Genomic DNA, 72,089 nt, shown 5'->3' with positions numbered 1-72,089 from the left:
GTGGGTAGAAGCCAAGCCTTTGGTGACAATAATGTTGAATAAGTTGAAGGACTTCGTCTACAAAAGTATCATCTACAAGTTTGGAATCCCGCACACCATTATCTAGGGGTGAGCACGGGTAGTGGGTCGAACCGGAACCAGGGGGTAGAACCAGAACCAGAACTGGTACTGTACGGGTAGGTTCCGGTTCCAATTTTTTGGAACCGATACTGTGCGGTTCTGGTTCCGGTTCTTGTGTGTGGAGGAACCAGAACCAGAACCGGAACCGGAACCTGTAAAAAGGGTACCTTGTTTGGAACCTGTAGGGGGTACCCGGTTTGGAACCGATTTTTGGAACCTGTTTTGGAACCTGTTTTGGAACTTTTTTTGGAACCTGTTTGGAACCTGTTTTGGAACTTGGACTACAATGAAATATTTGTGAAATGTGAATAATGGAGGGTTTCTATTTTTCTACATATAAAAAAAATTAAAAATAGGAAAAAGTTAAATTTTTAGAATAACTAATTAAATAAAATATACGAATACAATTATACTTATTACATATAAATTACACCATATTAAAGCTTTAATATATATAATACATTAATATTAAAGTTTTGATTAATTAAGTGAATAATTGGAATTATGACCAATTAAAAGTGTTTATGTTTTTAAGTTAATAAAATAATTATTTTTGAATAAAATAATATATTGATTGAGTAATAATATATTTAGTTATTTACTTCCTTATCAAGTTCTAAGTATATCTATAATAAATTAGTAATTAATTAATTATATATGATAAATTGATAAACATTAATAAATTTAATTACTAGTTAAATATCATACTTAATCAATTAAACATTTCATTATAGTTAAATGATTACTTAATTAATATAATTTTATAACATTACTTAATGATTTATAGTATAATTAATTAAGCATTACATTAATGATTATATACTTAATTAATTGACTTATAAGTTATATTATTAGTATATTACTTAATTAAATAATTAGAAATTTAATTAATTATAGCATTACATTATAGATTTATAGTATAATTATTAGTCAATTATAATTTTTATTATAAAACATTAATACAAACTTAATTAAATGATTAAATTATAATTAATTATAATATTACATTAAAAATTATAGTATGATTACTTAATAGTTAATACACAACATTACATTATAGTATGATTAATGATTAATTATACATTACATAATTAAATGATTACTAATTGATTATGACTTTATATAAAATTAGTAATTACTAATTTACTACATAAACATTAGCATAATACTTAATTAAATGATTAGAAATTAATATACAACATTACTTATAAATTTGTAGTACGATTATGTAATTAATTGTAACATTATATATAATTAAATGATTATTTAATTAATTATAATATTCTATATAAACAAATTAATTAAATATTATATTAAAGACTTATAGTATAATTACTTAATTCATTGTAAATTTCACTATTTCATTATAGTATGATTAGTTGATTACATAATTAATTATAACATAAATAATTAGATGATTATTTAATTGATTATGACATTATTTATAAATATAATTATAACATTACATTATAACAAATGATTACTTAATTAATGATTAGAAATTTAATTAATTAATATTACATTATAGTTAAATAATACTTAATTAAATTATAACATTATACATTACATTATATTATGATCACTTAATTAATTATAGTATTACATAGTTAATGATTACTTAATTAGTTATAAATTTATAACTCACATTTTAAAATTAGTAATTTATACATTATTATTTATTACATTACTTAATTAAATGATTAAAATTTAATTAATTATAAATAACATTAAAGATCTATTATCTGATTACTTAATTCACTATAACATTACTATAGACTTATAGTATGATCACATAATTATATAATATTACATAATTAAATGATTACTTAATTGATTAGAGTTATGATATTATGTTTTAAACATTAATAATTACTAATTTACTACATAAACATTAGCACAATACTTAATTAAATGATTAGAAATTTAATTAATTATAACATTACCTTATAAACATTTCATTATAACATTAATTAAGCATACTTATAGTTAAATAATATACTCGATTAAATTATAACATTATTATATACATTATATATGATCACTTACTTAATTAAGCATTATAGTTAAATGATTACATAATAGCTATGAAATTATAACATTACATTATAAATATTAGTAATTTACTATATTATTACATTATTAATTAAACGATTAAAAATTTAATTAATTATAACATACCTTATATATTATATATGATTACTTAATCAATTATATATTCATATAAACATTAGGATATTAATTAAATGATTTGAAATTTAATTAATTATAATATTAAATTAAGATTTATAGTATGATTATTTAATTCATTATAACATTATATTATACTACTATAGATGATCATATAATTAATATAACATTACATAATTAAATGATACTTAATTGATTATGACATTATATTTAAACATTAGTAATTTACTAATTTACACAATACTTATAAATGATTATAAATTTTTAATTATAACATTACATTATAAATTATGGTATGATACTTAATTAATTATATCACTATAACATTACATTATAGTATGATATATGATTAATTATAACATTACATAATTAAATGATATTAATTGATTATGTCATTATATTATAAATATAGTAATTACTAATTTTACTACATAAATTTAGCATAATACTTAATTAATGATAAGAAATTTAATTAATTATACATTACTTTATAAACATTTCAATAAACATTAATTAAGCATACATTATAGTTAAATAATTACTCAAAAATTATAAATTATTATTATATTATATATTATGATCACTTACTAATTATAGCATACATAGTTAAATGATTACAAATTACATAATTAGTTATGAATTTATAACATTACATAAAACCTTAGTAATTTACTATTATTACATTACTTAATTAAACAATTAAAAATTAATTAATTATAACATTACCTTATATATTTATAATATAATTACTTAATCAATTATAACATTCCATTATAAACATTGTATTTAATCAAATGATTTGAAATTTAATTATTATAATATTAAATTTAGATTATAGTGATTACTTAATTCATTATAACATTACATTATACTATTATAGTTGATCATTAATTAATATAACATTACATAATTAAATGATTACTTAATTGATTATGAGTTATGTATTATGTTTTAAACATTAGTAATTACTAATTTACTACATAAACATTAGCACAATACTTAATTAAATGATAAGAAATTTAATTAATTAAACATTACCTTATAAACATTTCATTATAAACATTACATTATAGTTAAATAATTACTCAATTAAATTATAATATTATATATTACATATATATTATTATCACTTATTAATTATAGCATACATAGTTAAATGATTACTATTACTTAATAGTTATGAATTTAAACATAATATAAACATATTACTAATTTACTATATTATACATTACTTAATTAAACGATTAAAAATTTAATTAATTACATTACTTATATATTTATAAATGATTACTTGATCAATTATAACATTCCATTATAGACATTAGTATATTAATCAAATGATTTGAAATTTAATTAATATAATATTAAATTATAGATTTATAGTATGATTACTTAATTCATTATAACATTACATTATACTATTATAGTATGATCTATAATTAATATTCATTTCTTAAAAGAAGAATGAAACATGAAAGGATAAAACAACAATTAGAAACTCCAAAAATTCTAGAAATTATTAAAAATTTAGAAAAGCGATTTTCACAAGACATATGCTCAACAATTTCAAACGCTTTGGGATAGAAAACAACATGTAGTCTGTCTTCCCATATAAAAACTTTGATGAGAAAAATATACCAACAAAAGCTAGACCCATACAGATGAATAAAGAATTACTCGAACACTGTCATAAAGAAATCAAAGATTTACAAGACAAAAAATTAATAGACCAAGTAAATCTCCATGGAGTTGCTCTGCCTTTATGTTAATAATGCGGCAGAAAAAGAACGAGGAGTTCCAAGATTAGTCATTAATTATAAACCATTAAACAAAGTATTACAATGGATTAGATATCCCATTCCCAACAAAAAAGATTTAATTAATAGACTATATAATGCAACAATATTCTCAAATTTGATATGAATCAGGATTTTGGCAAGGTCAAATAGATGAATTAGATAGATACAAAACAGCATTTAATGTTCATTTTGGTCAATATGAATGGAACGTTATGCCTTTCGGATTAAAAATGCACCATCAGAATTTCAAAACATTATGAATGATATCTTAATCCTTATATACACTTTACAATAGTATATATGACGATGTCTTAGTTTATTCAGAATCAATAGATCAACATTTAAAACATTTAAAAATATTTGAAGAAATTATTAAAGAAATGGATTAGTTGTTTCAGCCACAAAAATGAAATTATTTCAAGCAAAAATCAGATTTTAGGTCATGAAATTTATAAAGGAACTATTAAACCAATTGATAGAACATAGAATTCGCAAATAATTTCCCTGATGAATTAAGAGATAAAACACAATTACAAAGATTTTTAGGAGTCTTAATTATGTAGCAGAGTTTTCCAAGACCTTAGAAAATTATGTGAACCATTATACCAAAGACTTAGAAAAAATCCTCCTGCATGGACTGAAAGCCCTACCCGAATAGTTAGAGAAATCACAATCAAAAATTAAATTCCTTCCTTGTCTTAGTATATGGATCCATCAGCCTATCCTATTATAGAAACTGATGCCTCTGATATAGGTTATGGTGGAATATTAAAACAAAAATTAGATAATAAAGAAAGTTTAGTTAGGTTCCATTCTGGAGTTTGGCTCGGTGCTCAAAAAAATTATTCAACCATCAAAAAAGAAGTTTTATCAATTGTTTTATGCATTACAAATTTCAAGATGATTTGATAATAAAATTTTTTTGATCCGAACAGATTCTTCTGCATCAAAATTATTTTTGAAAAAGATGTAAAAAATTGTTTCAAAACAAATTTTCGCCAGATGGCAAGCATACTGTCTTTTGATTTTGAAATTGAACACATCAAAGGACACAATAATTCTTTACCTGATTTCTTTCCGTGAATTCTTACAGGGAAAGAAAAAGTTGAGATAAGGAGAGTGAGTGACAGAAAATAATTAAGTGAAAGATGGGCACTCCCATCAAGTCAATAATTCTCAAACAGAAAAATCCTTAAACAATTTTCAAAAATCAAAAAATGTTTTTACTATTGTCCAAAATCGTCATCTTTCTCAAAGGAAAAACAACACAGGAAAATCAAAAAGATAGTTTTCAAATGATATTTGGCAAAGATTCTTCAGATTCCCATATGATGATTTTCTGGCATTATCTCAATATCTTAAAAATCCAACACCAATTCAATTAGCCGAAGCCTTACCATTTCTTCAAAAGCCTGACAAAATAATTCTTGAAACGAAATTCGTGCCAAAAAAGTTCTCCTGAAATTAGGACGCCCATCCAAAGAATCATTTAGTTTGTGGGCTTCTTCTCTTTTTAATAAACCTTCAACATCAACATCAGAAACCAATAATTATATTCAACAATTAATCACAGCTGAAGGAGGAGCTGAATAGTTGAGGCCGATGATTACGAAGGAGAAAAATGATTTATTAAGCTCTCCAGTTCGAGACAATTCTCAACACTTCGAAGACAATTAATTATATATGATAATTGATAAACATTAATAAATTTATTACTAGTTAAATATTATACTTAATAATTATAACATTTCATTATAGTTAAATGATTACTTAATTAATTATAATTTTATAACATTACTTAATTGATTATAGTATAATTAATTATAGCATTACATTAATTGATTAATACTTAATTAATTGACTTATAAGTATAATATTTAGTATATTACTTAATTAAATAATTAGAAATTTAATTAATTATAGCATTACATTATAGATTATAGTATAACTATTTAGTCAATTATAAATTTTATTATAAACATTAATACAAACTAATTAAATGATTAAAATTATAATTAATTATAATTACATTAAAAATTTATAGTATGATTACTTAATAGTTAATTCACTATAACATTACATTATAGTATGATTATATGATTAATATAACATTACATAATTAAATGATACTTAATTGATTATGACATTATATATAAATATTAGGAATTACTAATTTACTATAAACATTAGCATAATACTTAATTAAATGATTAGAAATTTAATTAATTACAACATTCATTATAATGTAGTACGATTATGTAATTAATTGTAACATTATATATAATTAAATGATTATTTAATTAATTATAATATTCTTATAAAACAATTAATTATAATATATTAAAGACTTATAGTATAATTACTTAATTCATGTAACATTTCACTATTTCATTATAGTATGATTAGTTGATTACATAATTAATAAACATTAAATAATTAGATGATTATTAATTGATTATGACATTATTTATAAATATTAATTATAACATTACATTATAACAAATGATTACTTAATTAAATGATTAGAAATTTAATTAATAAATATTACATTATAGAAATAATTACTAATTAAATTATAACATTATTACATTACATTATTTATGATCACTTATAATTATAGTATTACTAGTTAAATGATTACTTAATTAGTTAAAATTTATAACAATATTATAAATATTAGTAATTTACTACATATTATTTATTAAATTACTTAATTAAATGATTAAAATTTTAATTAATTATAATATAACATTAAAGATCTATAATCTGATTATTAATTCACTATAACATTACATTATAGACTTATAGTATGATCACATAATTAATTATAATATTACATAATAAATGATTACTTAATGGTTATGAGTTATGATATTAGTTTTAAACATTAATAATTAATAATTTACTACATAAACATTAGCACAATAATTAATTAAAGATTAGAAATTAATAATTATAACATTACCTTATAAACATTTCATTATAAACATTAATTAAGCAATACATTATAGTTAAATAATTACCGATAAATTATAACATTATTATACTACATATATTATGATCACTTACTTAATTATAGCATATATAGTTAAATGATTACATAATTAGTTATGACTTTATAACATTACATTATAAACATTATTTACTATATTATTACATTATTTAATTAAACGATTAAAAATTTAATTACTTTTAACATTACCTTATATTTAATATGATTACTTAATCAATTATAACATCTATTATAACATTAGTATATTAATTAAATGATTTGAAATTTAATTAATTATAATATTAAATTATAGATTTATAGTATGATTATTTAATTCATGATAACATTATATTATACTACTATAGTATGATCATATATAATATACATTACATAATTAAATGATTACTTAATTGATTATGACATTATATTATAAACATTAGTAATTTACTAATTTACACAATACTTAATTAAATGATTATAATTTTATTAATTATAACATTACATTATAAATTTATGGTATGATTACTTAATTAATTATACATTCTATTATAAACAATATTACAATACTTAATAAATGATTAAAAATTTAATTAATTAATATTACATTATAATTAAACCCTAAACCCAAATAGTATATTTGTTAGGGTGGTATTTGTAAACTTTTAATGTATTTTTGTATTTTAAACTAATAGGGGGGTAATTGATTTTTTACAGGGCACCCCGGAAAGGAACCGGAACCTGATTTAGGTTCCGGTTCCTTGAATTGAAGAACTTGCACTGTGCGGTTCCGGTTCTGGTTCCTTTTTTTGGGAACCTGTACTGTGCGGTTTTGGTTCCAGTTCCTCGAAAAATGGAGGGTACCCAGAACAGCTCACCCCTACCATTATCATAACAATGGAAAGCAATTCGATTGTGGGGACTCCAATTTCTATAAAAAGCTTGGCATAAAGAAAAGTTTCTCAGTCGGTATCGACCTCAAGCCAATGGACAGGTTGAAGCGGTAAAAAAAGTGATCAAGCACACTATGAAGAAAGCTTGACTCCCTCAAAGGGGTGGGCGAGACAAGCTACCCGAAGCCTTATGGTTGTACAAAATCACAAACTAGGGAGATCTCATTTCACTTGCTTATAGGTGCGAGGCAATGACCCCGATTGAAGTTGGAATAAGTTAATTACGAAGAGAAATCTTCGACAAAGATAGCAACGAAGAGCTCTTACGCTTAAGTTAGACCTGATTGAGGAGCATCGAATTAAATCCCAACTAAGAATAGCCTCATATTAACAACAAGCAAAAAAATACTTGACTCGAAAGTCAGAAGCAAACATTTCGAGGTTGGGATCTAGTCTTAAGAAAAGTTGTTCCCGAAGCAAAAGACACGAACTTGGGGGCACTTGAGCCCAAATGGGAAGGTGCTTTTAAGATCTCAAAGAAGCTCAAGCCAAGAACCTTTCACTTGGAGTATTTAAATGGCACAGCCGTCTTGCGACCATGGAACGCCGAGCATTACAGAGATATATCAATGAATAGCTTGGTCTAGTTGTTAATTTTAAGTTCATGATTTTAATTGTTAGCGTAAGTTGTAAGGCCATTTATGGGCAATGATTTTCATAAATAATAAGTATATTCAATATGTCATTTTGTATTTAAGTGTTCATTGAGATTGCAATTAGAATGGTTACTACCAAAGAAACTCGAAGTCTGAAGCTCGAAAAGGCCGCCTACTTGTATAGCTGAGCCATAATTCGAGCTCAAGGGTGTATTCCCTAACCTAACAAAAAAGCAACTTAGAAAACAACTAAAAAAAGCACGTCAATGAGAAAGTAAAAATAACTTGTCGACTAAGACTCGAGACGGGGAACTAACCCTAACTTGACGTCGTTGCGAGAAAAGACTCTCAAGGTTTTGTCGAAAAGTTCTTAAGAAAGTAGACAACGCATAACTTAAGAGCAAAACTCAACTTTATTAATTAGTTCGGTCAAACGGACTATATGACTTCGCAGAGGAATATAAATAGCAGTAAAAGAAAAACCAAAGAATATGCTTGCAAAAATTTCCCTTCATTAATTTCAATAAACATTACAAGGGGAAGAAAAAAGAAAAAATAACATCAATAAGACCACCACTATCAAGCCTAGTTAGTGCCAGAGTTGAAGGAGGATCTATTGGTAGCTCCTAGGGTAGGAGCGTTCTTCATAGCCTCAGGGTCGTTGGTGGGAGTTGAGATTGGAGCAAGTGAGGTCGCATCCTGATCATAGGCTTCTCCTAACCTCATCCTCGCCATCCTTATCAGACTCAGAGTTGTCCAAATAGACAAACTCCAAGCCGCAACTTCCGCCTTCATCCCTCTACCTCTGTTGATATTCTGGGGGAAGATAGGAGAAGTCAAGTTAAGGATGGGCCCCAACATGCACTAGATCAGGAAGAACGACGTCTATGGCATGCTGCGCGACGTCCTTTAGACAATTAACCTCCACTACAGCCTCCTCGTAGTCCATGTAAAACCCCCCTCCAATCAGGTATTCTCTGAATATCTCTCAATAAGAATCCTGAGGATAGATGTCTGAAGAATGAGTTGTATTTAGAAAAAAAAATATCTGTGTAAGAATAATAATAGTATATCCAAAACATGCATATAAAATGTACGCATGATCCAAACTATAGTTTAGAAACTTTAAGAATTTATCCGGAAATTACACTATCAAAACATATTTACAAGGTGGAAGCTTCCAAAGGTGTTTCATAAACATTTATCATTTACTTTTTACACCAAGATAGGAACATGAAGATGACAATAAATCATCTCCCCTCATGTGTGAGCCGCTGTCTCTAGCATCCTTCGCTGTGATCTACCTGCAAAGCAATCAACATGAAAGGGTGAGCACTATCGCTCAGTAAGGAATGATCCGTTTCATTCTAAATGTGCTTATAAACATCCATGCATACTCATACAAATAAGTATGTAAACATAGTACATGCACATTACATGTCATTATATAAAATCTAAATATCATAACATGAGTATAAATCATCTCATGATGTAAATAACATCATAACTCATGTAGTGCAACTAAATGCATATGAAGCATTTAACGTGTAGCCGATCGGACTTTTCTTAGCGTCTTAAGCACTTCATATCATTAGCCTCAAATCATCTAGAGCTCATATCATCAAGAGGCATGCTTACGCGTATTTAACATCTAAAGCATCTATTCATCTTTCCCAACCGGCATACAAGGTATGTACGTGTTTCCCATCATGTCTATAGATCTCTAACATCTTATGGCATGTAAATAATATTTTGGTGAGCTAATATTTTTAATTCATCTATGGATTATCAATCCATTTACATTACCTCTTGCTCACCTACATCATCTTAAAACATGTATTACAATGCATCTTCATGCCATTTCATAACATTAATCATGCATTGACATCATGACCATGTATATCTTTCAAAGATCATCTAAATAATAGGAAAAATTAGTACAGTGTACAATTAGTAAGGCATAATTACAATAATCAATTCATAATCATAAGAATTGATTATGTTAAATCTTAAACTTTAATAACCAGCTTATACTTCAGGCCATTTTCCATCCATTTATCAAACAAATTGGCTACTGGAATAAAATAAAAGTTATAGGTCTGTGTTTAGCTTTCTAATGCTTCAAGAATCATCTCATTTTGTTTTATAACTCAAGTTATGGTCGAAATAATGAAGCAGGGTTAACAAAACCCTAAGCTTACTAAATCGAATTTTCATATTAATTATGCCACATCAATTCCTATTGACATAACCAATAGGTCAACTTATGGATCAAATAAACCTCCCTTAATAGTCTTTAACATCTTAAAGGAAGTGTAAAATCTCATTCCCCTAATCATCCATTATTGCTATAACATTGTAAGCTAATGCAAACAACACTCAACACTTCAAATAGCAACCATTCAACACCATGTGGCCTCCAATACTACAAGTTTTGCCACAATCAGCCTTCAAACTTCATTTTCTAATCAAACATCACAAACTCATAAAAACTAAATAGCAATAACTTCATGTATAATGAATTCAAGGCAATAAGTAGAATAAATGAGTTCAACTACACTTGCCATCAACTAATTCTATGCCTTAAAGCCTTAATTTAAGGTTTCATAAAAATCTACAAACCCTAGCATAAACCCTAAAGTCATGGGAGGTTCTTCCTTACCTTTTTAAAGACTTCCTCCAACAAATCCTTTGCCTTTGACTTCTTTTACACCTTAATCCTACATATATAACATTATACCTCAACATCTACCTCAAATCTTCAAATCAAATCAAAACTAAAGTATTTAAACCTTACCTCAAACCCTTAAAATTGAAGATCCAAGGGTCCTATCTTGTTCTCCTTGAAAAATTAAGCAAAACTCCTTTAAAACTTAGAGAAAGAAAGCTTGTTTCATGGAAGATTTGAGAGAAAATGGAAGAAATGTTGAAGAAATGCTCTTTCTCTTAGCTTGAACGAAATTTCATCTCATTTATAGGAAAATATTTCATTTATTTTCCAAAATTATGCTATTGGCCCAATTATTTTAGTTGTATAACTCATAAGTCCTTAATTCTTCATATAAGGGCATTTTGGTCATTTCACACTGGACATAATTATTACTTAATTAATGCCATTAAATGCAATGAAGCCTACTCATCCTTGACTTTTTCAATGCTTATCCATAGGAAAAATGACCACTTCGCCCCTAATGCTTTTCTATGGATAATTGATTTATACCGTTCCAAAAAAATTGACTATTTTACCCTTAGTTAGATTTTATGCTTTTTAACATAAAATTAACATCTAAAGGACTATTTTGAGTTAGGAACATACCTTTGACATCTTGGATATTACAGTCCACCTTGGTAATAGCAAGCTTGCCATCCCATGAGGATAGGTCTTTCTCTAACTTTTTGACCTTTTCTTGAGCTTCAGCGGGCCCGGAGGCCAACTTATTGTTGGCACCCCATTGTTACTCCAAGTTTTTGGCTGCTTTCTCCTTTGTAACTTGAACCTAGGAGAGCTTGTCTCTGAACTCCCTCTCCTTGACAACTAGGGCTTTGACTTGTTGTTTCTTCAATTGATTGAGCTCATCCCTTAGGGCCATGTTCTCCTCGTCCAACTCTCTAGTCTTGGCTAAGGCCTTTTCCTTGGCCTTGTTAGCTTCCTTTCACGTCTGGTCCAAGCCTACAGGTGAGGCGTGGATCTCATGGTAAAGGAGTTAGGTCATCATGCAAGTCTGAAAGAAAGAAGGAGTAAGATTAACTCTAAAAAAAGAGGTTAGTCAAGAAAGAGAAAAAAAGGGCTATTTTATCTTTATGGCTATGCTCCTAGTGCGAGAAAGCAGCTCGTGAGGGGGCCACGATTTGTATTGCTCGTAGATCCTCCCAGTTATAGCTCCCCTCACCATGTTTATACCAGCGGCGAGATGTTCTAGAACACTGATTAGCCTGTCGATCTTGGCTTCAAGCATAGCATCCTTTTGTTCCTCGTTGCGTTGTTATGCTCATCTCACTCACTGGCTCGAGAACCATAACCACCAGAGCTGGTTTTTTCTTGGCTGAGCCCTTCGTTGAAATGTGGGGCTTCGGTAGTACCTTATTCGAGCCTCTAGTAGGCTCAATAGCTTTCTCTTTCGAGCGCTCCGCTGGCCTAACCATTTTCTTCTTTGAGCCCTCCTTCAGCTCAAGAACTTTCTTTGTCGAGCTCTTTTGGAGCTCGGGAGTGTTTTTCTTTTCAACCACCTTGGTGGCAATTGAAGGCTTCTTGGAGCTTGGAGTGCATTCAAGCTTGCCCCCAGTCCTCTTTACTAGGGGCCATAAGGTTCTAACCCCCGTTTGTTTAGTTACAACATTGGGTTGCTTTTTCTCAACAGTGCAAGCTGCCAGGTTTTGAGGCTTCTTGGCCCACATGTCTGTAAGAACAACGAGTGTATTAGCATACAAGGAAGAAGAATGTGAAAAGGCGAGCTACTCCACACTTACCTTTTTCAAAGATTGTTGGAAAAAGTGCTGAATTTGGGCAAAACCCAAATGCTATCAGATGAGGAATTGTGATTAGCTTTGTCACGTCACGAAAACTCTCAAGAAGGTCGCTAAAAGCCTCTAACCGTCTCTTGTGGTCTGCGACGACATTGGTTTGCTCAACGTTCTCTACGAAAGGAGATAAGGATAGTTAGAAGTTGACCAATAATCACTTAACAGTAAAAAAGAAGCAAGAATACCCACAGGCTTCATCGGAAAAAAAGCCATCACCCCCAGAGCGATAGAAAAAGTACTCAGAATCCTAGTTTCGGAGCTTTTTGGGGACATTGACCAACCCATTCAAATGGGTGTTTCTCACTTTGGAGAGGTATAAAGTGTCATCCTAACCTTTCTTCAGTCTATACAGATAGACGAGCTCCTCTACAGATAGCTCACCTATTTTTTTCTAAATTGTAGGCAATGTACATGCCTACCATAATTATATGAGAATTCTTTGTCAATTGAAGGGGAGCAACGTTGAAACGATCCAAAACGTCAAAAATGAATGGGTGAGGTGGGATAGACAAACCACACCTCAGAAGAGTCTCAGAGATCACTACCTAACCTATGGGGGGATTCTTTCACAAGAAATCTCTTAGAGCACGAAGAGAGTATTCGACCTGGAACGCATAATTCTCCCTTATCCGCTCAGGATCATTTTTGGTGATCGAGGTAGTTGGATCTTTCCTAAACCTAGATTAATGTGGTGTCGAGTGATGAAGCTCAGGTAATCTCAATGACCTATGTGCAAGCTAAATAGGCAAAGGAATTTAATCTAAGCGACAAATCAAGCAATCCAGTCTTCAAAGCTTGACAAGACCTCTGAACACTGGGGGACAGAAGTTATGTGTGATTTTGCTAGAAAGCTTGCAGAGATGTAGTTCGACCCATAATCAACTCGACCAAAGAACAAGCTCGACCTAGAATTAGTACAATCCAAAGTAAGCTCGATCCAATTGAAGCTTGTCACAACGACCAATCCTAACAGTTGTTTGACAAATCAAAGATAAGCTTCAATTTCGGATATTTCGGAAGGGATAAGATCAACACCGCTGGAAGTGCAATCTCAGCGCTCAATCACAAAGATCATAAGATTGCATACCAAATTTGATCGCAATTCCGAACTTATCTATCTTTCCTTTTACTAAAACTTGTATAAATACCCCTTCAAACTATGAAAGAGGGGTTAGCAATTTGTTCTAGCCATTCTATTTATTTCTCTTGTAAGCTCTCTAAAGCAATAAAAGAACAGTGGACGTAGGCTTAATTAAGTTTTAACTTGCCGAACCCCTTTAAAAATTGTTTGTGTTCTTTACTTTATCGCATTTTACATTACATTGCTAGTTTACATTAAATCACACACACATCTGTTCCAATTCCTCAAGGTCAATCAGATCAGTCGAGTTGGTGCGAATTTTCGTATCAACAGATCAAGTTCATAGTGATGAAAAATTTAAAGCAAAAGCTTTAGAACTCAAGAAAACTGCCATGGAGACTGGTTAAGGAGGTGGTGAGTCAAACAAGCGTTTCAACAATTTCATTGAATGGATCAAGGCATAGGAATTGCCTACAACAGGGGCAGAGGGAGGGGGGTCAAGGAGGGCCAGTTGACCCTTCTTAACTTTGAAAAGTTATCAAATATATATATATATATATATATGAAATTAACTTTTAAATTCATCAAATATATCAAATTAAATTCTAAGTTTTTACAAAAAAAATCCCACAAATACATTTAATAAATTATATAATGAATTTTATAAATATTATTTTTGTACAAATAACAAAATGAAGAAAGTTTGTATATCTTTTCATATTTTTTTATAAAATAAATATCATTTCTAAAATTTGTTTGTCAAATTAAACTAAACTACTGTCAATTGTTGCAACCCACCACTATGGCCCCCCGCTTAAATTGTGGTGCTTAAATGGAGAATCGAACCTGAGACCGTATGCCTATCCACACTATCTCCAATTCGTTCTAACCATCTAGACTACCCACATATGAGTTATATCAAAATATTGAAGTTAGAAAAACAAAAAAAAAAAAAAGATAAATATAAAAAATATGTATTTTGATGCATTATTTTAAGGGGTCAAAACATAAAAATGAAATTACAACAAAAGTTATAATAGTTACTATAAAAGCTAGATAAATTTTTGAATATTTTATTAGTATAAATTTTATTGTAGTTTAATTTGAAGGTGTTGTTATTTGTGTTGGCTTAATAACTTGTTCATTAGTAAATTTTCTTAGTTTTATTTTACACTCATTAAAGAATTATAAATTTATTCCATATCGTCAAATGCAATGATAAATATATTAATTATAAAGAACATTATAAATAAATACTCATATTTTTGTATAACTTATACCCAATATATTATTTATTTTAAGTTTATTTATAATTATATTATTCAGTTTAAGTTTATTTATAATTATATTATTCAGTTTAATTAACGTTTTGACCCTCTAGAATGAGTTTCTGAGTATGTCCCTAGCCTACAAAATACAAAGTGATGGAACATTGGCCATTACAACCCATCGAGATTTTATTTTCAGCTTGCATTACACTATTACTCTTCTCATTATTTTTTTAATTTGTCATAGGCTTTTGCTTTTCGATTTGTGGGTGTAATTTCTTTTTTCCTAGTCATAAAGTTTCCTTATTCAACCGACATTTGTTAAAAAGACAAAAAATAAGAAAGACTAAAAGCTTGAACCACAACCACAAATCAATAAGAGAGCAGAACTTGCACCCTACCATACTGGAGGTCCATAATGAACATCAAAGATGACATACAAATTGAAGACATTTGAGACTGAGATTTTGGAGGTGTCTACTGTCCACAAAAAACTACAATAAATACAAACTTTTATGCTCTTCATAACAGCTAGAGCTAGCTGCATCTCAGCAACAAACTGTACAGGAAACAAAGAAAAAAATGAGTCGTCCACATATCCTTGCAGTACCTACTCCTGCACAGGGCCATGTAATTCCCTTACTGGAGTTTTCACAATGTTTGGTTAAGCATGGCTTCAGAGTCACATTTGTCAACACAGAATTCATTCACAAACGGGTCATGGACGCATTACAGGAACAGAACTACATAGGGGATGAAAATGAAATCCATCTTGCAACCATCCCGGATGGATTCGAGCCCTGGGAGGATAGAAGTGATTTAGGTAAGTTATGTGAAAAAACGTTTACGGTGATGCCTGGGAAGCTGGAGGAGCTTATAGAAAAGATCAACAGAGAAGAAGATGAAAAGATCATTTGTGTAATTGCTGATGGGACTGCTGGGTTTCCTATTCAAGTTGCAGAGAAGATGAAAATTAAAAAGGCCGCATTTTGGCCTGCAGCAGCTGCATCTCTGAAACTGCTCTATGATACTCAAAATCTGATTGATGATGGAGTCATTGACAATGAAGGTAACAATATACACTTTCAATCATTTTTATACTTTTCTATCTCCAACTGTTAATTTAATTAATGCAAATTAAGTTGAAGTCATTTAATGATATTATTGTTGTTAGAGCCTCTTTCTTGGGTGATAACTTTTATAAACTCCACAAGTGATTATCGAGAAACGGTTTCAATTAAAACCACCTCTTATAAGAAAAAAAAACCTGGAGAAGAATTAGGATTACTCACAATATAGGTAGGCCATGTAGGTACTTCATTAATTTATACATTATTTCTTTTACAATCACTTAAAATTTTCTCGTTATGCTATTATGCCAGGAACTCCGATAAAAAATCAGATGATTCAGTTGGGCCAAAACATGCCTGTAATCCACAGTTCAAACCTTATTTGGGCAAACATTCGCCAGGGCTTAGCCACCCAGAAGAAAATATTTGATTTTTTTTACAAGATCACAAAGGCCGTGAACGTGGCAGATTTCTTGATTTGCAACTCAACATATGAACTTGAACCTGAAGCATTCAAATCGGTTCCAAATATTCTTCCTGTAGGTCCTCTCTTGGCAAGCAACCGACAAGGAAATGCAGCAGGAAACTTCTGGCCAGAAGACTCAACTTGCTTGAAATGGCTTGATCAACAGCAACCTAACTCAGTCATTTATGTTGCATTTGGCAGCTTCACAGTTATGGATAAGATCCAATTCCGAGAGCTGGCACTAGGACTTGAACTCACCAACAAGCCATTCCTGTGGGTTGTGAGGCGAGACATTGCTGATAACGCCAATGAAGCCTTCCCAGAAGGTTTTCAAGACAGGGTAGCCAAACGTGGGAAAATGGTGGGTTGGGCACCTCAACAGAAGGTTTTGAGTCACCCTTCCATTGCCTGCTTCTTTAGCCATTGTGGTTGGAATTCAACCATGGAAGGTTTAAGCAATGGACTTCCTTTCTTGTGTTGGCCATACTTTGCTGACCAGTTCATTGATGAGGGCTACATTTGTGATATTTGGAAGGTGGGATTGAAGCTTAACAAGGACGAAAGTGGGCTCATCACACGAGAAGAAATTAAGAGTAAGTTGGATCAAGTGCTTGGTGATGAACAATTTAAAGCAAGAGCATTGGAACTGGAGGAAACTGCCATGAAGAGCGTTCAAGAAGGTGGGCAGTCTAACAAGACTTACAACAATTTCATTGAATGGATTAAGGCTTAGGAACTGCCCCCATGATACCCAGGCATCATACATCATTGTTTTAGGTAAAGAGAATTTGTTATAACTACTTGGGAACTTTCGCCATTATAACCCAGATTTTAGTGTCAAATTAAGTGTATTGCTTATTATCCTAGTTAGTAAATATGGGTACGGCAAAAAAAATACAGAAATTTTACGGGTATGATATGAAAAATGATAAAAAATACGTTTATAAAATTCGGTTATAAAATTCAGATACGAAAAAAATACGATACAGGTATATATGGGTTTAATACGACACATTGTCAATAATACATTTTAAAAAATATGGTCACATCAATCCTGGTTTTAGCACTTTTCATGGACCACATAATTAAAATCAATATAACATTTCAAATGCAAAGTATTCAATTTGTGAATAATACGGATGTGCTGATAAAATATGGCAATAATATAAATAATTCGCGAATAATACTGATAAAATACGGAAATAATACAAATAATTCGCGAATAAAACATATGAGGTATATAGTTCGCATATAATACGGATTTGTCAATAAAATATGAAAATTTACAAATAATACACGAGAATTATACGGCTAACGTTTTATTCACAAATTTACTAACATAGCTTATTATTCTGCTATAATATTAAAATTTGATAAAAATTTCCGTTAATAAATGAAAATGTGATGAAACGGCGAATGAACTAGTGAAATTCGTTACTTGTTTGCTACTTGATGCTAACGGTTGCTTCAAATCAATTTAATCCAGACCAATTTGCTTCAATTTTTCCCCTGTTACAAAAATCTATCCGAAACTTTTTTTTTTTTTTTTTTTTTTTAATGACTAGGAGTGTTCAGATTAGCTTATACACACCTTAACTAATTCTCCCGAGACCTTAGGTAAAAGTTTTAGTGGTCACTCTTATTAAGAACTTTGGGGACTCAAACTCGGGAGACCATGTTAGATCCTCCTCTTGCTCTTTTAACAGTAAGAGGATTCAAACTTATGAGACTATGTTAGATCCTTATTTTGCTCTTTTAGCAATAAGAAGATTCAAACTTGGGAGATCATGTTAGATCCTCCTTCACTATTTACCATCATGTTAGCTAGTGGTAGTTGAATCTATCGAACTTAGCTTTTCACTAACCCACTAAACGTTACAATGAAATTCGTTATTCTAAAACAAATTTCATCTTTACAAAGATCGCTACAATGGAGTGGCTTAAAATCACTTTCCTTTTACTTACTTGTAAATTTTATTCAATTAAAAAAACATCATAATATAGGACAAAAACCTCACTAAAACCACACCCCACAAGTCAAAAAAAGACCAGCATGCAGTTACCAACTTTGAGGTTCATAATAAATAAACATCATCATATGAGAAGATAGAAAACTAAATATATCTTAGGGGTGAGTGGTTCTGAGTACCTTATATTTTTCAGGGGAATCGGAATCACACAGTGCAGGTTCTTAAATTTAAGGAACCGGAACCTAAAATACAGAATCCGGTTCCTTTCCCGGGTACCTTGTAAAAAGTCAATTACCCCCTATTAGTTTAAAAATTGACAAAAATACCTTAAAAGTTTACAAATACACCCCTAACAAATTTTGATTACTCATTCATTTCTGTCCAATGTGACTCATAGATCCTCTAATCTCTAGACAACACTTGAATTCAATCAATTCATCACAATTCACATAAAATTCCTCAATCAAAACCAAAACACAAACAATTAATTAAACAATTATACTATAAATCTATAATTTAATATTATAATTAATTAAATTTCTAATCATTTAATTAAGTATTGTACTAATGTTTATAATAGAATATTATAATTAATTAAGTAATCATACTATAAATCTATAATGTAATGTTATAATTAATTAAATTTTTAATCATTACTAATATTTATAATGTAATGTTATAAATTTATAATTAATTAAGTAATCATTTAACTATGTAATGTTATAATTAATTAAGTGATTATAATATAATGTAATGTTATTATCAATTAAGTAATTATTTAATTATAATGTAATGTTTTAGTTAATTAAATTTCTAATCATTTAATTAAGTATTATACTAATGTTTATAATAGAATGTTATAATTAATTAAGTAATTATATTATAAATTTATAATGTATTACTATAATTAATTAAATTTCTAATTACTTAATTAGACATCGTGTTAATGTAGTAAATTATTAATATTTATAATATAATGTCATAATTAATTAAGTAATCATTTCATTATGTAATGTTATAATTAATTATATTATCATACTATAATGTAATGTTATAATAAATTAAATAATCATATTATAAATCTTTAATATAATATTATAATTAATTAAATTTCTAATCATTAAGTATTGTACTAATGTTTATAATAGAATATTATAATTAATTAATTAATCATTTAATTAAGTAATCATTTGCTTATAACGTAATGTTATAATTAATTAAGTAATCATACTATAAATTTATAATGTAATACTATAATTAATTAAATTTTTAATCATTTAATTAAGTATTATGCTAATGTAGTAAATTACTAATGTTTATAATACAATGTCATAATTAGTGAACTATTCATTTTATTATGTAATTTTATAATTAATTATGTGATCATGCTATAATGTAATATTATAATGAATTAAGTAATCATACTATAAATCTTAAATGTAATATTATAATTAATTAAATTTTTAATTATTTAATTAAGTATTGTACTAATGTTTATAATGGAATATTATAATTAATTAAGTAATCATTTGTTTATAATGCAATGTTATAATTAAGTAATTATACTATAAATCTATAATGTAATGTTATAATTAATAAAATTTCTAATTATTTAATTAAGTAATGTACTAAATTACTAATGTAATGTTATAAACTTATAATTAATTAAGTAATCATTTAACTATAATGTAATGTTATAATTGATTAAGTAATCATTTAACTAGTAATGTATTAATGTTTATCAATTTATTTTATATAATTAATTAATTACTGATTTATTACCGATATACTTAGAACTTGATAATTGAAGTAAATAATTAAATATATATTATTATTCAATCAAATATACTATTTTATGCAAAAACAATTCTTTTAATAACATTAAAATACTTTTAATTGGTTTTAATTCCAATTATACACTTAATTAATTAAAACTTTAATATTAATATATTAAATTTTTTTATATGGTGTAGTTTATATATAATAAGTATAATTGTATATTTATTTAATTGGGTTATTGTAAAAATTTAACTTTTCCCATTTTAATTTTTTTATATGTAAAATTACATAGACCCCCATTCTTCACAGATTTTTCATTTCAGTCCAGGTTCCAAAACAAGATACCCGTTATAGGTTCCAAGCCGGTTACCCACTGCAAGTTTTTTTTTCCAGGTTCCGGTTCCTCCACATGTAGGAACCGGAATTGGAACCGCACAGTATCGGTTCCAAAAAAATGGAACCAAAACCTACCCACACAATGTTGGTTCCGGGAGGTTCCGATTCCGGTTTCGGTTCTACCCGCTACCCGTGCTCACCCCTAGATTGAAAGATGGAATATATGGAAAATGATGCATGTGATACTATAACATGTATATTCATATTTTCCCCCCAAAAAAAAAAAAAAAAAAAAAAAAAAAAAAAAAAAAAAATCAAATTGAAAACAAGTAAGGTATAACTTGTTACCTTAAGTCCTTAGCAACCTTGGAGTTTTTAATTTCAAGAGAATTAAACAAAAGAGTATCCACACTAAGGTAAAAAAAGAATTAGGCCAAGAGAGACATTTAGGGTTCTTAAAATTTTGATCTCTACCCAAAATTGATATATCATTTTCTTTATATATAGCCTTGTAAACAGTTCAATATTGTTTTGGACTTCCTTAAACAATTCCATAATTGTTTTGGAGTTGTAAATCTGTTCCATAATTATTATGAAGTTGTTAAACTTCTTTAAATAATAACATTGGATTAACATTTAATCACAACTAACAATTTAACTCTTAAATTGTTTACATAACAATTTAACCATTAAATTGTTCATATGTTTACAATTACAACCCATTATTAAATCCAATTTAATATAAAGAAAATGATTAATTATGAATTGGAATTCCATTTTATTCCAATTAGCAATTCAACTCTTAAATTATTCATAATAACTAATATAACCCTCTATTGAATCTAATTCAATGATAATAATATAAATAACTTTATTACCCTTGGTAGGTGCTAGCCAACCTTGGATAATCAACTCTCTTTAGCTATTTCTCCATTCTCCTTAGTTTTTATGTGTGACCTCTTAGGTTCAATGTGGCCTAGCCTTGGGCCCAATATCATAGTCTATTTCAATATGTTTTGTCATAAATCTTTATGAACAAAACTCCCACTGATTATGGTAGGCATCTAGCAATGCTCCATAACCCTTAAGTCACAATGAAGATATACTCCAACGAATCATTTTATAATCATTCACGCTATATAATCAAATCCTTCCATTGTCTAATCCCAATTAAGAATGGATTCATGGTATATCAAAATCCTTATCTTAATTTTATATCAAATTAACAATCAATACATATGGAATGTGTTACCATTAAACAACCTTTCAAGTAACACTTTATATACCCCGACCGGAGATTTCTCTTTTCCAATGTATCTTGACATTTGTCTAGGAACTTGATATCAATCTATACCAAGTCAACAGATCCCATCTTCACTATCACTTGTCCTCACACATAAACAACACATGGCCAAATCGGCTTATTAACACATGACATGATTAGCCTTGTGTTTATACATCATATGAACCATATGTGTTTATGAAGAATTCAACCGTGATATCTCAAGTCTAAGGATTAATAATACACTAGTACGATCTTATGATAAATCATTGACTATATTTTAAATGTCCATGTGATTCATCATAAATGGTCATATTCGATAAACAGTTCACTAACCGCTTATTCATACTAATGCCCTAATGATATAACTTTTATAATCACCCACACTAATACCATCACATGATATTCTACAGAGGCATTCAGCATGTCTACTATGTAATATTATTACCCAATTAATATTACCTATGTAGGGAATACTTTGATGATTTTGATCTTCTAAAGATTTGTATCATTCGAACATTTCACATATAATACATATATATAAATGAAGCAATAAACCACATGTGAAATAAGAACACTTTCTTCTATTGATAAGATAAAATATATATACAAAATATATACATTAACATATATATACAAAACATAATGCCTTGGAACCGACGACACGATTGGTTCCCAAGGCATACACTAACATAGATATCATACATAGGGAATGAAGATGAAATCCGTTTGGTGTCCATTCCAGATGGACTGGAGCCGTGGGAGGATAGACATGATGTAGTCAAAGCATGTGAAGCAATTCTAAAGTTCATGCCTAGGAAGCTAGAGGAGCTCATAGAAAAGATCAACATAGAAGAAGATGGAAAGATAAGTTGTGTCATTGCCAATGGATTTGCTGCATTTGCTATTCGAGTTGCAGAGTGTGGAAGCTGATGATATTTTGCTAGAAACAAAGTCAGCTAAAGGTTGTTGACCGAAGATGTAGAGAAACCGAAGACAAGAAGCATAGCAGCTAGCCTTGGGAGCATTTGGATGGAGCTGAGTTTGTGATGTTTAAATTGATGTTTTTTGATGTATTTAGTAGGGTATTCAACTGTAATTAAGGGGCAGTTAAATGCAAGTTTGTGTGTGGTTTAAATTGTGTGGTGGTGAATTATTGTTAGTAAAATATTCACTCTAAGTTTTGATGAACAGTGTCTTAATCCTTTTGTATAAGTTGAACCCATTTTCAATGAAAATTAGCGTAACATTCAGCAAAAACCTCTCTCAAAAAAGGCAATTGTTTCATCTGTTTTCCTTTGTATTCTTCAGCTCAAAAACTTCAAATGTTATTAGAGCCTCCATCGAGATCTTAGAGGACTTGTGGAGCTCCGGTTATTCTTCTCTTTCTCTACTATATTTGTGCTTGAAATCAAGCAATATTTTGCAATCAAACTTTCTTCTAATGGTCTCAAACACGATCTCTCTTCCTCCTCCTCCTGTTTTCAATGGTGATCATTACCACATTTGGGCTGTCAAAATGAAAACTTACCTGAGAGGGCATGGTTTGTGGTAATACGTGGTAGAAGAGAGACATCCACCGTAGTTGGGACCAAACCCCACCTTGAATCAGATCAGGCTACATGAAGAAGAAATAGCCAAAGCTCCTAGAGCCTTGTCCTGCATGTATTCGACTGTTTCAGACTTAGTCTTCATAAGGATCATGGCTTGTGAGACACCAAAAGAAGCTTGGGGTAAGCTTAAGGAGGATTGTATGGGAAGTGATAAAACAAGGAACATACAAGTTTTGAACTTAAGGAGAGAGTTTGAAGTGCTGAGAATGCAAGAAGCTGAGTCAGTCAAGGAATATGTTGATAGACTCATGAATGTGGTCAACAAAATTCGACTACTTGGTGAAGAGCTAACAAACAAGAGTATTGTAGAGAAAGTGTTGGTAAGTTTTCCGAAAGGCTTGAATCAAAAATCTCATCCTTGGAGGATTCTAAAGACATGTCCTAAATATCCTCATTAGAGCTTATTCATGCTCTACAAGCTTAAGAAGAGAGCAATAAGGGAGCTATGATAGCAACGTTCAAAGGCAAACCAATTCAGGGAGGAAATAAGAAGTATGTTAGAGATAAGAATGGGAAAAGAAAAGGTTAACAATCAATAGGGGAAAGAATGGAGGAAAGAAAGTATATCCTTTATGTCCTCAGTGTAAGAAGAAAAACCATGCAGAAAATCACTGCTGGTTTAGACCTGGGATACAATGCAAGTCATGCAAGCAATTTGGACAAATTGAGAAGGTTTGCAAAAGCAAAGGAAACCAGCAGGAGCAGCAAGTACAAGTAGTGGAGAATTAGCAACAAAACCAAGAGGTAGAGCAATTATTTGTAGCCTCTTGTTATGCAACACATACCTGCACAAAAGCTTGGCTAATTGATAGGGTTTGCACTAATCACATGACACCGGACCGTACCAATTTTGTTGACTTGGATGAATGTTATCAGTCGAAAGTCAGAATTCGAAAGGGAGATCTAGTGGAAGTCAAAGGAAGAGGTGATGTGGCAGTCCAAACTTCAACAGGTACAAAACTTATTTTAAATATGCTGTATGTTCCCGAAATTAGCCAAAGTTTGTTGAGTGTAGGACAAATGTTAGAGAATAATTATGTCTTACATTTTCAAAACAAATCATATATCATCTTAGATAGTGATGGTAATGAGTTTATAAGAGTAAAAATGATGGGCAAAAGCTTTCCTGTTGAGTAGAAAAAACTAGATTTGTAGGCCCCTACCACTAGCATAGATGAGTCTGAACTATGGCATAAGAGATTTGGCCATTTCCACTACAATGGCCTTGGAGAAATGAAGTATAAAAATCTAGTTTAGAATATACCAGAGATAGAAGAAAGGAGAAGTTTGTGCCATTCTTGCCAACTAGGTAAGTTGAGCAGGCAACCATTTCCTTAAAATCAAGCATTGAGGGTTATTGAGAAGCTGCAATTGATACACAGTGATGTTTGTGGACCAATGCAGACTCCTTCCTTGAATGGCAGCAAGTATTATGTGCTGTTTATAAATGACTTCACTAAGATGAGTTAGGTCTATTTTTTAAAACAAAAGAGTGAAGTTACTGCCATGTTCAAAAAGTTCAAGTTGTTGGTAGAAAACCAAACTTGTTTGAGCATTAAATCAGTTAGAAGCGATAATGAGGCAGAGTATACTTCAACCAATTTGAAGAGATATGTAAGGCAGTTGGAATAAAGCACCAATTCAGCAGTCCATATACTCCACAGCAAAATGGAGTTAGTGAAAGAAAAAATAGGACTATTATGGAGATGGCTAGGTGCATGATGTTTGAAAAGAAGTTGCCAAAATCATTTTAGGCAGAGGCTGTGAATACTACAGTCTATCTTCTCAATAGACTTCCAACCAGGGCACTCAACAATTTAACTCCATTTGAGGCTTGGTATGGAGCTAAGCCTTCAGCAAACAATCTCAAAATTTTTGGGAGTGTGTGTTATGCTCATATTCCAGCAAGTAAAAGAAGTAAGTTGGATGAGAAAGTTGAAGCAGGAATTTTGATTGGATATAGCAGCACCTTCAAAGCCTTCAGAGTCTTCAATCCAAAAACTAAGAAGATTTTGATCAGTAGAGATGTTAGAGGGGATGAGCTGTCCTTCTAGAATTGGGAAAAGAAATAAGTTGAAGATGAAGGAAGGCTGCTACAAAAAGAAGTTTCAAGCAGTCAAGATGATTTTGAAAATGACTCAAATGCAAATCAAGAAACCACAGTTAGAGGTACTAGGCTGCTGTCAGATGTTTATGAGAGGTGTAATGTTGCTGTGTGGAGCCAAGATCCTATGTTAAAGCTGCAAAGTCAAGGGATTGGATAAAAGCTATGAGGGAGGAAATGAACAATGTCCAAAGAAAACAAACCTAGAGATTGGTTGACAGACCAAAAAATAGAAAAACAATTCAGGTGAAATGGATTTTTAAAACCAAGCTGAACTCAGATGGATCAATCAACAAACTTAAAGCAAGGCTTGCAGCTAAGGGGTATGTACAACAATATGGAGTAGATTTTTCAAATACTTTTGCTCATGTTGCAAGACGTGACACCATTAGACTCTTATTAGCTTTGGCAGCTCAATTCAATGGAATATTTTCCAACTTAATGTTAAATCAGCCTTCTTAAATGGTTGGTTAGATGAGGAAATTTATGTTGAACAGCCTGAAGGGTTTGTGTTGGAGCAGTTAGAAGACAAAGTGTATCTACTACATAAAGCCTTGTATGGCTTGAAGCAGGCACCTAGAGCCTAGTACAGTAGGATAAATGAGTATCTTTATAGCCTAGGCTACACAAGGAGTCCAAATGAGCATACACTTTATGTAAGGAAGATTGAAGAGGAGCTGATTGTTGTCTCTTTATATGTTGATTATTGGAAGCAATGCAAAGCATGTGAATCAATTTAAACAAGCCATGCAAAGTGAATTTGAGATGACTAATCTAGGGGAAATGACATACTTTCTTGGCATGGAGATAAACCAATCAGTAGATGGGATTTTTATGTGTCAATGGAAGTATGCAAATGAGATTTTGAAGAAGTTTAACATGGAGAATTGCAATCTGGTGAGCACACCTTTGGTCCAAAACCAAAAGTTGTGTAGAGAAGATGGTGCAAGCAAGGTTGATAAGTCCATGTATAGAAGCCTAGTAGGTTGCTTGTTGTATTTGACAGCAACTAGGCCTGATCTAATGTATGCCTCCAACCTTCTATCCAGGTTCATGAATGGACCAAGTGAGATCTATTTTAGAGCAGCAAAAAGGGTGCTGAGGTACATAAAGGGAATTGCAGACATGGGAATATGGTTTAGAAAATCAGAGATGTTCAATCTTATTGGTTTTACAGACAGTGATTGGGTTGGCTCTCTTGATGACATGAGAAACACTTTTGGTTATGTGTTTTCTTTAAACTCAAGAGCATTTTGTTGGCTGTCCAAGAAGCAAGAGACTGTAGCACAATCATCTGCAAAGGCAGAATATATTTCTGCTGCTGTTGCAGTGAATCAAGCCATTTGGCTAAGAAAACTTTTGAAGGAATTGAAGCTGGACCGATGTGAGCCTACTGAAATTTATTGTGATAATCAATCCACTGTTGCTATGGCAAAGAATCCTATCTTACATGGTCGAACTAAGCACATAAAAATCAAGTTTGATGCTGTGAGGGAAGCTGACCAAGCTAAAGAAGTTAAACCGGTGCATTGTAGAAGTAAGGAACAATTGGTTGAAATAATGACAAAAGCATTGAACACGTCCAAGTTTGAAGAACTAAGGTTCAGGCTTAGTGTTTCTAGCAAAAATATCAAGGAGTGTGGAAGCTGATGATATTTTGCTAGAAACAAAGTCAGCTGAAGGTTGTTGACCGAAGATGTAGAGAAGTCGAAGACAAGAAGCACAGCAGCTAGCCTTGGGAGCAGTTGGATGGAGCTGAGTTTGTGATGTCTAAACTGATGTTTTTTGATGTATTCAGTAGGGTATTCAGCTGTCATTAAGGGGTAGTTAAATGCAAGTTTGTGTGTGGATTAAATTGTGTGGTGGTGAATTATTGTTAGTAAAATATTCACTCCAAGTTTAGATGAACAGTATCTTAATCCTTTTGTATTTGTTGAACCCATTTACAATGAAAAGTAGCATAGCATTCAGCAAAAACCTCTCAAAAAAGGCAATTGTTTCATCCGTTTTCCTTTGTATTCTTCAGCTCAAAAACTTCACAGAGAAAATGAAAGTTAGAATGGCTGCCTTCTGGCCTGCACCAGTAGCAGTTCTGGCCTTGTATTACAATATTCCAAAGCTGATTGATGATGGAATCATTTATAGTGATGGTAAGAGATAGATTTCTTCACTCATTTTTATTCTTTTTTTCAGCAGTTCGGTGCAAGTTTAAGTCACTTCCTGACAACGGAATAATGTTATTATTTTTATTGAGTGTAAGTTTAACTTCATTGTTAATCAAGTTAGGCCTCGCATGCAGTTCTTTAGTTCTTTTAACGATAAAAAATTATGCCCGAAATCAACACTACAAAGCTTATTTGGACCAGCATAGGAGGCAAGGAGTTAGATTCCCAGAAGATATTGTTTGAGTTTCTATAGAACACCACAGAAGCAGGGAAAGCCGCAGATTTCCTGATTTGCAACTCAACATATGACCTTAAGCCTGAAGCTTTCAACTTGATTCCAAATATTCTTCCAATAGGACCTCTTTTGGCGAGCAACCGGGAAGGAAATTCAGCGGGATACTTCTGGCAAGAAGACTCAACTTGCTTGAAAGGGCTTGATCAACAGCAACCTCACTCGGTCATTTATGTGGCATTTGGAAGTTTCACAGTTACAGACAAGATCCAATTCCAGGAGCTGGCACTAGGACTTGAACTCACCATTCACCAACAAGCCATTGCTGTGGGTGGTGAGAGGTCTGATATTACTGCAATAAAATAATTTACTATCAATGAACTTTAGATCAAACATGCTTTAGAAATTTACAATATAATAATTATTTTCATAAATAAATAACATTTTCATTTTTCCACTAACCTTTTCTTCTTATAGTTCCATTTCCCCTAAAACTCCTCATCTCTTTCTTTTTATTCTCTGTTCACCGATTCTCCCCTTTGTTTTTTATTTCTTCTTCTCTATTCTTTCTCTCTCTCAATTTGCTCTCTGCTGCATTTTCTCTTTGTGACTGCCAACTCCCAAAGGGAGAAAGTGAGAAATTTTGACTCCTTATAAGCTTCAATTAGGCAGCTCTATTTATTTTGGAGCATTTAATGCTTAAGGCACACAACCGCTCATTGTGTAATATCTTCTGAATCGTTGTATTGTCTGGGCTAATTTAATTTTTCACCCCAAAGAACTATAGTCTAACGTACGTAATGATCTTAATATTCTTGCACCCTGTTAATTTCACCTTCTTCTCTTAATCTTCATTTTGTAAGATTTAATTCTTTCAATCAATACCCTGACCTTTCAAGACATTTGGGAGATATCAACATTTTTTTTTTTTTGTTGATAGATGTGTCCAAGTCAGTTTGCATGCATCTCAACTAAAATCGACAATAGACCATGCCGACTCATTACACGACACGAAAAAAGCACGACATAATACGACCCATGATCATGCGGGTCGTGTCTTGGGCCTTAAAAAAAGGCACGTGGACCGGTACGGCATGACACAAAAAAAATTAAAAAAATAGTTGTTAATAACGGCTATTTTACATTTTTTTTCTATAAATACCCCATTATTTCTCTTATTTTTCACACTCCACTTCCAATTCCAATCTTCATTCTTCTTTCTCTCTCAACTCTCAAGCTCTCATAATTTATCTCAAATTCTCAATTATTTTAGAACCTTTGAATAATGTTACTGAACAATGTTCTAGTATTTATTATCCTATAACTTGTTTAGTCTTATATAATATAATGAATATTGGTTTTGTTTTTAAAGAATACAGAGATCATGTAGTTTTTTGAGGTATTGCCAAAAAAAAAAAAAAAGGGAAAAACAACTTAGAAAATATTGGGAAAAAATGCCTATATTGTTTGCTTTAGCTACTGTAATGGATCCCGGCATAAAATTATTAGGAGTAAATAATATGATAGAAGAAATTTCAGTAAATCTAGAGACCCTTTTAAAAATTTCTTTAGATAATTATAATTGTATTCAAATTATGAAGTCAAATGTGGAAACACAACAAATATACAACCACCATCAAGGTCAAGTTCCTGTAAAGGTAAAGAGCGTATTTGGTTTATCATCACTAAAGGTAAACAACCGGTAAGTGTAAGCTCTTCATATAGTGAAATTACAAATTATTTAACTATTGATCATTTGGCTGAAATTTTGATTCAAAATGATCAATTTGATATTCTTCGATGGTGAAAAACACTTATCCTATACTTTTCACTATCACATGTGATATACTAATGCCTCCAGTTTCTACTGTAGCATCATAATCAACTTTTAGTGCAGGTGGACGTGTATTAGACGAGAGAAGATCAAGTTTATATACATCCAAGTGCTGTTGAAACCCTTATATGTATGAAAGATTGGGTGGTGGTAGATTTCAAGCTTCAAAATCGGGTTGTTGAAGATATATTTGAAGATTTTAAGAATTTAGAAATTAATGAAAATGAAGATGTATGATAATTCTTAATCCTAATTTCCAAGTTTGTATTTGTAATTTATAATTATAACTTATAAGTAATAAAAAATATTGAAATTCAATTAATATTTCAATGTCTCATTATTTTATTATATTTTTTAGTGATTATATATTTTTTAATTAAGACAAATACAAAATGTTACTAAATATAACATCTAAATTTTTTTTATAATAATTATTAACAATATATCAGAATTACCATAATTTATAAATATTAAAAAAATTTACAAAGTACGTGGGCTAGTCCACTACACGGCCCATGGCATGACATGATATATCGCTGGTCATGCCATGGGCCTTCAGATTTGGTGGGCTTGCACGACATGACAAGGCACAAATTTTAGTGGGCCTTGGCACGACACAGTCCACAGCATAACGGGCCTTGAATTTTTAAGCACGGCATGACCTACCACCGACTCTAATCTCCACTAATCTTTCAAGGTCTTGAAATTAAAAACCGGATAAGCTTCTAATGGCCACCCTATTAGCCACCGAGGTAAATCAAATTTAAGAATGTTAGTTGACCACTCGACCACCTAAGGGTGGTTAAACATCAACATTTTATTTCCTTCCTCGAGTCACCCATTCTCAATTATTATGTTGGAAAACCATAGCTAATCCCTATTGACTGTAAGACAAATGGCCTTTTATCCTTATACACCCTTATCAACCAATAAAAAAAAAAAAATTTTGATATTTGCATTATATCAATGTTCATTTACCATTTTACCCAACAAACAATAAATTGTACCCATATAATCTAATTAGCCCTTAAAAAAAATCTGGTCATGCACTTTAATATCCCAATAAAAAGATTACAAGCTTAAAGATGACGTGAAAGAGTTTCCCAACTTTCAATAAATTAAGAATATGGGGGTGACATTCATTGAATGGATTAAGGCATGAGTATTGGCCACAAGTTACCTACATAATGGATCAAACTTTAATAAATAGAACTTGTAATAACAACAGGGGAACACTGGCCAATATTACCTCCTGGATTTGAGTTTCAAAGTGTATCGCTTTTTAAATCACTTTCATATTCCAAGTCATTTTCCATCGATAAATGAAAATGTGATTTAATCATACTTCTATACGGTGAAAATAACGTATATACAAAGGCCATAATACTCTTTAGGGGGCGTTTGGTGCAGAAAATATTGGATTACTGAAAAGTTAGATTACCTTGAAGATTACTGGGAATCTTTAGGAAAATATGTTTGGTTAATTGATGGGTATGTTATATTAATATGTTTGGTTGGAAGGAATAAATTGGTGGGCATGTTATTTAAATTACTAAATTGTCCTCTAATTAAATATTATTTTTTAATATTGATTATTATTTAGATTATTATAACACCCTACATTTAAAAACTTAGCAAAACTAACCCCATAATAAAAGTTTAAAAAATCAACAAAGCACCCCCACCAACCCAGCCACTGCCAGCCGCCGGTAACCACCGCAAGCCTTCGGCAACCTAACGGCGCACGGAAGGTAGGAAATGACCTTCGTGCGCCGTATGGCCATTTTTGTCAGAGATCTGGCCAGAAATGGTCAGATCTGGCACGATCTGGCCGAAAATGGCCATATCGACGCACGACGGCTATTTTTGGCCTTCAATGCATCGTTCCGACGACGACGGTGGCTGGTCGTGACTGTGGTTACCAGTGGCAGGTTGGTGGAGGTGGTGGCCTGGGTGGGCCGTAATTTGTTTTGAATGTAAGGGGTAATTTTGTCCAAATTGTTAATTAATTAGGGTGAAATAGTAAAAGTCATATTCATGTAAATAAATTCAAAAATAAGGGTATTATTGTCCTAAAATTTTATTAATAAGGATATAATTATAACAAAAAAAGATAATCCTGATAATCTTATAATACCTAAGAAATTAAATAAAGGTAATCAGATTACCTCTAATATTACTAATAATAATCAATATTGATATTTGAAAATTACAGTACCTTATATTACTTGGTAATCAAATAATATAAGATGATTTAACCCAATAATCTCAAGTAACCCGTGACCAAACACCCCTTCAATGGTTAAATTCAAGTCACCATATCACTGGATAGGACATAAATGATAAACCAAACCCAAATGTCAATGCACGAGCAGTTTACCAACTTGATGTCCATAATGAACATCACCGGCAAGATTATCTCAAAACAGATATCATAATAATTAGGTTTCTGGAGGGCCCTCCCCAATCAATAAAGTACTACTGTTCATATAAACTAGCTGCATCTGAGAATCTCAGCAACAAAACAAAGAAAATAAAAAATGAGTCGTCCACATATTCTTGCAGTAGCTTATCCAGCCCAAGGCCATGTAATTCCTCTGCTGGAGCTTTCACAGTGCTTGGCTAGGCATGGTTTCCGAGTCACATTTGTCAACACAGAGCACACTCACAACCGGGTCATGAATGATTTACAGGAAAAGAACTCCATAGGGGGTGAAAATCAAATTCATCTGGCGTCCATCCCAGATGCGCTGGAGCCCTGGGAGGATAGAAATAATTTAAGCAAGGTAATGGAAATAACTCGTAAGGTGATGTCTGAGAAGCTGGAGGAACTTATAGAAAAGATCAACAGAGACGAAGATGAAAAGATCATTTGTGTCATTGTCGATGGAATTACTATTCCAGTTGCAGAGAAGATGAAAATTAGAAAGGTTGTCTTTTGGCCTGCAGCAGTTGCAACTCTGGCCTTGTTTTACGATATTCCGAAGCTGATTGATGATGGAATTATTGACAAGGATGGTAAGAGTTAGAATTCCTCACTCACTTTTATTTATTTTTCAGCAGTTTGATGCAAGTTTATGACTTAGTGACACAGAGGACTGTTTATTGGTTATTTCATTATGGAGTTTAATCTTTATTTTAAGTTATTTATCAAAATCTAAGTGATGTAACATAAACTTTATTCCAGGAACTACGGTCAAGAAACAGGTTATTCAGTTGGCGCAAAACATGCCCAAAATCGACAGTACAAAGCTTATGTGGACCATCGGGGGCGGCGTGGACTTAACCTCCCAGAAGAGAATGTTTGAATCTCTATATAATCAAATAGAAGCTGACAAAGCGGCCGATTACCTAATCTGCAACTCTGTATATGACCTTGAACCTGAGGCTTTTACCTTGGTTCCTAATATTCTTCCAATAGGACCTCTTTTGGGAAGCACCCGGCAAGGAAATTCAGCAGGATCCTTCTGGCCAGAAGACTCAACTTGCTTGAAATGGCTTGATCAACAGCTACCTCACTCAGTCATTTATGTTGCATTTGGCAGCTGCACAGTTCTAGACAAGACCCAATTCCAGGAGCTGGCGCTGGGACTTGAACTCACCAACAGGCCATTCTTATGGGTTGTGAGGCCAGATATTACTGATGAGGCAAATGAATCCTACCCAGAAGGCTTTCAAGAAAGGGTAGCCGGTCGTGGCCAACTTGTGGGTTGGGCACCTCAACAGAAGGTTTTGAGTCATCCTTCCATTGCCTGCTTCTTTAGCCATTGCGGTTGGAATTCCACCTTGGAAGGTGTAAGTAATGGGCTTCCTTTCTTGTGCTGGCCATATTTTGCTGATCAGTTCATTGATGAGAGCTACATTTGTGATATTTGGAAGGTGGGATTGAAGTTTAACAAAGACGAAAGTGGGATCATCACAAAAGAAGAAATTAAGAGCAAGGTGGAAAAAGTGCTTGGTGATGAAAGTGTTAAAGCAAGAGCTTTGGAACTTCAGGAAACTGCTCTGAAAAGTGTCAAAGAAGGTGGTCAGTCTGACAGGAATTTTAAGAAGTTAATTGAATGGATTAAGGCATAGTTACTGGTAATAGACACTACTTAGATATTAAGGGATCATTGTTTCTGAACAAAATGTTGTTCCTCATATTCATGGCTATTTGTCGTGATTAACACCTGAGGTTCGCAAATGTCTTGTCAACAACATGAAAATCTTTCACCATCCCGTTCATGGATCCTTTAGGAGACCAATAATTTTAAGTTCTTGGAGAAAGCACAAACACACATGGCCCATTCCAGCACAAGATTGGCCCAGCTCATGGATGGGTCCACCGCTAAGAATATTTGTTTGTATTAGCAATATACTTTACAGTGTTGTAATAGTTAAGCAGTTAAGGTTTAACTGAGTTGTAAAGTGTTATAGTTAGTTTACTAGAGTCTAGTTAATATTTTACTGGAGTTAGTTACAATACAATAAGTGTTGTAAGCTCTTGAAGTAATCAATAACAAACTGTATACTTCTGCCCCAATTTCTCTGATTTCCTTTATAACAGTTTGTCAAAAAGTTTCCATTCCATTATTTTCATTACAATTTTTTTATTTTCTTTATCTTGAATTTCACAGGTAACCAATGTTTTAATTTACCCCTTAGGCTAAAGAAGAAAACTAATATGATACCACTATTGGGTAGTTTGATAGTAAAAAAGCAAAAAAAGTTTTATAAGCTCTTGAGTTCGAGTCCTCTAAGGCATAAATGGGGAGTCATTAAGACTCTTATCCGACTGGAAGTTTTAGGGTTTCGATAAATTAGTTGAGTTACATGCAAGCTAGCCCAAACACCCCTGATAATAAAAAAATGATAAATAATATGAAATAAACAAGTAAAATGACATTAAGTTCAACATTATCTTTATTTTTATTTATAAATGTAAAAAAGATTAAAAAATAAATAAAAAAAATTGTACTAATCATACAAAATTTCAATTATTTAAGCAAATGTTGTCTTTATTTCACTTTCTCTGATCTCTTTACCTTTCTCTTTCTACTTTGCATATGAATAGAGATGTGAAACGGGTGATTTTTGTCACCTATACTAATATTAATTAAAATATTAAATTATGTCGTGCATATTTTTTTTACATATTTTGTGTATATTTTATACTAATATAGTGTTGTTAAGATCTCTACTCATGAAGTGAAATCTAGGGTTCTATCCCTTCATTTTTAACTTTAATTTAGGTACGTAATTCAATCGCCCGATCCTCTTTTCATTTATGTTTAATTTCTCTCTCTGTCTCAATTTCCCTCTTGAGGTCAATGTTTGGTTTCTCTCTTTCTCTATGTTATTATGTTGAATTATATATATTTATCTAATTATATATGACATTGGTTTTGTTTATCTGATCAAAACTTCAATTGGGTATCTTAATTTTAACTTTTGTTTTGATAGAAATTTGTACTTTGACTTTGATCATCTGTTAATGTTATGCAAAACGAAGTTGTTGTAATTTGGTTTTGTTGGCATTTGTTATAAGGCCAGGGATTGCGATATATTGTGTGATGAATTGCTTAATTTTTTTTTTTTTTTCTAATGACCGAGGGTGTCTGAGCCAGGTTACAAGCACTTCAATTAATTTTCTAAGACCTTGAAACTATCAATTGGGTAAGAGTTTTAGTGGCTATCTCTATTAGTAATCAAGGGAGGACTCAAACTTAGGACACCTTGTGTTGTTCGTCAAGTTTCCATTAATTATTACTAAGCTTTACTATATGCTGCATGAGCCTCATGGATTATTGTTACTTTAGTGTTATTTTTTGAGCTTTCTTATATTATTCTCGAAATGTTAAATTCCAAGAGGAGATCAATTCAGTTCTTGAATGATAAATTTTTTTAATTAATAAATTAAAGAAATATTTAATTAAGCAAAAAAATTTCTTTTCTGTTAAAAAAATATTTGAATTTTCACTCATAATTTTGAAACTCAACTTAAGAAGGTATTGAAATTTTCTAAGGGTCTTTTCACTTCTTCTCCTATTTAGCCAAAAATCAGAAATATAATTAAAAACCTCAAAATAAATAGATGAAAAAAATGAATTAAGTAAAATCTTGATGTTAATAGTTACCAAAATATGAGAAAATGGGATATAATCCTTAACTCCTCTCGGCCAAACCGGCCATTTTCCTCCAATTGTTCTTTCCTTCCCTCTTACACCCATTTTCTTTCCCCTCTCTCTTAATTCCTTTCCTCTCTCGGCTCACACTTGACTCAAGATGGAAATGAGAGACCATGGGATTTTTATTACCAACTAGTCAAACTCGGTTTGGCTTGCGAAGTTAACAAAATTAATTGCAAATCTATTAACAATTCAGTGGCTTGGTAATTCGACAAATTTAAATGCCAATCTCTTTAAAATTCAGCAACTTTTCAAAGTCATGTTTTGCAGCTGTACCTCTTTTAGCGCCTACGAGAATGGTTCACATCCTTAACTGATCCAACACTTTCTAAATCTTTTTCATTTCAGCCCCACTTTCTTCCATCTTTTATTTAAAAGAATCCCCAATAATTAAAAAAACATTACAAAAGAATCCTTGCTCACATATATCGATGCTGACCAATGTTTTAAACCCTGGCTTGACCCAATAGGTTCAATCGGGACCGGGGCTTCACCAGGTCGGGTTAGCATTTTCCTATTCACTGAAACCTTAGAAATTGGGACGGTCATTGGCGAACAATTGAAGGCAAGGATGCTGGGGCTTTTGAAGAGGAAGGGCCGGTGAGTGCAATGGTGGCGACGAAAGTGATTTCCGGTGAGTGAATTGATCGGAAATCGCAAAACTAAACGGTTGTTGCCACCGATTAGGGAGACAAGAAGGAAGTGTGATATGGGTTTTGGTCAAGGGGCCGAGGGGAGTGTTTTCATGGTGATGGAGAGTGTTTTCATCACCAGAAACAGGCCCTATTTGCCCTTGTTTGTCGACATCGGCGGTGGTGTTTTGAGTGTTTTTGCAAGATTACAAAATTGTAGGAACTTATAGTACTTTTCATGGGTGTTTTTGTTATATTTCAAACTTTTAGACACCAAATTGACCCACCAGTCAAACCGGTTAAATCGATCAAGCCGAGACCCGACCACTTTATCGAGTTTTACCCCGGGTTGGTTATTAAAACACTGATGCTGACAAGACAAATTTAAGAATTCCAAGACTATTTATGAGTACTCATCTCTGTCCCCAAGTTAATTAAGTCTCCCTCTTAAAATCTTGTTATTAACTATAAAATAATCAATTGCCTATTTGCTTCCAATAAACCAGTGGGTTATATCATCATACACCATATTTTCCCTTAACCAATCAAATGATTAAATTTTTATTATAGGAAGAGGAAAAATCGCGGGGTTACATTCATTGAATGGATTAAGGCATAGGTATTGGTCACAAGTTACCTACATAATGGATCAAACTTTAATAAAATAAAACTTGTAATAACAACAGGGGAACACTGGCCAATATTACCAAGATTTGAGTTTCAAAGTGTATTGCTTTTAACCACCACCAGGTGGCCCATTGGTAAAAGAACAAATGAGAATCTCCTGTTAGTAAAAAAACAAAATGAGGATCTAACATGGTCTCACAAGTTCGAGTTCCTTTAATGATAAAAGTGCAAGAAGAGGATCTAAAATAGTTTCCCAAGAGAATGATCTAACATGGTTTCCTAAGTTCGAGTCTCCTTAAGGGTAAAAGAGCAAGAGGAGGCTCTAACATGGTCTCCCGAGTTCGAGTCCCCACATTTGCTAATAGAGGTGGTTATTGGAGCTCTTGCTCGCAGGTACTTCCAAGGTCTCAGGAGATTAGTTGAGATGCACGTAAACTGACCCGAACACCTCTAATCATAAATAAATAAATAAGTGTATTGATAAATCACTTTCATATTCGAAGTCATTTTCCGTCAATAAAGGAAAATGTAATTTAATACAAAGACCGAAATACTCTTTGAGTGGTTAAATTCAAGTCAACCATATTATATGATAGGACAAAAACCAGACCCAAATGTCAAACTTGAAGTCCGTAATGAACATCACCGGCAAGATTATTTGTTAGAAATTCTTAAAAAAAAAAAAAAAAAAAAAAAAAAAACAATAGAATCTAATGCTCTAACTTCTATTATTGAAAAGATGAACTTGTGCAAAGGAAGAGAAAACAAATTCATTCAACAATTTCTCTTCAGTGAGGAAAAGAAACTTATTCATACAATAATCACTCTTCCATGAAGAAGAGATACATCAAACTCTCTCCTCTTCAATGAAGAAGAGAAACAATCTCTCTTTTCTCTCCGATTCATACATCCTTTATTCTCTTATTTATATGTTTGTATAAAGAAAAAGATTACTTTATTTAATCATAATTGATCAAAGCAATTAGGAGGTTTTGTAACAAAATGAAGAATAGAGAAGAATCATCCAGGAAGATGGAGAGAAAAATGTTCTCTGATATATTTTTAATTAACTATACACAACTGTCTATATACTATTACAAAGGAATCTTCTAACAACCTATAAAAGGGAAAATACATTATTGTCCCTCTGTACAACTCAACAAACAGAAATGTAGAAAATAGAGTGTACAACAAACCAAATAAATAACAGAAAAGAATAATGAAATCATCATTCTTCAATAATGGACACGTTCCCTTTGTGTGAATGTGGTGTATTATGCTCCAATACCCCCCCGCAAGATAGAGAGTGGAGGTTGAGAACTCCCATCTTGGATAAGTGAGAATGAAGAACAATAGATGACAAAGCTTTAGTCAAAAGATCAGCCAACTGGTTGGAGGTTGGAACATAAAATGTTTTGATGCTACCTTCTTGAATCTTGTCACGAATCAAGTGACAATCAAGCTTGATGTGTTTCGTCCTCTCGTGGAAGACGGGGTTGGTGACAATATGGATGGTAGCTTGGTTATCACAATGCAAGGCAGCGGCTTGAGAGTGAGAAACTTGGAGAGCAGAAAGTAGAAATCGTAGCCAAGTAAGCTCGTAACATGTAGTTGCCATCGATCGATACTCAGCCTCGGCTGAGGATCGAGAAACAACAGGCTGCTTCTTCGATTTCCATGAAATCAATGATGAACTAAAGAAGATGCAGTACCTAGTGACTGATTGTCTAGTGTCGGGACAGGAGGCCCAATCCGAGTCACAAAAAGCAGTGAGCTGAAGTGAGGAGGAGCTGGGTAGAAGTAACCCCTGACCCGGTGCAGCTTTGAGATACTTGAGAATTTTCTAAGCAGTAGAGAGATGAAAATCAGTGGGAGCAGCCATAAATTAACTCAAAGTTTGCACACTGTAACAGATGTCAGGTCGAGTAATTGTAAGATAGAGAAGACGACCAATCAATCGTCTATACACACTCAGGTCTGATAGAGGTTGGCCACAATATTGAGGTTTTGTTCCATGGGAACCTTAGTAGGTTTGCTGCCCAAAGTTCCAGAATCAGCTAAAATGTCCAAAGTGTACTTTCTTTGACATAAAAAGATACCTTTAGAGGAGCGGGCAATCTCAATGCCAAGAAAATACCTCAAAGAGCCAAGGTCCTTTATCTTAAATTTGCTGTCAAGAAAGAGTTTCAACTGGCTGACAGAATTAATGTCATTGCTGGCCACAAGTATGTCATCGACATACACTAATAAAGCTATGAAAGAACCATTATTTCCTTTGTGAAGAGGCTATAATCAGCCTTTGATTGTGAAAAACCAGATTCAAGTAGCGATTGAGAAAATTTAGAGTACCATTGCCTCGATGCTTGCTTGAGGCAAAATAAACTCTTTAATAGTTTACAGACTTGAGTGGGTGTCCCTTTGGTATAACCAGGAGGATTCTTCATGTAAATATCCTCATGCAAATCCCCATGTAAAAAGGCATTATTTACATCAAATTGATGTAAATGCCAACCCTTAACAGAAGCAATTGCTAAGAGGCATCTCACAGTTACCAAATTGGCAAGAGGAGAGAATGTCTCATGATAATCCACCCCTTCAAGTTGTGTGCAGCCCTTGGCTACCAAGCGGGCCTTCAACCTCTCAACAAACCCATTAGAATGGTACTTGATTTTGTAAACATATTTACAATCGATGGGCACTTTTCCTGAAGGTAAATCTGTAAGTTGCCAAGTGTTGTTAGCTTCTAAGGCAGCCAGTTCATTATCCATTGCTTGACACCAGCCTAGATGTTTGAGAGCTTGGCGGTATGTTTGTGGTTCAAAATGGGTAGAAAAGGTAGTGGAGAAAGCTTGATAAGAAGGAGAAAAAACATGATAAGATAAGCAATTAGCAAGTGAGAAAGGAGTACCTTGTATAAGACGTAGCTACTGAGGCAACAACTGGATGGAAGAAGTGACAGCCTTCTATTGACAATGATAATCCTACAGAAATTTGGGTGCACGATTAGTTCTGGTGGATTTGCGAGGGAGGGGAGGAGGGGGGGTGGTGGGGCAGGAATGGAAGATTGGTAGGATGGTGAGGAAATTGGAGAATGAGAGGGAGAGATATGTTGAGTTGTCTCAAGAGGAAAATTAGGTGGTGAAGGAGATTGTAATGTACTGGAAGGCAGAGAAGCAGGAGGGGTAAAGCTGAGTGCGATGGACAAAAATTAAAAGGTGTTGGTGTGATGAGAGGAATAGAAGGAATAAGAGATGGAGCAGGAAGTGAGATGCTTGTATTGAATGGAAAAACTGTTTCATGAAACACAACATCCCGAGAAATAAAAATTTGTTCAATTTGTAAATCTAATAATTTGTAGCCTTTCACAGCAAAATGATAGCCCAGAAATACACTTTTCCTACCTCTCGGATCAAACTTCTTTCGTCCATGGGATAAGGTTGAAGCAAAAGTAAGACAGCCGAAAACTCTCATATGATGATAAATGGGTGGCTTATGAAAAAGACTTTCAAAAGGAGTTTTATTATGAAGTAATGGTGTGGGTGTTCTATTTATAATGTAAACAGTAGTTAGGATGCAATCACTCTAGTATTTAAGGGGAATATTGGACTGGAATCTTAAGGCCCGAGCCACATTCATTATTTGTTGGTGTTTGCGCTCAACTATCCCATTTTGTTGGGGTGTTTCAACACAACTAGTTTGGTGGATAATACCCTTAGATTTAAAAAAATTTGTCATAAGGAATTCCTTGCCATTATCACTTCTAAACATTTTAATTCTGGTCTGAAATTGAGTTTCAATTAAGGAGTAAAAACTTTCAATACAAGATCTCACATCAGATTTATGTTTGAGCAGATAGACCCAGGCGGTCCTTGAGAAATCATCAACAAGAGTAAGGAAAAATCGAGAACCATCAATTGCAATTGTGGGGTTGGGAACCCAAATGTCATAGTGAACAAGATCAAAAGCGTTAATAGATTTATTTGTGGAAATGGGAAAAGAAAGTCGATGTTGCTTGGCCAAAGGACAAACACAGCAAAAAGATGTATTAGAAGAACTTAGGTTCTGTTTGACAAGAGGATCATCAATTAAAAGAAGCCTAGAGAATGAAATGTGCCCAAGTCTACAATGCCATAAATCAGAAGAGGAATGCTTGTGGGTAACAGAGGCACTAAGAAGCTGGTCTTTATGAAGAAAAGCTGGTAAAACATCAACTAAAGCTGAGGGTGACATGCCAAAACGCAGTAGGTGATACAGACCATGCCTCACTTCACCCATCCCAATCGTTGTCCAAGATGTTAAGTCCTATACAAAACATGAATGAGAAAAGAAAATAAGGCAGCAAGAAGCATGGAGAGCAAGCTTTTTAGCATAAATTAAATTTAAATTGAAAGAAGGGACACAAAGCACATTTTGAAGGACTAAATTCTCGGATAAGTGTACAACAGCAATGTGAGAAATAGGGACATCTGCACCATTAGGTAATTTAACTAAAGAAGATACAGTAGCCGTGATGGATGAATAGAGAGAGGGACAACAGATCATGTGATCTGTTGCTCCAGTGTCTATTATCCAGGGAGTGGTATGTGTTTGAGTTGATAAACAAGAAACCATACCAGAGACGTTAGAGCTGGGGACATGCTTAGAGGATGAGGAAGGCGGAGTAACAGACATGGTGGCCATGGTTGAACTGGTGTCCTTAGAGTGCAACAAAGCCAGGAGTTGATTATATTGACCCTTGGTAAGAGCCATAGTCTCAGAGGACTCTTCATCATGACCATCAGTAGAGCATGCTCGAGAAAGAGCAGTAGCAACAGCAGCAAAGTTTTTATTCTTGCCATGAAGCTTATGGCTAAGGGGGTACCCATTTGATTTGTAACATTTTTCAATAAAATCGCTAGTCATATTGCAATGGGTACACAAAGGTGGGGTTGCATTTCCTTCTTTGAAGCAATTCTCAAGAAAGTGACCTTGGATTTTGCAATGAGTGCAATATGGACGACTTGATTTCTGGGCTATAGAGTTATGAAATTTCTGGGCAGGTTTGGGAAAATTGGGGTTGATCTTAGCCATCATGGCCATGAGATCAGGATTAGAGGTTTGGGTAAGCATGAGATGTTGTTGTTCTTGCTGTTGAAGCATGGAAAAAACTCGGTTAAGGGGGGGAAAGGGTTCAAGAAGCATAATCTGATCTCTTGAAGGGGAATAAGAATTAGATAAACCCATTAGAAACTGTATGACACAATCACGATCATATCGATCATTTAAGATTTTCAGCTTGTCACAATCACACACAAGTATGGGGTCAAAGATAGCCAATTCATCCCATAAAACTTTTAAGCAACCAAAAAAGGTGCTAATGGAATCCTGACCCTGAGAGAGGCTAGCAAGATCCCGTTTGAGTTGAAAAATGCGAGAACCATTTTGTTGAGTAAAACGGTCTTGAAGTTCAAGCCAGAGAGTGCGAGAATCATCAACCAAAGCAAGATTGGTTTTAACAGAAGAACTTACAGAATTTTGAAGCCAGGAGACGACTAAATCGTTGCAACGTTCCCATGCTTCAAAAATTGGATCTTTGGCATCACATGGTTTAGAAAGGGTCCCATTAGTGAAACCAAGCTTGTTCTTCGCTCGAAGAGTAGGGCTAATAGCTCGAGACCAACTGACATAATTGTCAGCGGTTAAGAGATCAGAAACTAAGGCAGCAGCGGGATTGTCACCATTGTCGATGCGAAAGGGGTTGAAAGGATCTGAAAAATTGTGAAACCTTTCGTTAGGGTTTTTGGGAGGAGGTGTTTTAGGATCGGTATTTTCAGAGCTAGATTTGTTAGGATTTTTGGGAGGAGGTGTTTTAGGATTAGTATTTTTAGAGCTAGACATGGTGAGGGTTTTGGATAGAGGGGAGCTTTGATACCATGTAACAAAATGAAGAACAGAGAAGAATCTGATGTAACAAAATGAAGAACAGAGAAGAATCTACTGTAACAAAATAAGGAACAAAGAAGAATCTGCTGTAACAAAATGAAGAACAGAGAAGAATTGTCCAGGAAGATGGAGAGAAAAATGTTCTCTGATATATTTTTAATTAACTATACACAACTGTATATATACTATTACAAAGGAATCTTCTAACAACCTATAAAGGGGAAAATACATTATTGTCCCTCTGTACAACTCAGCAAACAGAAATGCAGAAAACAGAATGTACAGCAAACCAAATAAATAACAGAAAAGAATAATGAAATCATCCTTCTTCAATAGTGGACACGTTCCCTTTGTGTGAATGTGGTGTATTATGCTCCAATAGGTTTCAAATTCATAAATCAGAAAATCAGATTCATCAAACTGAAAGTAACATAATTTTCAAAAACTGAAACTGGAATTTTGCAGGACATGCTTATGCCTCAGGCATAGAATTTTAAATGTGAAATGAAATGAAGAACAGAGAGTTTTCAGGAAGAAATAATTTTCTCACTTGTATAGCTTTGTACATCGTTACAACCTTTATACAAGCTTAACTACAACTTTTGCTATTAACCAGTCTTCACTAATCATAGTTACTGAATATATTAACTATAGTTACATAGCTGGCTGCAATTAACACTCAAATAACTTGTAACTATACTAACAAATAACAATAAACTAACTAAGCTAACTAACAGCAGAAGACTAGCTAACACGTAACTAACTTGTAACTATACTAACAAATAACAGTACACTAACTAAGCTGACTAATAGTAGTAGACTAGCTAACACTCAACTAACTTGTAATTATACTAACAATTAACAGCAAACTAACTAAGCTGACTAACAGCAGTAGACTAACATTAGACTAAGCTCTAATAAAATGGCGTGGCATAGTCCATTCTAGAATTTTGTTGTTGTTCGAATTCTAAGGTCTACTGACTAACTCTAATTGTACAAATATAGCTAGCAATTCAGAGAATCAATCAATAGAACTGGGAACAAATAAAGAGAATCAGCAAAAACACAAGACACAACAATTATAGTGGTTCAGCTTTGCAGCCTACATCCACTTTCCAAGACTTATAGTATAGTATTCTCATTAATAACCAAAATGTACAGAATCATGAATAAATTAGAGAAGAAAACTTTACAAAAGGGAAAGAACACACCCAATTCGAAAACCCTAGGTTTTCTCCAATATGAGACTTGCCTTTCTTCTTCATCAATCGATGTTAAATACACATGCACCCTTCCTTGATCAGCCTCCACCTGTCTTCAATTTCTCCATAACCGTAAGATGAATAGCAATCTAGAAGATTCTTTTGGGGTCATGAACTATCGACGTAAAGAAAGAGAAAAGAGAAAACTGAGCATGAGAAATGTGATAGCTGAAACACAATATGCATACGGGTTTATCCAAAATGACGTCGCACTACTTGTTTGACTTCGAACACCAAAGCTGACTTCCACCGTGGCAAATAAGAAGTCACATCATCACAATTCTCCACCTTGGCTTCTTGATTTGTCACCCTATGTGGCCTTGGAATGCATATGTTCACTCTTGAACTTGAAGAAGGCTCATACGGAGCCTATGTTTTTCAACTGGAACTGGTTTAGTGAACATATCAGCAGGTTTGTGTGAACCATTAACTTTTTCAACCTTGCTTTCCCCTTTTTCGATCATTTCCCTAATGAAATGAAAGCGAACATCTATGTGTTTGGTTCTTTCGTGGAACACTTGGTTTTTGTAGAGATGGATTGCACTCTGACTATCACTATTGAATATTGATCATCATTGTTTGTTGTTTAATGCCCAACTTATTTGCAAGATCTTTCAACCAGGTAGCTTCATTTACTGCCTCTATCAATGCCACATACTCTGATTCTATTGAAGATAGAATAACCATATGTTGTAGCTTGGATTTCCAACTAACAGTATTTCCCCATAGAGTGAATACAAAACCAAAGGTTGACTTCCTCTTCTCCATATCTCTTGCATAGTCTGCATATGCAAAACCTTCAACATAGTTGTTATAACTTTGATTTTTCTTAAATACGATGCCTACTGATCTGATTCCCTTCAAATATCTCATAATCCACTTTAGAGCTACCCAGTGAGACCTGCCTGGATTGCTCATAAACTTGCTTACAAGACTTACCGTAAAAGCCAAGTCTGGTCTTGAACACAACATCAAGTACATCAGACTCCCCAATGCACTAGCATAAGGAACATCTGCCATCTTCAACTTTTCTTCTTCAGTTTGTGGGCTTTGCTCATGTGAAAGCTTCAAGTGAGCTCCAAGAGAAATTTGGACACTTTTTGCATCTTGCATGTTGAACTAGGACCTCTGAACTCTCATAACCCTTTGATACTACCCTTGCACTACCTCCATCACCCTCCTTCTCATATTTCTTTTTATTCTTCCTCTCGGGGCAATCTCTCCTAAGGTGACCCTCCTTATGGTAGAAAAACACTTACATTTTCCAGTTTTAGATTTTGACCTATGTTTATTCTACCCCCATTTTTTCCAATTTTTCTTCTCAAATCTTCCTGTGACTACAAGACCCTCACGATCACTCAATGTTTTTCTCTAATCCTATTTTCACTATCCTTAATTGAGATAGTCTTTACAACTTCTTCTAACTTCAGAGTTTGTCTATCATATTTCAGGGTTTCTACATAATTTGAATAGGTTTTGGGTAAAGAGTTTAATAGGATCACAACTTGATCCTTATCAGCAATCTCAACTGAGATGCTTTCTAGATCTTGTATAATCTTAAGGAAGTCATCCTTATTATCTTTTAGTGATTTTTGTTCATCCATCTTAAACCCAAATAGACTCTGTTTTAGTTTTAGAAATAAACTATTAGGAATAGTTTTTTACTAGTAAAGGGAATCTAATCTGCTCCATATCTCAGCAACAGTCTTTTCTTTCTTCACTTCTCGAAGTACTTTAACACCCAAGCCGATGATCAGTGAGCTTTTGGCCTTGGTTAGCATATCTTGCTTTTTTGCAGCAGTCAAGGTGTTAGGTAACTCAGCTTCCCCCTTCAGAGCTAAAGCCAAAACCTCCTTAATCAGCACTGCTTCCATCTTCATTTTCCATAATCCAAAATTGTTTTCACCTGTAAACTTTTCAAGCTCAAACTTAGTTGACATGTTTTTCTCACAGATTCGAAAAAAAACACAGTAATAGAAAAGTAAACAGCTAAGAAAACCCAAAACTAAATTGAAACATGAGCAAACCAATGAAACCTAAACTGAACCTTCAACCAAGCTCTAATACCAATTTGTTCAAATTCTAGGGTTTATTGACTAACTCTAATTGAACAAATATAGCTAGCAATTAAGAGAATCAATCAATAGAACTAGGGACAAATAAAGAGAATCAACAACAACACAAGACACAGCAATTATAGTGGTTCAGCTTTGCAGCCTACATCCACTTTCCAAGGCTCACAGAATGGTACTCTCATTAGTAACCAAAATGTATAGAATCATGAACAAATCAGAGAAGAAAACTTTACAAAAGGAAAAGAACACACCCAATTTGAAAACCCTAGGTTTTCTCCACTAGGAGACCTGCCTTTCTTCTTCATCAATCGATATTAAATACACATGCACCCTTCCTTGATCAGCCTCCACCTGTCTTTGATTTCTCCATAACCGTAAGATAAATAGCAATCTAGAAGATTCTTTTAGGGTCATGAACTGTTAAGGTAGATAGAGAGAAAAGAGAAAACTGAGCTTGAGAAGTGTGATAGCTGAAACACAATATGCATATGGGTTTATCCAAAACGACACCGCACTACTCGTTTGACTCCTAACACCAAAGCTGACTTCCACCATAGCAAATAAGAAGCCACATCATCACAGCTGTCTTGCTATCTTGCTTTAGTGCTGCCACAAAAGGTTCACTTTTCAATACTATCACAAAACAGATATGATAAATAATTTGGTTTCTGAGGGCCCCCCGAATGCATAAATACTAGTTTATATTTTCATAAAAGCTAACTGCATCTGAGAATCTCAGCAACAAATTAAACAAAGAAAAAAAAATATGAGCTGTCCACATATTCTTGCAGTACCTTATCCAGCCCAAGGCCATGTAATTCCTCTACTAGAGCTTTCACAGTGCTTGGTTAAGCATGGCTGCCGAGTCACATTTGTCAACACAGAGCACACTCACAACCGGGTCATGAATGATTTACACGAAAAGAACTCCATAGGGGGTGAAAATCAAATCCACCTGGCGTCCATCCCAGATGGGCTGGAGCCCTGGGAGGATAGAAATAATTTAAGCAAGGTAATGGAAGTAACTCGTAAGGTGATGTCTGAGAAGCTGGAGGAGCTTATAGAAAAGATCAACAGAGAAAAAGATGGAAAGATCATTTGTGTCATTGTTGATGGAACTGCTGGGTTTACTATTCCAGTAGTAGAGAAGATGAAAATTAGAAAGGTTGTCTTTTGGCCTTGTGCAGTTGCTAGTCTGGCCTTGTTTTACAATATTCCGAAGCTGATTGATGATGGAATTATTGACAAGGATGGTAAGAGTTAGAATTCCTCGCTCACTTTTATTCTTTTTTCAGAGTTTGATGGAAGAGTGACACAGTAGACTGTTTATTGGTTATTTTATTATTGAGTTTAAACTTTATTTTAAGTTTTTTTTCAAAATCTAAGTGATGTAACATAAAATTTATTCCAGGAACTCCGGTCAAGAAACAGATTATTCAGTTGGCGCAAAACATACCCAAAATCGACAGCACAAAGCTTATTTGGACCAGCTTGGGCAGCGAGGACTTAACCTCCCATAAGAGAATGTTTGAGTTACTATATAATAACATAGAAGCTAGCAAAGCGGCAGATTACCTAATCTGCAACTCTGTATATGACCTTGAACCTGAGGCTTTTACCTTGGTTCCTAATATTCTTCCCATAGGACCTCTTTTGCCAAGCATCCGGCGACATTCATCAGGATCCTTCTGGGCAGAAGACTCAACTTGTTTGAAATGGCTTGATCAACAGCAACCTCACTCAGTCATTTATGTTGCATTTGGCAGCTTCACAGTTCTAGACAAGACCCAATTCCAGGAGCTGGCGCTGGGACTTGAACTCACCAACAGGCCATTCTTATGGGTTGTGAGGCCAGATATTACTGATGAGGCAAATGAAGCGTACCCAGACGGCTTTCAAGAAAGGGTAGCTGGTCGTGGCCAACTTGTGGGTTGGGCACCTCAGCAGAAGGTTTTGAGTCATCCTTCCATTGCCTGCTTCTTTAGCCATTGCGGTTGGAATTCCACCTTGGAAGGTGTAAGTAATGGGCTTCCTTTCTTGTGCTGGCCATATTTCGCTGATCAGTTCATTGATGAGAGCTACATTTGTGATCTTTGGAAGGTGGGATTGAAGTTTAACAAAGATGAAAGTGGGATCATCACAAAAGAAGAAATTAAAAGCAAGGTGGAAAAAGTGCTTGGTGATGAAAGTGTTAAAGCAAGAGCTCTGGAACTCCAGGAAGCTGCTCTGAAAAGTGTCAAAGAAGGTGGCTACTCTGAAAGGAATTTTAAGAAGTTAATTGAATGGATCAAGGCTTAGGTACTGGTACTAGACACTACTTCGGTATTAAGGGATCATTGTTTCTGAACAAAATGTTGTTCCTCATATTCATTGTTAATCTTCAATTAATTCCTGTTACATTTCATAGGCCATGCTAAGTTTGAACTCAAAACCTTCTTTGTTATGAACTATGACTCAACATTAAGAAAGGGAAAGTAACGCTGCTAGGACTTTTAACTTCTTTCAAAAATAGAAAACCTAAGTTAGACTTAATAACAAAAGAAGGCATAATCCTGAGATTGTCCACAACCTGAAGTTGGCAAAAGAACTAATTTCGTAGAATTAATTGGTGGTATTTTTTCACAACATTTATCGTTAAAATTCACTTGCAATTTATATTCTACTGCTACTAATTGCTTTCTTGTGCAACGTGTGAAAAAATGAATTTATACATTTTATATTTTTTTAACGGATTCGTGACAGGAGAGGTTTCACTTATCACTAACTAGAGGTGTAGAAATTTGGTTAACGGAATCAAATTGCCTACTTTTCAAACCAAATCGATTTATTAGTTTCAAGGGATAATCCAAACCGAAACTGGATCGGATTATCTCTTAAACTGGTTACTAACCGAATCACATTATCTATTCGGTTACCGATTAATCGGTTTTACCGGATTATTATTTAATAGTTTCGGGTTAAAAAAAAAAAGTAAAAAATAGAATCACAAACCCAACCCTCAAGCCGCCAATTAACATTTGCCTCCACCTCCCTCTTGTCTTCTTCCTCTCCCACTGTCACCCTCAGACTCACACCTGTGCCACTCTTATCCAAAATCAAACATTCTATCATTGATTTTGAACATTTCAACAAAATCATACATTTTATTTGCATAATACTACGTATACAATAATTTTTTACAACATGACGTAGTAAAAGATAATTAACTAATTTTAAATTAAAAATAAATTTTTACCCAATCATCTTTTATCATATCATGTTGTATGAGAAATATTGTATGAAAATATTGTAATATTTCTCATTTTATTTTATTAAGTTTGACTCTCAAAATCTCAAATCAAATCGAATTACCCAATCCAAATAAACCCTAAAAATCAAAATTGAACAAAAAGCAAAATCAAACAGACCCACAAACCAAAATAATCATCAATGGCGCTGGCGTCGCTATCCAAGGCCACAAGTTCCGACCTGGTGGTGGTGGCCCGACGAAGCTTAGCAAAACCGCAAGCACAAGGCCATGCATTGAGACTCCCCACTTAGGTCCCAAAACAACAATAGAACAAAACAAGCATTGGCTTCTCACTTATCCCTCTCCCTCCCATGTTGCCTATAAAACTAAAATTATGAACTTGAAGATACAAACTGCAGTAAACAGCTAAATCTTTAGGCAAAATGCTAACTATCAACAGATATGTGCACCCTGCATGTTCTTGCTATGCCTTATCCAGCACAAGGCCATGTTATTCCTTTGCTGGAGTTTTCTCAATGCTTGGCTAGGCGCATCAGAGTCACATTTGTGAACACAGAGTACAAGCACAAGAGGGTGAATGCATTAGAAGAAAACAAATTTATAGGGGGTCAAATCCGCCTGGTATCGATCCCGGATGGGATGAAACCTGGGAAGTTATCGGCAGCACTTAACCAGGTCTTGCCAGAGAAGCTGGAGGAGCTAATAGAAGATTTCAACAGAGAAGACAGTGACAAGATCACTTGTTTTATTGTCGATGGGAGTATTGGATGGGCTACTGAAGTAGCTGAGAGAATGAAAATCCGGCGAGCAGTCTTTTGGCCTGCATCAGCAGCAATCCAGGCCTTGTCCTTCAGTATCCCAAAGTTCATGGATGATGGTATCATTGACAAAGATGGTAAGACCCTCTGTTGTTAATTTCTTGCTTATTCTCTAGAAACTTGATACAGGTCAAGTCATTAATCAACTGACTGAATTGATAATAGTATAGGGACTATATTTAATCAGGATAAAAGAATAATGAAAAGATGGCTCTAAACTTCTACTATATACAGAACAAATATATCCGCGTTCAATTCTTTCTTATATGCACTCAAAATACTCATTTCAGGAACATCAGTCAAAAAGCAGATGATTCAGTTGGTTCCAGGGATGCCAAGAATCAACACAGAAAACTTTTCGTGGACACGCATGGGCGACTTGGCCACACAGAAAATTTTCTTTCATCAAAGAGTCAAAAAAAATGAAGTATTAGAAAAGGCAGACTACCTATTATGCAACTCAACAATTGACCTCAAGCCAGCAGGATTCACCTTGGTTCCACGATTTCTTCCAATAGGACCACTTTCGGCCAGCAACCGCTAGGGAAATTCGGCAGGATACTTCTGGCCAGAAGACTCAACTTGTTTGAAATGGCTCGACCAGCAGCCACCACAATCAGTCATTTATGTTGCATTTGGCAGCTTCACAGTTTTTGACCAAATCCAATTCCAAGAGTTTGCACTAGGACTTGAACTCACCAACAGGCCATTCCTGTGGGTTGTGAGGCCAGACATTACTGATGATGCAAATGAAGCCAACCCAGAAGGCTTCCAAGAAAGGGTCGCCGCGCGTGGACAGATGGTGGGTTGGGCGCCTCAACAGAAGGTTCTGAGTCACCCTTCTATTGCCTGTTTCTTGAGCCATTGTGGTTGGAATTCTACCATGGAAGGTGTAAGCAATGGGGTCCCTTTCTTGTGTTGGCCATACTTTGCCGATCAATTCATTACTGAGAGCTACATTTGTGATGTTTGGAAGGTGCATGGGATTGAAGTTTAACAGAGACGAAAGTGAGATCATCACACGAGAAGAAATCAAGAATAAGGTGGATCAATTGCTTGGTGATGAAAGTTATAAAGCAAGGGCTATGGAACTCAAGGACATGGCCCTGGAAAGTGTCACAGAAGGTGGTCACTCCAACAGGATGTTGAGTAATTTCGTTGAATGTATTAAGTCTTAGTTTTTGTGTTTAATCCAAGTCTTCTTCTTCCAAATTTAACATCTCAAATAAATTTTATTTTTATATGATATTCATTTTCTCTGCTACTTGAACAGCCTTTCCAACATGAAAATCAGCAATGACACAAGTGATTTTTCATCTTCATCGACTACATGGTTATTCATCTCATGTATTAGCTCCTCCAGCTTCCCAGGCACGAGATCAACAATGGCTCCACCTCCCCGGATTCCATACCAGATGGATTCCATCAGCTATAGAATCCTTTTCCTGAAATGCGTTCAAGACCCTCTTGTGAGTGTGTTCGGTATTGACAAATGTGAACCTGAAGCCATGCTTAACCAAGCTTTGTAAAGCTAAAGTAAAGGAATTACATGGCCTTGTGCTGGAAATGGTATAGCCATAACATGTGGACGAGGACTACTCATTTTTCTGAAATTCTTTTAGCTGTTATATGAACAAATCATAGCTACAATACTGTACATACAATTGTTATATATATACCAGTTTGACAATGCTGGACTGCAATTTTTGGCCACACAAAAGTTTGAGGTTGCCTTGAATTTCTATGGAGAAATTATATTGGTCCCCATCTTTTATTTGGTTAACTTAATATTTTAAGGATTAATGGGATTAAAATGTTGTATTAAAACACAGAACTAGAAAATTTAATGCTGAAAATAACCAAACTAAAATTATCAATAATCTTGCATGAGAATGACATTTATTTAAAGTAACCGTGAAAAGCTACAGAAATTAACCTGTAAACAGCAGTGTAAAGACTTGAGTATAAACCAAACCTTGGCAAACAAGTCAACAACTAAACAACAAATTTAACAAATGGCCTCAACACTAGAAACAAATTGGGAGATTCCCCACTTGGTTCCTGCTAAAAATCAGTGCATAAGAAAACAATAAATCAAGCCTCGGCTTCTCAGTCCTCAATTCTTCCAGCGTTTCCCTGAAGAATAACTTCTTGTTTTCTGTACAATCTCTTGACATAAGAGATCAAATTCATCCGGTGTCGATACCGAAATGAATGGAACCTTGGGAGAATAGACTGGAACCTGGAGAACCAGGAACGTGATAAAGATCACTTGTATAACCTTGGGAGACCATAACTAAGTACACGCGTACTAGGTGAAGTATGTTTACATGAAGTTCAAAAGCAAATACGTGTACGCCTATGTTCAACACCGATAATTTCTACTTTGTTGGATCAGAAACATGATTGTAACTTCGCCAGAATCAATGGTTTGGAGATGGAATGCCCCCTGCTCAAGGCTAAAATATTGTCAAGAACATGACAATTTAGAACTTAAGAGTTCTGGTATTTGATAATTACTGTGACTAATCAGCTGATTTCATTAAGAGATTCGTTCTAAATGCCAGGAGCACTAGCATTTACACCAATCAATTCTCATTTAGATTAATGTAGTAATTAAAGAAAAAGTAAACTAATACGGTTAAAAATTTGATTAACCCAATGAACCAGAACTTAGTTTGATTTGACAATTAGGACCCATCAACAAGAAACTGACTAAATAAGTAAGAAGCCAAGTTGATGTCAAAACGGCAACAAGGTGAGATCTTTCATGAACAGGACTTAACACATGAAGGTGACCATGAAAAACAAGAGAAATCGATGAAACTGCTCAAGATCAGCAGCATAAACTCAAAAGGATAAAGCAAACCAGGGCAATTAAGTTAATAACAAAAGAACAAGTGTAACAAATGACCCGATCAAAACTAGAACGAGATTAGGAGATTCTCCACTTGAGTTTCTAAACATCAATGCACAAGAAGACAACAAATAATAAGCATTGGCTTCTCAGCCTTTCCACCAATGTTCCCTATAAAAGAAACATGAACTTACACTTGGAAACCACAACTAATTCATCAGCTGAATCTCTGAGGAATATTACAACCTACAAACATTAACAATGTGCAGCCCACATGTTGTTGCTCTACCTTATCCTGCACAAGGCCATGTTATTCCTTTACTGGAACTCTCACAACGCTTGGTTCAGCATGGCTTCAGAATCACCTTTGTCAACACAGAATTCAATCACACAAGAGTCATGAATGCGCTAGAAGAAAAGCATGCTATAGGTGATCAAATCCGCTTGGTAACGCTCCCGGATGGAGTGGAAGAAGGGGAGGATAGAAATGACTTGGGGAAGTTAACTGAAGCGATTCTCCGCGTCATGCCTGGAAAGCTGGAGAAGCTCATTGAAGATATCAACAGAGAAGACGGTGATAAGGTCAGTTGTATTCTTGTTGATGGGAGTATGGGATGGGGTGTTGAAGTAGCAGAAAAGATGAAAATCAAGGCGGTTGTCTTTTGGACTCCAGCAGCAGGACTACTGGCCATGTCTTTCAGTGTCGCAAAGTTGATGGATGACGGAATCATTGACAAAGATGGTAAGATCCTCACAATTCCTGAATCATCTAAGTCATCAAGATAATCCTCACTATTCTGTTCTCAATTCTCTAGTTTTGTATTCGCTTCAGGAACTCCAATCAAAAAACAGATGATCCAATTAGCTCCAGGCATGCCCACATTCAACAGCGCAAACTTTGTTTGGGCATGCATTGGCGGCTCAACCGCACAGAAAATCATCTTTAATATTACGGTTGAAAACAATGAATATCTGAAAAAGGCAGAATTCCTGATTTGTAACTCAACATTTGACCTTGAGCCTGCAGCATTCACGTTGGTTCCCCAACTTCTTCCAATAGGACCACTTTTAGCAAGCAGTCACCTAGGAAATTCTGCAGGATACTTTTGGCCCGAAGACTCAACTTGCTTGAAATGGCTTGACCAACAGCCGCCCCAATCAGTCATTTATGTTGCATTTGGCAGCTTCACAGTTTTTGACCAATCCCAATTCCAGGAATTAGCTCTAGGACTGGAACTCACCAATAGGCCATTCCTGTGGGTTGTGAGGCCAGACATTACTGATGCTGCAAATGAAGCCTACCCAAAAGGTTTTCAAGAAAGGGTCGCCGTGCGTGGCCAAATGATCGGTTGGGCCCCGCAACAGAAGGTTCTGAGTCACCCTTCTGTTGCCTGTTTTATGAGCCATTGTGGTTGGAATTCCGCCATGGAAGGTGTAAGCAATGGAGTCCCTTTCTTGTGCTGGCCATACTTTGCTGACCAATTTCTTAATGAGAGCTACATTTGTGATGTTTGGAAGGTGGGATTAAAGTTTAGCAAAAACAAAAGTGGGATCATCACACGAGAAGAAATCAAGAACAAGGTGGACCAAGTGCTTGGTGACGAAAGTTATAAAGAAAGAGTTCTGAAACTCCAGGAAATAACCATGGATGGTGTCAGAGAAGGTGGTCAGTCCAACAAGAATTTTAAGAATTTCCTGGATTGGATCAAGGCATAAGGGATCATATTTTGCAAAATGTAACAATTTGTTTTACTTTCTTAAAGAATCGACAAGATCAATTTTCATATCCTCCTTTAAAGTGTTAAAAAAATTAAAAAGTGTTTCTTGATTAGGAAGTCTCACAATGACATGAAGATGTCTTTGCCATACATCCAAAAATAACCAGGCAGTGAAGGATGAACTCTGAAAGTGATATGAGAAACAGCAAAACAGAGATATGGAAAGACAAAAGGAAACTAAAACAATAATCAAACGTTTCCTTAAGCCAACTTGAAAAAAAAAGAAGCGTTCAGCATCAGAATAAAATCAAGTACTAGACAAGAAGTAGAGTTACAGCCAAATGCAGGCCACCAAATCTTAGTTTATCAGTCAGAATTATGTTCAAGTGAAGCTGTCCAGCATCTGGCAATACTTGAGTCACTCTTCCACTGCTCACAAAATAGGTAATTAAAGTTTCTTCAAGTAACCAAACAAAGCATGTCCGAGATGTCGATGTCATAACCAAATGTCAGATTTCCGTCTGTCCTCGTCAGAACAATTTACTGTCAGTGCTTGACGTAATATGGCAAAATTATTTGAATCCAAGTCCAAGTAATACAGGTTTCCTCGTCTAATACCACAACCAATTGTTTGCTTTATTCGATGCTCTTAAACACACAACATTCAAGCAAGAAAATTACCACACAAGATAAAGCTTTGGTTAGTTGAGAAACTAACAAGAAGTTATAACTTAGAGATGAGACAACTAAAACGGAATCTAAATGGAAAGTGTATTTGAGAATTAACAATCTTTCTCGAATGACCTGAGTTAATACACCATTGACGGTAGAAACAAATTTTTGTGAGGATAATTTAAGGTGGGAAATCTATCTAGAATAAATGTCCCATGATTTGTAGCATCAGAATCACTTATCCATGCACCATTAGAAATAGGTGTACATATATTTGAGAACTTATCATCATTTCCTGCAGTTGCTACACATGTTGAGGACTACTCGGTAGCTTCTTTCTCTATCCGTGTTTCAACAGCCATAGTAGTACAATTTCTCTTTGAGTTCTTCTTCTGTTGATGACGACTATGGTCCCACTATTCTAGATACCCAACCAATTCAAAACATTTGCTTTTTGTATAACCTGATTTGTTGCAGTGAGTGCACCTTTTGTTAGTGTCGTTGTTGGTGTTGTTGGATCTTGTCTAGTCATGTCGACTCATATTCTAAGCTACCATTGTTGAACAGTCTGTATTTTTTTACTCTTCTTTCAAGTTGATATGACATACTACCTCTCGTCGAACCAAAGAGTAACTTTCTTCCTAATTTGGAACTAGGTCTTTATGCGGGATCTCCCCACGAATTTGTTCGAACTTTTTGTCTAACCCTACAAGAAATATATGCACATGTATTTTGACCAAATCCAATTCCAAGAGTTAGCACTAGGACTTGAACTCACAACAGGCCATTCCTGTGGGTTGTGAGGCCAGACATTACTGATGATGCAAATGAAGCCAACCGAGAAGGCTTTCAAGAAAGGGTCGCCGCGCGTGGACGATGTTGGGTTGGGGCCTCAACGAAGGTTCTGAGTCACCCTTCTATTGCCTGTTTCTTGAGCCATGTGGTTGGAATTCTACCATGGAAGGTGTAAGCAATGGGGTCCCTTTCTTGTGTGGCCATACTTTGCCGATCAATTCATTACTGAGAGCTACATTGTGATGTTTGGAAGGCATGGGATTGAAGTTTAACAGAGACGAAAGTGAGATCATCACACGAGAAGAATACAAGAATAAGGTGGATCAATTGCTTGGTGATGAAAGTTATAAAGCAAGGGCTACGGAACTCAAGGACATGGCCCTGGAAAGTGTCACAGAAGGTGGTCACTCCAACAGGATGTTAAGTATTTCGTTGAATGGATCAAGTCTTAGTTTTTGTGTTTAATCCAAGTCTTCTTCTTCCAAATTTAACATCTCAAATAAATTTTATTTTATTGATATTCATTTTCTCTGCTACTTGAACAGCTTTCCAACATGAAAATCAGCAATGACACAAGTGATTTTTCATCTTCATCGACATTGTTATTCATCTCATGTATTAGCTCCTCCAGCTTCCCAGGCATGAGATCAACAATGGCTCACCTCCCCGGATTCCATACCAGATGGATTCCATCAGCTATAGAATCCTTTTCCTGAAATGCGTTCAAGACCCTCTTGTGAGTGTGTTCGGTATTGACAAATGTGAACCTGAAGCCATGCTTAACCAAGCTTTGTAAAGCTAAAGTAAAGGAATTACATGGCCTTGTGCTGGAAATGGTATAGCCATAACATGTGGACGAGGACTACTCATTTTTCTGAAATTCTTTTAGCTGTTATATGAAAAATCATAGCTACAATACTGTACATACAATTGTTTATATATACCAGTTTGACAATGCTGGACTGCAATTTTTGGCCACAAAAGTTTGAGGTTGCCTTGAATTTCTATGGAGAAATTATATTGGTCCCATCTTTATTGGTTAACTAATATTTTAAGGATTAATGGATTAAAATGTGTATAAAACACAGAACTAGAAAATTTAATACGGAAATAACAAACTAAAAATCATAATCTTGCATGAGAATGACATTTATTTAAAGTAACGTGAAAAGCTACAGAATTAACCTGTAAACAGCAGTGTAAAGACTGAGTATAAACCAACCTTGGCAACAAGTCAACAACTAAACAACAAATTTAACAAATGGCCAACACTAGAAACAAATTGGGAGATTCCCCACTTGGTTCCTGCTAAAAATCAGTGCATAAGAAAACAAAAAGCCTCGCTTCTCAGTCCTCATTCTTCCAGTGTTTCCCTGAAGAATAACTTCTTGTTTTCTGTACAATCTCTTGACTAAGAGATCAAATTCATCCGGTGTCGTACCGAAATGAATGGAACCTTGGGAGAAGAGACTGGAACCTGGAAGAGCCCGGAACGTGATAAAGATCACTTGTATAACCTTGGGAGACCAGACTAAGTACACGCGTACTAGGTGAAGTATGTTTTACATGAAGTTCAAAAGCAAATACGTGTACGCCTATGTTCAACACCGATAATTTCTACTTTGTTGTCAAAACATGATTGTAACTTCGCCAGAATCAATGGTTTGGAGATGGAATGCCCCTGCTCAAGGCTAAAATATTGTCAAGAACATGACTATTTAGAACTTAGAGTTCTGGTATTTGATAATTACTGTGACTAATCAGCTGATTTCATAAGAGATTCGTTTCTAAATGCCAGGAGCACTAGCATTTACACCAATCAATTCTCATTTAGATAATGTAGTAATTAAGAAAAAAGTAACTAATATGGTTAAAATTTGATAACCCAATGAACCAGAACTTAGTTTGATTTGACATTAGGACCCATCAACAAGAAACTGACTAAATAAGTAAGAAGCCAAGTTGATGTCAAAACGGCAACAGGTGAGATCTTTCATGAACAGGACTTAACACATGAAGGTGACCATGAAAAACAAGAGAAATCGATGAAACTGCTCAAGATCAGCAGCATAAACTCAAAAGGATAAAGCAAACCAGGGCAATTAAGTTAATAACAAAAGAACAAGTGTAACAATGACCGATCAAAACTAGAACGAGATTAGGAGATTCTCCACTTGAGTTTCTAAACATCAATGCACAAGAAGACAAAAATAATAAGCATTGGCTTCTCAGCCTTTCCACCAATGTCCCTATAAAGAAACATGAACTTACACTTGGAAACCACAACTAATTCATCAGCTGAATCTCTGAGGAATATTACAACCTACAAACATTAACAATGTGCAGCCCACATGTTGTTGCTCTACCTTATCCTGCACAAGGCCATGTTATTCCTTTACTGGAACTCTCACAACGCTTGGTTCAGCATGGCTTCAGAATCACCTTTGTCAACACAGAATTCAATCACACAAGAGTCATGAATGCGCTAGAAGAAAAGCATGCTATAGTGATCAAATCCGCTTGGTAACGCTCCCGGATGGAGTGGAAGAAGGGAGGATAGAAATGAGGGGAAGTTAACTGAAGCGATTCTCCGCGTCATGCCTGGAAAGCTGGAGAAGCTCATTGAAGTATCAACAGAGAAGACGGTGATAAGGTCAGTTGTATTCTTGTTGATGGGAGTATGGGATGGGGTGTTGACACTACTTCGGTATTAAGGGATCATTGTTTCTGAACAAAATGTTGTTCCTCATATTCATTGTTAATCTTCAATTAATTCCTGTTACATTTCATAGGCCATGCTAAGTTTGAACTCAAAACCTTCTTTGTTATGAACTATGACTCAACATTAAGAAAGGAAAAGTAACGCTGCTAAGACTTTTAACTTCTTTCAAAAATAGAAAACCTAAGTTAGACTTAATAACAAAAGAAGGCATAATCCTGAGATTGTCCACAACCTGAAGTTGGCAAAAGAACTAATTTCGTAGAATTAATTGGTGGTATTTTTTCACAACATTTATCGTTAAAATTCACTTGCAATTTATATTCTACTGCTACTAATTGCTTTCTTGTGCAACGTGTGAAAAAATGAATTTATACATTTTATATTTTTTTAACGGATTGGTGACAGGAGAGGTTTCACTTGTCACTAACTAGAGGTGTGAAAATTTGGTTAACCGAATCAAATTGCCTACTTTTCAAACCAAACCGGTTTTTCGGTTTCAAGGGATAATCCAAACTGAAACTGGATCGAATTATCTCTTGAACTGGTTACTAGCTGAACCACATTATCTATTCGGTTACCAATTAACCGGTTTTACCGGATTATTATTTAATATTTTATTGTTAAAAAAAAAAAAAAAAGTAAAAAATAGAATCACAAACCCAACTCTCAAGCCGCCAATTAACATTGCCCCCACCTCCCTCTTGTCTTCTTCCTCCCCCACTGTCACCCTCACTCTCACACCTGCGTCACTCTTATCCAAAATCAAACATTCTATCGTTGGTTTTAGCACTTCAGCAAAATCATATATTTTATTTGCATAATATTATGTATACAATAATTTCTTAGGACATTATATAGTAAGAGATAATTAATTAATTTTAAATTAAAAATAAATTTTCATTCAATCATCTTCACCATATCATGTTATATGAGAAATATTGTATAAAAATGTTGTATTTATAATATTACTCATTTTATTTTGTTAAGTTTCACTCTCAAAATCCCAAATCAAATCGAATTACTCAATCCAAATAAACCCTAAAAATCAAAATAGAACAAAAAGCAAAATCAAACAATCCCAATGCTTGGCTAGGCGCATCAGAGTCACATTTGTGAACACAGAGTACAAGCACAAGAGGGTGAATGCATTAGAAGAAAGCAAATTTATAGGGGGTCAAATCCGCCTGGTATCGATCCCGGATGGGATGAAACCTGGGGAAGTTATCGGCAGCACTTAACCAGGTCTTGCCAGAGAAGCTGGAGGAGCTAATAGAAGATATCAACAGAGAAGAAAGTGACAAGATCACTTGTTTTATTGTCGATGGTAGTATTGGATGGGCTACTGAAGTAGCTGAGAAAATGAAAATCCGGTGAGCAGTCTTTTGGCCTGCATCATCAGCAATCCAGGCCTTGTCCTTCAGTATCCCAAAGTTCATTGATGATGGTATCATTGACAAAGATGGTAAGACCCTCTGTTGATAATTTCTTGTTTATTCTCTTGAAACTTGATACAGGTCAAGTCATTAATCAACTGACTGAATTGATAATAGTATAGGGACTATATTTAATCAGGATAAAAGAATAATGAGAAGATGGCTCTAAACTTCTAATATATACAGAACAAATATATCCGCGTTCAATTCTTTCTTATTTGCACTCAAAATACTCATTTCAGGAACATCAGTCAAAAAGCAGATGATTCAGTTGGTTCCAGGGATGCCAAGAATCAACACAGAAAACTTTTCGTGGACACGCATGGGCGACTTGGCCACACAGAAAATTTTCTTTCATCAAAGAGTCAAAAAAAATGAAGTATTAGAAAAGGCAGACTACCTATTATGCAACTCAACAATTGACCTCAAGCCAGCAGGATTCACCTTGGTTCCACGATTTCTTCCAATAGGACCACTTTCGGCCAGCAACCGCTAGGGAAATTCGGCAGGATACTTCTGGCCAGAAGACTCAACTTGTTTGAAATGGCTCGACCAGCAGCCACCACAATCAGTCATTTATGTTGCATTTGGCAGCTCTTCACAGATTTTGACCAAATCCAATTCCAAGAGTTAGCACTAGGACTTGAACTCACCAACAGGCCATTCCTGTGGGTTGTGAGGCGACAGACATTACTGATGATGATGCAAATGAAGCCAACCGAGAGGCTTTCAAGAAAGGGTCGCCGCGCGTGGACAGATGTTGGGTTGGGCGCCTCAACAGAAGGTTCTGAGTCACCCTTCTATTGCCTGTTTCTTGAGCCATGTGGTTGGAATTCTACCATGGAAGGTGTAAGCAATGGGGTCCCTTTCTGTGTTGGCCATACTTTGCCGATCAATTCATTACTGAGAGCTACATTGTGATGTTTGGAAGGTGCATGGATTGAAGTTTAACAGAGACGAAAGTGAGATCATCACACGAGAAGAAATCAAGAATAAGGTGGATCAATTGCTTGGTGATGAAAGTTATAAAGCAAGGGCTACGGAACTCAAGGACATGGCCCTGGAAAGTGTCACAGAAGGTGGTCACTCCAACAGGATGTAGTAATTTCGTTGAATGGATCAAGTCTTAGTTTTTTGTGTTTAATCCAAGTCTTCTTCTTCCAAATTTAACATCTAAATAAATTTTATTTTATGATATTCATTTTCTCTGCTACTTGAACAGCCTTTCCAACATGAAAATCAGCAATGACACAAGTGATTTTTCATCTTCATCGACTACATTGTTATTCATCTCATGTATTAGCTCCTCCAGCTTCCCAGGCATGAGATCAACAATGGCTCACCTCCCCGGATTCCATACCAGATGGATTCCATCAGCTATAGAATCCTTTTCCTGAAATGCGTTCAAGACCCTCTTGTGAGTGTGTTCGGTATTGACAAATGTGAACCTGAAGCCATGCTTAACCAAGCTTTTAAAGCTAAAGTAAAGGAATTACATGGCCTTGTGCTGGAAATGGTATAGCCAAACATGTGGACGAGGACTACTCATTTTTCTGAAATTCTTTTAGCTGTTATATGAACAAATATGCTACAATACTGTACATACAATTGTTATATATATACCAGTTTGACAATGCTGGACTGCAATTTTTGGCCACACAAAAGTTTGAGGTTGCCTTGAATTCTATGGAGAAATTATATTGGTCCCCATCTTTTATTTGGTTAACTTAATATTTAAGGATTAATGGGATTAAATGTTGTATTAAAACACAGAACTAGAAAATTTAATACGGAATAACAAAATAAAATTATCAATAATCTTGCATGAGAATGACATTTATTAAAGTAACCGTGAAAGCTACAGAAATTAACCTGTAAACAGCAGTGTAAAGACTGAGTATAAACCAAACCTTGGCAAACAAGTCAACAACTAAACAACAAATTTAACAAATGGCCTCAACACTAGAAACAAATTGGGAGATTCCCACTGTGGTTCCTGCTAAAAATCAGTGCATAAGAAAACAATAAATCAAGCCTCGGCTTCTCAGTCCTCAATTCTTCCAGTGTTTCCCTGAAGAATAACTTCTTGTTTTCTGTACAATTCTTGACATAAGAGATCAAATTCATCCGGTGTCGTACCGAAATGAAGGAACCTTGGGAGAAGAGACTGGAACCTGGAAGAGCCCGGAACGTGATAAAGATCACTTGTATAACCTTGGGAGACCATGACTAAGTACACGCGTACTAGGTGAAGTATGTTTACATGAAGTTCAAAAGCAAATACGTGTACGCCTATGTTCAACACCGATAATTTCTACTTTGTGGCATCACAAACATGATTGTAACTTCGCCAGAATCAATGGTTTGGGATGGAATGCCCTCTGCTCAAGCTAAAATATTGTCAAGAACATGACTATTTAGAACTTAGAGTTCTGGTATTTGATAATTACTGTGACTAATCAGCTGATTTCATTAAGAGATTCGTTCTAAATGCCAGGAGCACTAGCATTTACACCATCAATTCTCATTTAGATTAAGTAAATTAAAGAAAAAGTAAACTAATATGGTTAAAAATTTGATTAACCCAATGAACCAGAACTTAGTTTGATTTGACAATTAGGACCCATCAACAAGAAACTGACTAAATAAGTAAGAAGCCAAGTTGATGTCAAAACGGCAACAAGGTGAGATCTTTCATGAACGGACTTACACATGAAGGTGACCATGAAAAACAAGAAAATCGATGAAACTGCTCAAGATCAGCAGCATAAACTAAAAGGATAAAGCAAACCAGGGCAATTAAGTTAATAACAAAGAAACAAGTGTAACAAATGACCCGATCAAAACTAGAAACGAGATTAGGAGATTCTCCACTTGAGTTTCTAAACATCAATGCACAAGAAGACAACAAATAATAAGCATTGGCTTCTCAGCCTTTCCACCAATGTCCCTATAAAGAAACATGAACTTACACTTGGAAACCACAACTAATTCATCAGCTGAATCTCTGAGGAATATTACAACCTACAAACATTAACAATGTGCAGCCCACATGTTGTTGCTCTACCTTATCCTGCACAAGGCCATGTTATTCCTTACTGGAACTCTCACAACGCTTGGTTCAGCATGGCTTCAGAATCACCTTTGTCAACACAGAATTCAATCACACAGAGTCATGAATGCGCTAGAAGAAAAGCATGCATAGGTGATCAAATCCGCTTGGTAACGCTCCCGGATGGAGTGGAAGAAGGGGAGGATAGAAATGACTTGGGGAAGTTAACTGAAGCGATTCTCCGCGTCATGCCTGGAAAGCTGGAGAAGCTCATTGAAGATATCAACAGAGAAGACGGTGATAAGGTCAGTTGTATTCTTGTTGATGGGAGTATGGGATGGGGTGTTGAAGTAGCAGAAAAGATGAAAATCAAGGCGGTTGTCTTGGGCTCCAGCAGCAGGACTACTGGCCATGTCTTTCAGTGTCGCAAAGTTGATGGTGACGGAATCATTGACAAAGATGGTAAGATCCTCACAATTCCTGAATCATCTAAGTCATCAAGATAATCCTCACTATTCTGTTCTCAATTCTCTAGTTTTGTATTCGCTTCAGGAATCCAGTCGAAAAGCAGATGATCCAATTAGCTCCAGGCATGCCCACATTCAACAGCGCAAACTTTGTTTGGGCATGCATTGGCGGCTCAAGCACAGAAAATCATCTTAATATATGGTTGAAAACAATGAATATCTGAAAAAGGCAGAATTCCTGATTTGTAACTCAACATTTGACCTTGAGCCTGCAGACATTCACGTTGGTTCCCCAACTTCTTCCAATAGGACCACTTTTAGCAAGCAGTCACCTAGGAAATTCTGCAGGATACTTTGGCCTGAAGACTCAACTTGCTTGAAATGGCTTGACCAACAGCCGCCCCAATCAGTCATTTATGTTGCATTTGGCAGCTTCACAGTTTTTGACCAATCCCAATTCCAGGAATTAGCTCTAGGACTGGAACTCACCAATAGGCCATTCCTGTGGGTTGTGAGCCGACATTACTGATGCTGCAAATGAAGCCTACCAAAAGGTTTTCAAGAAAGGGTCGCCGTGCGTGGCCAAATGATCGGTTGGGCCCCGCAACAGAAGGTTCTGAGTCACCCTTCTGTTGCCTGTTTTATGAGCCATTGTGGTTGGAATTCCGCCATGGAAGGTGTAAGCAATGGAGTCCCTTTCTTGTGCTGGCCATACTTTGCTGACCAATTTCTTAATGAGAGCTACATTTGTGATGTTTGGAAGGTGGGATTAAAGTTTAGCAAAAACAAAAGTGGGATCATCACACGAGAAGAAATCAAGAACAAGGTGGACCAAGTGCTTGGTGACGAAAGTTATAAAGAAAGAGTTCTGAAACTCCAGGAAATAACCATGGATGGTGTCAGAGAAGCTGGTCAGTCCAACAAGAATTTTAAGAATTTCCGGATTGGATCAAGGCATAAGGGATCATATTTTGCAAAATGTAACAATTTGTTTTACTTTCTTAAGAATCGACAAGATCAATTTTCATATCCTCCTTTAAAGTGTTAAAAAAAAAAGTGTTTCTTGACTAGGAAGTCTCACAATGACATGAAGATGTCTTTGCCATACATCCAAAATAACCAGGCAGTGAAGGATGAACTCTGAAAGTGTATGAGAAACAGCAAAACAGAGATATGGAAAGACAAAAGGAAACTAAAACAATAATCAAACGTTTCCTTAAGCCAACTTGAAAAAAAAGAAGCGTTCAGCATCAGAATAAAATCAAGTACTAGACAAAGAGTAGAGTTACAGCCAAATGCAGGCCACCAAATCTTAGTTTATCAGTCAGAATTATGTTCAAGTGAAGCTGTCCCGCATCTGGCAATACTTGAGTCACTCTTCCACTGCTCCAAAATAGGTAATTAAAGTTTTTTCAAGTAACCAAACGAAGCATGTCCGAGATGTCGATGTATAACCAAATGTCAGATTTCCGTCTGTCCTCGTCAGAACATTTACTGTCAGTGCTTGACGTAATATGGCAAATTATTTGAATCCAAGTCCAAGTAATACAGGTTTCCTCGTCTAATACCACAACCAATGTTTGCTTTATTCGATGCTCTTAACACACAACATTCAGGCAAGAAAATTACCACACAAGATAAAGCTTTGGTTAGTTGAGAAACTAACAAAGTTATAACTTAGAGATGAGACAACTAAAACGGAATCTAAATGGAAAGTGTATTTGAGAATTAACAATCTTTCTCGAATGACCTGAGTTAATACACCATTGACGGTAGAAACAAATTTTTGTGAGGATAATTTAAGGTGGGAATCTATCTAGAATAAATGTCCCATGATTTGTAGCATCAGATCACTTATCCATGCACCATTAGAAATAGGTGGACATTATTTGAGAACTATATCATCATTTCCTGCAATTGCTACATATGTTGAGGACTACTCGGTAGCTTCTTTCTCTATCCGTGTTTCAACAGCCATAGGTACAATTTCTCTTTGAGTTCTTCTTCTGTTGATGACGACTATGGTCCCACTATTCTAGATACCCAACCAATTCAAAACATTTGATTTTCGTAGACCTGATTTGTTGCAGTGAGTGCACCTTTTGTTTGTGTGTTGGTGTTGTTGGATCTTGTCTGGTCATGTCGACTCATATTCTAAGCTACCATTGTTGAAAAGTCTGTATTTTTTTACTCTTCTTTCAAGTTGATATGACGTACTACCTCTCGTCGAACCAAAGAGTAACTTTCTTCCTAATTTGGAACTGGGTCTTTATGCGGGATCCCCCACGAATTGTTCAAACTTTTTGTCTAACCCTACAAGAAATATATGCACATGTAATCAGTGGCGGACCCAGGATTTTTCCACAGGGCCCCCTCGCTCTGCCACTACTTGCAATCAACTAGTAAAAACATAAGAAAAATAACATCCAATTACAAGGAAACACAAGAAATTGTTACGTAGAAAAACCTCTCAATGTGAAGAGATAAAAACACCACGGGAATCTAACGATCCACTTAATCTAATATAATCAAAGAGATTACTAATGCGTTTTTTTGACAAACATGCAAATGTAGCAAGTGCACTAGTTGCAAAAAGTAATAAAATGATAAGTAGAGTATCGTTCCCGAGGATAGTATTACTAAGTACCGATTCTCTAGTTTAAGTCTAATTGAAGCAACAATAATTGTATTGATGGAAAATTAACGAACTAAATACAATTTAAGAAAATAAATGAATTTAATGAAATTAAAGCAAAACCCAAAACCTTAACTAATTAAACAAAATGCTAAAAAAAATGTTGGGTGTGATTTCACCTAGATACGCTAACCCAAATCATAGAATCTATTATCCAAGTTCTAATCTTTGATTGAAAATCGAATTCTCTAAGTTGTAAAACATATCTTCTCAGGCTATATTTTCCTACTTATCTCTATTAAGCTTCCGACCCAAAAAATGAAGATTAATAGTTCAAAGTTTTTTAAGCTTTATGGAATTCTATCTAGATTTCATAAATCGGTAAACCTATTTCTAGCGTTTGCTAATCTACGGTATTTATCCCAAGAGGCACAATCACAAATCACTCTTAGTCTCATTGTGAACAACACACATTTGAATAGTGATCAAGCATCCAAAAGTCATTAAACAAAGAGATAAACACTCAATCATAAAATTAAAACTCAAGTAAATCAATATATAAATTGAATCATTGTATCAAGGTTACATCAAACCCTAGTTAAACAACTCAATTCATACTCAAAACAAAATAAAATAAAAAAAACACAACTGAATCAAGATTCATCATTGAAAAACAAGCAAAAGATGGAGAAATCTTCTCTAATTTAAAGCCCAAATCCAATAACTTCTCCTTCCAAGAGCTGCCTTCCAAATGACGAACCAAGACCCTTTTTCTTTCATTTTCGTGCTAATTATAACTTTTTCACTTAAGGACCAAGCCCTAGTAAGGCAAACGCGTTGTTTTATTTTCACATACTGACGCAGTTTCGCCGCAGCGAATCTTTTTTCTACTGTGGCGAGAATCTTTGGGCCAAATTGAGCATGAAAGAGTCTGAATCTGGAAAAGTGTTAAACATATGAATTGTAGCCTTTAAATTATATTTCTACGTTCAAGAATCAGCACAATAGAGTCTAACACTCAAGTTATGGCAGAAAACTGAGCACATCCAAAGACATTTTTCTTCAGTTTCCAACATTCGTTCACGACTTCAAGCCAAGTTTTCACCCTTGTCCAGTCAGATTAGGAAACACACAAAACATGAAAGTTGTAGCTGGTTCTTAGATTTCAAAGGTTCTAAAATCAGGTCATTCTAAGTTTCAAGTCAAGTTACGTAATTTACGCTCAAAACTGTCATTTTGCTTAAAATCTCGTGTTAGCCTGCAAAGACAAATATAGAATTAGGTACAATAATTATGGCCCAAATTGTATGAGAAATATCCTAAATCCTATCGAAATTTAATGCAAAATCATAAAAAAAAAATATGATTATCATTTACAACAACCACAAATCTACCAAAAATATTCTACACAAATTTAGAACTAAATCACAACTCTAATAAAAATAAAATACATAACGGTTTACAAAAAGATGAATTACAATCACTCTAAATCCAAATCCGCATGTAAAAGGAAAGTTGAGAATTGGGGAAGAAAAATTTGGATATGACAAAACCTAACTTTTTAATTTTTTAACTTTTAACTTTTTTTTTTTTTACCTTTTAATAAAACTTTTCAATTTATTTTTTAAAGTTGAGGGCAGGCCTAGGCCTACCCTCAAGGGGCCTGGGTCCGCCCCTGCATGTAATTGCTCAATGGATTTTCGACATGCTACTATGCCATCATGATCTTTCATGACCACTTTATTATGGTTGTTCAATTCTTGAAAAATTTCAGTCAATTCCCCATAATACACAAAGAGTGACCTTCCATCCTATTTGGCGGTGAAGGCCTTCTGTTGAAAGGAGAAGATAAGTAATTCATCACTTCTATCATAAAAGGCATTGGAAATAGCACTTCCTATTATTTTCGCAGCTGTACAAAATCGTGCAAAAAATAAAGTGTACGAATACGGATATCGAACCAAAGGGAATTACTATTATCAATTATCAAATTAAACTAATTACTATTATCAATTACCAAATTAAACTATCCTATTACTGTTTGATTTATCCAAATTGCATGTATCAAGAAAAACCTAAATTAAAAAAATAACAATTGAAATTAAAAGAGAACAACTAAATAAAACTTTGGGTTTAATGCAAGATGACTAGACCTAGGATACAGATTTCACACCAACTCTTATTCATATGTATTGATCACTTATGTTAATTTCATTAAGCTCTGCCTATAAGTCAAACTCCCTAAATTTCTAATAACTTTCTCCTGAACAATTATCAAATTAAACCTTAATTACTAACCCGAATTATCTCTAATCAGATTTAAACAATTTGATATCATTACGCCCTATGGAGTTTACCAAAACCTCATAAGTCACGATAAAGTATCTTTAGCATTTACTCAACCTATGGTTTTACTACCTTAGACCAACTAAGTATCATCTCTCAATCTCAACCTAGTCCATTAGTTCATTCAGTTCTTGGGCTCTTAAGAATCAAAAGCGTTAGGCATAATAATAAAACTTAGGAAGAAATCTTAATGAAAATCAACATACATAAATCAATACATAATCAAGAGATTGGGCTATATCTTAGCCCTAGGAAAATAAAGTTAGTTCAAAATAAACATAAAATAAACAATCATCTTTATTAAAACAATTATCATGAGTCTATAAGAAAGGATCAAGAAGAATTTCTCTATATTGCGAATCAAAGCTCCAAAAATTATGTCACTTTTTTTCTTTACATGTTTTTCTTCTCTTATTCTCTCCAAAGAATCCCCCAAAATAATGCTAAAAAACTTCTCTTTATATTCCCCAAGGGTTAGGGTTTTTGTTTTCCTTAATTCTATTTAGTTTAGGACTCTTAAACACTCATTTCCTAATAAAAAGCAGAAGAAAGATTTCCAGCTGCCGTGACTAAACCCCAGTACTGTGTTGCGATGCAGTTGATTTTGGACTAAGTGTGTTGTGGCATAGTGATAACTTCATCTTCTTTAGTTCAAATCTTGCATCATTCCTCAGCACTCCAGAGATGGCGATTTTTTAGCATGATAACGATGGAATCTACAAAAGTGGTAAACATATGAAATGTAGTCCTTTGAATCAGCCTTCCAACAACTGAAGAATCATTTTAATCTAAGTTTTACAGCTCAAGTTATAGTTGAAACACCAAGGCATGCTCAAACTAGAGCATAATCTAGAATCTTCTCTTTACTTCAAAGCTGCATAACTTCTTCAATTCACTCCGATTCTCAATCCATTTGTTTCTACTCGTCACTCATTCCATTACCGACATGATTCTTCATCCGAGCATAACACTTAGCACTAATAACCTGAAAAACACTCAACCACACATGTGATCCCATAAAAGACATTTATGAAACTATTAAGCAAATTTGCCAATTTAAACCTAAGTTCTTCCAAATAGTCCCCATAAACCACTAAGTAATTGTGTATTTTCAAGCTCTTATTAGCACTCCAGATGTCATGAGTAATGGATAAGCGTATTTCATGCTTCATTATTTTCGGAGACATAGACATCTACAACCGCTTCTTGACTTTTTGATTTATAGCATACCATTTTTCATATCCTCACTCTCATTCTTCTAGCAGTTTTGGCTGACCATGAATATAGGGGAGTTTTTCCCTTTTGAACAATGTGTGTCTCTATCAATTAGGGGTGGGGGGGTACCCGTCAAAGGAACCGGAATTGGAATCAATCGGTTCCTTTGATTTAGAACGGTCAGTTTCAGTTCCTAAAAAAAAAATACCAATTACCCCCTTTTTTTTTAAATGACAAATAAACTCTTATAAAATTATAATTACACCCCTAACAATTAAGTGCAAAACATTAAATAATATATTTGTTTATATTTACTTGATGTTTGATGCTAGATTATAAGTATTTAATTGTTTGTTTTCATCGATAATAAACATTTAAAAGCTATTATTTAACGTAAATGTCTTAATGTATATTAATTTCTTAATCAAGTAATAAGTGAAACTTAAATATTAATAAAAATATTTTGAAAATTGATCTTTTAATGAAAATTAATAAGACTTTTGATACTACAATTAAAACCCAGGGCCCCCCGCTCTGCCACTACTTGCCAATCACTAGTAAAAACATAAGAAAATAACATCCAATTCACAGGAAACACAAGAAAATTGTTACGTAGAAAACCTCTTCAATGTAAGAGATAAAAACACACGGGAATCTAACGATCCACTTAATCTAATATAATCAAAAGGATTACTAATGCGTTTTTTTGACAAACATGCAAATAGCAAGTGCACTAGTTGCAAAAGTAATAAAATGATAAGTAGAGTATCGTTCCCACGAGGATGTATTACTAAGTACCGATTTCTCTAGTTTAATTCAATTGAAGCAACAATAAATTGTATTGATGAAAATTAACGAACTAAATCAATTTAAGAAAATATAAATGAATTATAATGAAATTAAAGCAAAAACCCAACAACTTAACTAATTAAACAAAATGCTAAAAAAAATGTTAGGGTGTTGATTTCACCTAGATACGCTAACCCAATCATAGAACTATTATCCAAGTTCTAATTCTTTGATTGAAAATCGAATTCTCTAAGTTGTAAAACATAT

The 72,089-nt window shown here is 34.2% G+C and overlaps 5 protein-coding genes and 2 pseudogenes across 5 annotated transcripts; 6 read left to right on the top strand and 1 right to left on the bottom strand.

Annotated features, from left to right (window-relative positions):
- Positions 1-15,991: 15,991 nt before the first annotated feature.
- LOC116115646 (UDP-glycosyltransferase 83A1-like) lies at positions 15,992-17,964 on the top strand. Its single transcript, XM_031401780.1, has 2 exons — positions 15,992-16,583; positions 16,897-17,964. Exons 1-2 carry the CDS (start codon positions 16,097-16,099, stop codon positions 17,781-17,783), a joined length of 1,374 nt encoding a protein of 457 aa, XP_031257640.1. The 5' UTR covers positions 15,992-16,096; the 3' UTR covers positions 17,784-17,964.
- A 14,941-nt stretch (positions 17,965-32,905) lies between these two features.
- Positions 32,906-34,442, top strand: LOC116115614 (UDP-glycosyltransferase 83A1-like). The gene is made up of 2 exons (XM_031401745.1): positions 32,906-33,383; positions 33,553-34,442. Exons 1-2 carry the CDS (start codon positions 32,906-32,908, stop codon positions 34,440-34,442), a joined length of 1,368 nt encoding a protein of 455 aa, XP_031257605.1.
- An 11,091-nt stretch (positions 34,443-45,533) lies between these two features.
- Positions 45,534-46,091, bottom strand: LOC116115662 (secreted RxLR effector protein 161-like). Its single transcript, XM_031401793.1, has one exon. The coding sequence runs from the start codon at positions 46,089-46,091 to the stop codon at positions 45,534-45,536; it is 558 nt and encodes a 185-aa protein (XP_031257653.1).
- Positions 46,092-47,819: 1,728 nt separating this feature from the next.
- On the top strand, positions 47,820-49,458 carry LOC116115641 (UDP-glycosyltransferase 83A1-like). Its single transcript, XM_031401778.1, has 2 exons — positions 47,820-48,306; positions 48,465-49,458. Exons 1-2 carry the CDS (start codon positions 47,820-47,822, stop codon positions 49,349-49,351), a joined length of 1,374 nt encoding a protein of 457 aa, XP_031257638.1. The 3' UTR covers positions 49,352-49,458.
- Positions 49,459-50,744: 1,286 nt separating this feature from the next.
- LOC116115642 lies at positions 50,745-52,299 on the top strand (annotated as a pseudogene).
- A 1,905-nt stretch (positions 52,300-54,204) lies between these two features.
- LOC116115645 (UDP-glycosyltransferase 83A1-like) lies at positions 54,205-55,801 on the top strand. Its single transcript, XM_031401779.1, has 2 exons — positions 54,205-54,720; positions 54,811-55,801. Exons 1-2 carry the CDS (start codon positions 54,240-54,242, stop codon positions 55,692-55,694), a joined length of 1,365 nt encoding a protein of 454 aa, XP_031257639.1. The 5' UTR covers positions 54,205-54,239; the 3' UTR covers positions 55,695-55,801.
- Positions 55,802-64,357: 8,556 nt separating this feature from the next.
- On the top strand, positions 64,358-65,797 carry LOC116115644 (annotated as a pseudogene).
- The last annotated feature ends 6,292 nt before the right edge of the window (positions 65,798-72,089 follow it).

This window comes from Pistacia vera, unplaced genomic scaffold (genome assembly GCF_008641045.1).
Source record: "Pistacia vera cultivar Batoury unplaced genomic scaffold, PisVer_v2 Contig749, whole genome shotgun sequence".
NCBI lineage: Eukaryota > Viridiplantae > Streptophyta > Magnoliopsida > Sapindales > Anacardiaceae > Pistacia > Pistacia vera.
Note: the sequence above shows the minus strand (reverse complement) of the source record. Positions and strands in the feature narration are given on the sequence as shown.

What these genes read in the sequence shown, in the direction of transcription:
- LOC116115662 (XM_031401793.1), bottom strand. Translation starts at nt 46,091, where the DNA reads ATGCAAGATGCAAAAAGTGTCCAAATTTCTCTTGGAGCTCACTTGAAG.
- LOC116115645 (XM_031401779.1), top strand. Translation starts at nt 54,240, where the DNA reads ATGTGCAGCCCACATGTTGTTGCTCTACCTTATCCTGCACAAGGCCAT. An exon ending in CGGAATCATTGACAAAGATG is followed by an intron (nt 54,721 to 54,810) that starts GTAAGATCCTCA and finishes TATTCGCTTCAG; the next exon opens with GAACTCCAATCAAAAAACAG.
- LOC116115614 (XM_031401745.1), top strand. Translation starts at nt 32,906, where the DNA reads ATGAGTCGTCCACATATTCTTGCAGTAGCTTATCCAGCCCAAGGCCAT. An exon ending in TGGAATTATTGACAAGGATG is followed by an intron (nt 33,384 to 33,552) that starts GTAAGAGTTAGA and finishes ACTTTATTCCAG; the next exon opens with GAACTACGGTCAAGAAACAG.
- LOC116115641 (XM_031401778.1), top strand. Translation starts at nt 47,820, where the DNA reads ATGAGCTGTCCACATATTCTTGCAGTACCTTATCCAGCCCAAGGCCAT. An exon ending in TGGAATTATTGACAAGGATG is followed by an intron (nt 48,307 to 48,464) that starts GTAAGAGTTAGA and finishes AATTTATTCCAG; the next exon opens with GAACTCCGGTCAAGAAACAG.
- LOC116115646 (XM_031401780.1), top strand. Translation starts at nt 16,097, where the DNA reads ATGAGTCGTCCACATATCCTTGCAGTACCTACTCCTGCACAGGGCCAT. An exon ending in TGGAGTCATTGACAATGAAG is followed by an intron (nt 16,584 to 16,896) that starts GTAACAATATAC and finishes CTATTATGCCAG; the next exon opens with GAACTCCGATAAAAAATCAG.